Consider the following 72,089-nt stretch of genomic DNA (forward strand, 5'->3'; position numbering starts at 1 on the left):
AGCTGTTATTGTAGGAAAATTCTGCTAACGGAAGGTGTCGATCCCAACTGTTTTTGAAATCAATAACACAGGCTCGTAGCATGTCTTCAAGCATTTGTATCGTCCTTTCACTCTGCCCATCAGTTTGTGAATGATAGGCAGTACTCATGTCTAGACGAGTTCCTAATGCTTACTGTAATGTCTGCCAGAATCTTGAAATAAATCTGCCATCCCTATCAGAGATAATAGAGATTGGTATTCCATGTCTGGAGATGACTGTAGTGACCCGAACTTTTCCATGTTTATATATAATAATAGAGATTGATATTTACATGATTAAATGTTTCCAACATGTTAAGCAATCAAACTTGTTAAGACTTGATTAATTGAAATATGTTTCATATAGACAATTGACCACCCAAGTTGACCGGTGATTCACGAACGTTAAAACTTGTAAAAACTATATGATGACATATATATGGATATATATATAGTTAACATGATACTATGATAAGTAAACATATCATTAAGTATATTAACAATGAACTACATATGTAAAAACAAGACTACTAACTTAATGATTTTTAAACGAGACATATATGTAACGATTATCGTTGTAAAGACATTTAATGTATATATATCATATTAAGAGATATTCATACATGATAATATCATGATAATATAATAATTTAAAATCTCATTTGATATTATAAACATTGGGTTAACAACATTTAACAAGATCGTTAACCTAAAGGTTTCAAAACAACACTTACATGTAATGACTAACGATGACTTAACGACTCAGTTAAAATGTATATACATGTAGTGTTTTAATATTTATTTATACACTTTTGAAAGACTTCAATACACTTATCAAAATACTTCTACTTAACAAAAATGCTTACAATTACATCCTCGTTCAGTTTCATCAACAATTCTACTCGTATGCACCCGTATTCGTACTCGTACAATACACAGCTTTTAGATGTATGTACTATTGGTATATACACTCCAATGATCAGCTCTTAGCAGCCCATGTGAGTCACCTAACACATGTGGGAACCATCATTTGGCAACTAGCATGAAATATCTCATAAAATTACAAAAATATGAGTAATCATTCATGACTTATTTACATGAAAACAAAATTACATATCCTTTATATCTAATCCATACACCAACGACCAAAAACACCTACAAACACTTTCATTCTTCAATTTTCTTCATCTAATTGATCTCTCTCAAGTTCTATCTTCAAGTTCTAAGTGTTCTTCATAAATTCCAAAAGTTCTAGTTACATAAAATCAAGAATACTTTCAAGTTTGCTAGCTCACTTCCAATCTTGTAAGGTGATCATCCAACCTCAAGAAATCTTTGTTTCTTACAGTAGGTTATCATTCTAATACAAGGTAATAATCATATTAAAACTTTGGTTCAATTTCTATAACTATAACAATCTTATTTCAAGTGATGATCTTACTTGAACTTGTTTTCGTGTCATGATTCTGCTTCAAGAACTTCGAGCCATCCAAGGATCCGTTGAAGCTAGATCCATTTTTTCTCTTTTCCAGTAGGTTTATCCAAGGAACTTAAGGTAGTAATGATGTTCATAACATCATTCGATTCATACATATAAAGCTATCTTATTCGAAGGTTTAAACTTGTAATTACTAGAACATAGTTTAGTTAATTCTAAACTTGTTCGCAAACAAAAGTTAATCCTTCTAACTTGACTTTTAAAATCAACTAAACACATGTTCTATATCTATATGATATGCTAACTTAATGATTTAAAACCTGGAAACACGAAAAACACCGTAAAACCGGATTTACGCCGTCGTAGTAACACCGCGGGCTGTTTTGGGTTAGTTAATTAAAAACTATCATAAACTTTGATTTAAAAGTTGTTATTCTGAGAAAATGATTTTTATTATGAACATGAAACTATATCCAAAAATTATGGTTAAACTCAAAGTGGAAGTATGTTTTCTAAAAATGGTCATCTAGACGTCGTTCTTTCGACTGAAATGACTACCTTTACAAAAATGACTTGTAACTTATTTTTCCGACTATAAACCTATACTTTTTCTGTTTAGATTCATAAAATAGAGTTCAATATGAAACCATAGCAATTTGATTCACTCAAAACGGATTTAAAATGAAGAAGTTATGGGTAAAACAAGATTGGATAATTTTTCTCATTTTAGCTACGTGAAAATTGGTAACAAATCTATTCCAACCATAACTTAATCAACTTGTATTGTATATTATGTAATCTTGAGATACCATAGACACGTATACAATGTTTCGACTTATCATGTCGACACATCTATATATATTTCGGAACAACCATAGACACTCTATATGTGAATGTTGGAGTTAGCTATACAGGGTTGAGGTTGATTCCAAAATATATATAGTTTGAGTTGTGATCAATACTGAGATACGTATACACTGGGTCGTGGATTGATTCAAGATAATATTTATCGATTTATTTCTGTACATCTAAATGTGGACAACTAGTTGTAGGTTACTAACGAGGACATCTGACTTAATAAACTTAAAACATCAAAATATATTAAAAGTGTTGTAAATATATTTTGAACATACTTTGATATATATGTATATATTGTTATAGGTTCGTGAATCAACCAGTGGCCAAGTCTTACTTCCCGACGAAGTAAAATCTGTGAAAGTGAGTAATAGTCCCACTTTTAAAATCTAATATTTTTGGGATGAGAATACATGCAGGTTTTATAAATGAATTACAAAATAGACACAAGTACGTGAAACTACATTCTATGGTTGAATTATCGAAATCGAATATGCCCCTTTTTATTAAGTCTGGTAATCTAAGAATTAGGGAACAGACACCCTAATTGACGCGAATCCTAAAGATAGATCTATTGGGCCTAACAAACTCCATCCAAAGTACCGGATGCTTTAGTACTTCGAAATTTATATCATATCCGAAGGGTGTCCTGGAATGATGGGGATATTCTTATATATGCATCTTGTTAATGTCGGTTACCAGGTGTTCACAATATGAATGATTTTTATCTCTATGTATGGGATGTGTATTGAAATATGAAATCTTGTGGTCTATTATTATGATTTGATATATATAGGTTAAACCTATAACTCACCAACATTTTTGTTGACGTTTTAAGCATGTTTATTCTCAGGTGATTATTAAGAGCTTCCGCTGTCGCATACTTAAATAAGGACGAGATTTGGAGTCCATGCTTGTATGATATTGTGTAAAAACTGCATTCAAGAAACTTATTTTGTTGTAACATATTTGTATTGTAAACCATTATGTAATGGTCGTGTGTAAACAGGATATTTTAGATTATCATTATTTGATAATCTACGTAAAGCTTTTTAAACCTTTATTGATGAAATAAAGGTTATGGTTTATTTTAAAATGAATGCAGTCTTTGAAAAACGTCTCATATAGAGGTCAAAACCTCGCAACGAAATCAATTAATATGGAACGTTTTTAATCAATAAGAACGGGACATTTCAGTTGGTATCCGAGCGTTGGTCTTAGAGAACCAGAAAATTTGCATTAGTGTGTCTTATCGAGTTTGTTAGGATGCATTAGTGAGTCTGGACTTCGACCGTGTTTTCTTTAAAAATGATTGCTTAACATTTTTGTTGGAAACTATATATTTTTAACATATGAATATTATGTGATATATTAATCTCTTATCGTGTTTGATATTATGTGATAGATGTCTACCTCTAGAACAAGTCCCATTGACTCACCTAATAATAATGAAGAGTCAAATGTAAATTGGAATGATTCGTGGACTGATTCACAAGTTCCCGAAGAGGAACCGGAAGAAGAGTCGGAACCGGAAGAAGAATCGGAACCGAAAGAAGAATCGGAACCGGAAGAAGAAATAGAACCGGTGGGGGAAATAATAAAACGGTTAAGTAAAAGAGAATCCTCAACCAACCGACCAAGGTTAATTATGGTCAATGGTGTTTCCACCAAGGAAGCAAAATATTGGGAGGATTACCAATTCTCCGATGAATCGGATTCCGACGAGAATTCCGATGATGTTATAGAAATTACCCCAACTGAATTTAAAAAGGCAAAAGAAAATAATAAGGGAAAGGGCATAAAAATAGAGAAATCTAATTCCAACCCCGATGAACTTTATATGTATCGTCAACCCCCGAAGTCCTTAAGTTGTAACAATGACCCGGGAACCTCTAAACCACCAGGTTTTTCTAAACCAATGTGGATAACGACGGCTCGTATTAGGGGAACATCATATATCCCTAGAAACTTGGCAAAAAGAACCAAAACCGAACAAGAAGAAACGAGCGAGTCGGAATAAGATAGTTATATTCGTGTGGTGTAATATATGTAATATAGTGTGCTTATGCTTTATGATATATGTAAAAATTGCTTGTATTAATAAGTATTTTTTTTATGAATCTAACTCTTGTCTATTTTACAGTATAAAAACACAAAATGGATAGACAACCCAATATTTTAAGAGACCTACCCAGAGACATGATTGATGAAATCTTGTCTAGAGTCGGTCAGAATTCCTCGGCACAACTATTTAAGGCGAGATCAGTTTGTAAGACATTCGAAGAACGTTCCAAGAATGCCTTGGTTTATAAAAGGCTTTCGTTCGGAAGATGGGGAATATCACATTGGGAAATCCATAAGTTACGATGTGTTTACTTTGACGCATATATTGCGGGGAACCCAAATGCTATTTTACACAACGGGTTAAGAAATTATTTTGACTCAGTATATCCGAATATAGGACTTCGTGATTTAGAAAAAGCGGCTAACATGCAACATAAAGAAGCATGTTATGCTTACGGGTTAGTAATGTTTGCTTCTCACCAAAGTGAGAACAAGAACATCGGGCTACAACTATTAAACAAAACGTTCCCACAAGTGACGGAGTCGGTAATTGGGGTAAGAAATGAGGTTTTTAGGTTATTACGAGACTGTTGGTCATTACGTAACCCTCGTCCCTTTGATGACGTTACAACATGCTGTCTTATCAACGGACATAATGGTTATGTTCCACAAGACCAAGGATGGGAAGTAGTCCTAGTAAAACCAGAATGCATGACTTGTTTCTGGACGTATGAATTACGTGTCTTTATTGCCTTTGCTGAACGACTTGTGTACTAGCTAGAATTATCTTCACAACTATCTTGTATCAAAGTTATTATGTGCTATATTTCATGCTTTATGTAAAATAAGCGGTATTGTAAGTTTGTAAAATATTGTATAAAAGTTTGAACGCGAAATATTATTACAATCAGTTTTTCATATAGAATTGTAGTAGTTGAATTGTATATTAGCTACTAAGTATGAACTTAACGGGTAGGTACTACCCGAATTTAAACTTATAAAACGCTAATATGAAGAAAAAGCTTTTATAAATGAGTTCATATTATGCTACGAAATACTATTAACTACTCTTAATATTCTGTATGATTAACTTGTTCCATTTGACTATTTTGAAGGAAATGGCACCGACTACTCGACACACCGTGAATATGAATGAAGAGGAATTCCGTACTTTTCTAGCTTCAAACATAGCCGCAGTACAGGCTGCGCTACATACCAACAATAACCTTGGATCTGGCAGTACAGGAAATCGTGTAGGATGCACCTACAAAGAATTCACTGCCTGCAAACCTTTGGAATTTGATGGAACCGAAGGACCGATCGGATTGAAACGGTGGACCGAGAAGGTCGAATCGGTGTTTGCCATAAGTAAGTGTACTGAAGAGGACAAAGTGAAGTACGCTACGCATACCTTCACAGGTTCTGCGTTAACATGGTGGAATACCTATCTAGAGCAAGTGGGACAAGACGATGCGTACGCACTACCGTGGTCAGCATTCAAGCACTTGATGAACGAGAATTACCGTCCCAGAACCGAGGTCAATAAGCTCAAGACAGAACTTAGAGGGTTACGAACCCAAGGATTTGATATTACCACGTACGAAAGACGATTCACAGAATTGTGCCTATTGTGTCCGGGAGCATTCGAAGATGAGGAAGAGAAGATCGACGCGTTTGTGAAAGGATTACCGGAAAGAATCCAAGAAGATATAAGTTCACACGAGCCCGCCTCCATACAACAGGCATGTAGAATGGCTCACAAACTAGTGAACCAGATTGAAGAAAGAATTAAAGAACAGACTGCTAAAGAGGCCAATGTGAAGCAAGTCAAAAGAAAGTGGGAGGAAAACGGTGATAAGAATCACCAATACAACAACAACAGCAATTACAACAATAATCGCAACAATTATCCCAACAATCGCAACATCAATCGCAACTACAACAAACGGCCCAACAACAACAACAACAACAACAGCAACAGCAACTACAACAATCATCCCAACAACAATAATAACCGCAACAACAACAACAATCAGAAGCAGCTATGCCAAAGGTGTGAAAAGTATCACTCGGGGTTCTGCACCAAATTTTGCAACAAGTGTAAAAGAAATGGTCATAGCGCGGCGAAGTGTGAGGTCTACGGACCAGGGGTTAATAGAACGAAAGGAACAAATGGTGTCGGAACGAGTAATGGCGGAGCAAGTAGTGTCGGAGCAAGTTATGCCAATGTAGTTTGTTATAAATGTGGAAAACCGGGCCACATTATTAGAAATTGCCCGAACCAGGAGAACACGAATGGACAAGGCCGCGGAAGAGTTTTCAATATTAATGCGGCAGAGGCACAGGAAGACCCGGAGCTTGTTACGGGTACGTTTCTTATTGACAATAAATCTGCTTACGTTTTATTTGATTCGGGTGCGGATAGAAGCTATATGAGTAGAGATTTTTGTGCTAAATTAAGTTGTCCATTGACGCCTTTGGATAGTAAATTTTTACTCGAATTAGCAAATGGTAAATTAATTTCATCAGATAATATATGTCGGAATCGAAAAATTAAACTGGTTAGCGAAACATTTAAGATTGATTTGATACCAGTAGAGTTAGGGAGTTTTGATGTGATAATCGGTATGGACTGGTTGAAAGAAGTGAAAGCAGAGATCGTTTGTTACAAAAATGCAATTCGCATTATACGAGAAAAAGGAAAACCCTTAATGGTGTACGGAGAAAAGGGCAACACGAAGCTACATATTATTAGTAATTTGAAGGCACAAAAACTAATAAGAAAAGGTTGCTATGCTGTTCTAGCACACGTCGAGAAAGTACAAACTGAAGAAAAGAGCATCAATGATGTTCCCATTGCAAAAGAATTTCCCGATGTATTTCCAAAAGAATTACCGGGATTACCCCCACATCGATCCGTTGAATTTCAAATAGATCTTGTACCAGGAGCTGCACCAATAGCTCGTGCTCCTTACAGACTCGCACCCAGCGAGATGAAAGAACTGCAAAGCCAATTACAAGAACTTTTAGTGCGTGGTTTCATTCGTCCAAGCACATCACCGTGGGGAGCTCTTGTTTTGTTTGTCAAGAAGAAAGATGGTACATTCAGGTTGTGTATCGACTACCGAGAGTTGAACAAACTTACCATCAAGAACCGCTACCCACTACCGAGAATCGACGACTTATTTGATCAACTACAAGGCTCGTCTATTTATTCAAAGATTGACTTACGTTCCGGGTATCATCAAATGCGGGTGAAGGGGGATGATATTCCAAAGACTGCTTTTAGGACGCGTTACGGTCATTACGAGTTTATGGTCATGCCGTTTGGTTTAACTAATGCACCAGCTGTGTTCATGGATCTTATGAACCGAGTGTGTGGACCATACCTTGACAAGTTTGTCATTGTTTTCATTGATTACATACTTATTTACTCAAAGAATGACCAAGAACACGGTGAACATTTGAGAAAGGTGTTAGAAGTATTGAGGAAGGAAGAATTGTACGCTAAGTTTTCAAAGTGTGCATTTTGGTTGGAAGAAGTTCAATTCCTCGGTCACATAGTGAACAAAGAAGGTATTAAGGTGGATCCGGCAAAGATAGAAACTGTTGAAAAGTGGGAAACCCCAAAAACTTCGAAACACATACGCCAGTTTTTAGGACTAGCTGGTTACTACAGAAGGTTCATCCAAGACTTTTCCAGAATAGCAAAACCCTTGACTGCATTAACGCATAAAGGGAAGAAATTTGAATGGAATGATGAACAAGAGAAAGCATTTCAGTTATTGAAGAAAAAGCTAACTACGGCACCTATATTGTCATTGCCTGAAGGGAATGATGATTTTGTGATTTATTGTGACGCATCAAAGCAAGGTCTCGATTGTGTATTAATGCAACGAACGAAGGTGATTGCTTATGCGTCTAGACAATTGAAGATTCACGAACAAAATTATACGACGCATGATTTGGAATTAGGCGCGGTTGTTTTTGCATTAAAGACTTGGAGGCACTACTTATATGGGGTCAAAAGTATTATATATACCGACCACAAAAGTCTTCAACACATATTTAATCAGAAACAACTGAATATGAGGCAGCGTAGGTGGATTGAATTATTGAATGATTACGACTTTGAGATTCGTTACCACCCAGGGAAGGCAAATGTGGTAGCCGATGCCTTGAGCAGGAAGGACAGAGAACCCATTCGAGTAAAATCTATGAATATAATGATTCATAATAACCTTACTACTCAAATAAAGGAGGCGCAACAAGGAGTTTTAAAAGAGGGAAATTTAAAGGATGAAATACCCAAAGGATCGGAGAAGCATCTTAATATTCGGGAAGATGGAACCCGGTATAGGGCTGAAAGGATTTGGGTACCAAAATTTGGAGATATGAGAGAAATGGTACTTAGAGAAGCTCATAAAACCAGATACTCAATACATCCTGGAACGGGGAAGATGTACAAGGATCTCAAGAAACATTTTTGGTGGCCGGGTATGAAAGTCGATGTTGCTAAATACGTAGGAGAATGTTTGACGTGTTCTAAGGTCAAAGCTGAGCATCAGAAACCATCAGGTCTACTTCAACAACCCGAAATCCCGAAATGGAAATGGGAAAACATTACCATGGATTTCATCACTAAATTGCCAAGGACTGCAAGTGGTTTTGATACTATTTGGGTAATAGTTGATCGTCTCACCAAATCAGCACACTTCCTGCCAATAAGAGAAGATGGCAGATTTATTTAAAGAGTTCCTAATGCTTGCTGTAATGTCTGCCAGAATCTTGAAATAAATCTGCCATCCCTATCAGAGATAATAGAGATTGGTATTCCATGTCTGGAGACGACTTCCTTCAAATATAGTCGTGCTAACTTCTCCATCTTGTCATCTTCTCTTATTGGAAGGAAGTGTGCTGATTTGGTGAGATGATCAACTATTACCCAAATAGTATCAAAACCACTTGCGGTCCTTGGCAATTTAGTGATGAAATCCATGGTAATGTTTTTTCATTTCTATTCCGGGATTTCGGGTTGTTGAAGTAGACCTGATGGTTTCTGATGCTCCGCTTTGACCTTAGAACACGTCAAACATTCTCCTATGTATTTAGCAACATCGGCTTTCATACCCGGCCACCAAAAATATTTCTTGAGATCCTTGTACATCTTTCCCGTTCCAGGATGTATTGAGTATCTGGTTTTATGAGCTTCTCTAAGTACCATTTCTCTCATATCTCCAAATTTTGGTACCCGAATTCTTTCAGCCCTATACCGGGTTTCGTCTTCCCGAATATTAAGATGCTTCTCCGATCCTTTGGCTATCTCATCCCTTAAGTTTCCCTCTTTTAAAACTCCTTGTTGCGCCTCCTTTATTTAAGTAGTAAGGTTAGTGTGAATCATTATATTCATAGCTTTTACTCGAATAGGTTCTCTGTCCTTTCTGCTCAAGGCGTCGGCTACCACATTTTCCTTTCCCGGGTGGTAACGAATCTCAAAGTCATAATCATTCAATAATTCAATCCACCTACGCTGCCTCATATTCAGTTGTTTCTGATTAAATATGTGTTGAAGACTTTTGTGGTCGGTATATATAATACTTTTGACCCCATATAAGTAGTGCCTCTAAGTCTTTAATGCAAAAACAACCGCGCCTAATTCCAAATCATGCGTCGTATAATTCTGCTCATGAATCTTCAATTGTCTAGACGCATAAGCAATTACCTTCGTTCGTTACATTAATACACAACCGAGACCTTGCTTTGAGGTGTCACAATATATCACAAAATCATCATTTCCTTCATGTAATGACAATATAGGTGCCGTAGTTAACTTTTTCTTCAATAATTGAAACGCTTTCTCTTGTTCATCCTTCCATTCAAATTTCTTCCCTTTATGCGTTAATGCAGTCAAGGGTTTTGCTATTTTGGAAAAATCTTGGATGAATCTTCTGTAATAACCAGCTAGCCCTAAAAATTGGCGTATGTGTTTCGGAGTTCTCGAGGTTTCCCACTTTTCAACGGTTTCAATCTTTGCTGGATCCACCTGAATACCTTCTTTGTTCACTATGTGACCGAGGAATTGAACTTCTTCCAACCAAAATGCACACTTTGAAAACTTAGCGTACAGTTTTTCCTTTCATAACAACTCTAGCACTTTTCTCAAATATTCTTCATGCTCTTGGTCATTCTTTGAGTAAATAAGTATGTCATCGATGAAAACAATGACAAACTTATCAAGGTATGGTCCACACACTCAGTTCATGAGGTCCATGAACATAGCTGGTGTGTTAGTCAACCCAAATGGCATAACCATAAACTCGTAATGACCGTAACGCGTCCTAAAAGCAGTCTTTGGAATATCATCCCCCTTCACCCGCATTTGATGATACCCAGAACGTAAATCAATCTTCGAATAAACCGACAAGCCTTGTAGTTGATCAAATAAGTAGTCGATTCTCGGTAGTGGGTAGCGGTTCTTGATGGTAAGTTTGTTCAACTCTCGGTAGTCGATACATAACCTAAATGTACCATCCTTCTTCTTGACAAACAAAACAAGAGCTCCCCATGGTGATGTGCTTGGTCGAATAAAACCACGCTCTAAAAGTTCCTGTAACTGACTTTGTAATTCTTTCATTTCACTGGGTGCGAGTCTGTATGGAGCACGAGCTATTGGTGCAGCTCCTGGTACAAGGTCTATTTGAAATTTAACGGATCGATGTGGGGGTAATCCCGGTAATTCTTTCGGAAATACATCGCAAAATTCTTTTGCGATGGGAACATCACTGATGTTCTTTTCTTCAGGTTTAACTTCCTTGATGTGTGTTAGAATGACGTAACAACCTTTTTTTATTAGTTTTTGCGCCTTCAAACTACTAATAAGATTTAATTTCGCATTGTTCTTTTCTCCGTACACCATGAAAGGTTTTCCCTTTTCACGCATAATGCTTGTAACAAACGACCTCTGCTCTCACATTCTTCAACCAGTCCATGCCAATTATTACATCAAAACTCCCTAACTCGACTGGTATTAAATCAATCTTAAATGTTTCATCACCCAGTTTAATTTCTCTATCCCGACATATATTATCTACTGAAATTAATTTATCGTTTGCTAATTCGAGTAAAAATTTACTATCCAAAGGCGTCAATGGGCAACTTAACTTAGCACAAAAATCTCTACTCATATAGCTTCTATCCTCACCCTAATCAAATAAAACATAAGCAGATTTATTATCAATAAGAAACGTACCCGTAACAAGCTCCGGGTCTTCCTGCGCTTCTGCTGTATTAATATTGAAAACTCTTTCGCGGCCCTGCCCATTAGTACTCCCCTGATTCGGGAAATTACTTCTAATGTGGCCCAGTTTTCCACATCCATAACAAACAAAGGCGGCATTACTTGTTTCGCCACTATTTGTTCCTTTAGTTCTGTTAAACTTTGGTCCGTAGACCTCACACTTTTTCGCACCATGGCCAGTTCTTTTACACTTGGTGCAAAATGTCGTGCAGAACCCATTCTGGTGGTACTCTTCACACCTTTGGCATTTTTGGTTTTTGTTGCCGTTGTTGTTATTGAGGTTGTTGTTGGGATTGTTATTGTTGTTGGAACGGTTGTTGTAGTTGTTGTTGTTGTTGTTGGGACGTTTGTTGTAGTTATTGTTAAGATTGCGGTTATTGTTGCGATTGTTGTTGCGGTTGTGGTTGTAATTGTTGTTGTTGTTGTATTGGTGACCCTTATCACTGGTTTCTTCCCACTTTCTCTTGAGTTGTTTCGTGTTGGCTTCTTCGGCCGCCTGCTCTTTAATTCTTCCCTCAATTTGATTTATGAGTTTATGAGCCATTCTACTTGCCTTTTGTATGGAAGCGGGCTCGTATGAACTCACATCTTCTTGAATCCTTACTGGTAACCCTTTTACAAATGCGTCGATCTTCTCTTCTTCATCTTCGAATGCTCCCGGACACAATAGGCACAACTCTGTGAATCGTCATTCATACGTGGTAACGTCGAACCCTTGTGTTCGTAACTCTCTAAGTTCTGCCTTGAGCTTATTGACTTCGTTTCTAGGACGGTACTGCTCGTTCATCAATTGCTTGAATGCCGACAACGGTAGTGCGTAAGTAGCATTTTGTCCTACCTGTTCAAGATAGGTGTTCCACCACGTTAACGCAGTACCTGTGAAGGTATGCGTATCGTACTTAACTTTGTCCTCTTCAGTACACTTACTTATGGCAAACACCAATTCGACTTTCTCGGTCCACCGTTTCAATCCAATTGGTCCTTCGGTTCTATCAAATTCCAAAGGTTTGCAGGCAGTGAATTCTTTGTAGGTGCATCCTACACGATTTCTTGTAGAATTAGTTCCACTGCTAGATCCATAGTTATTGTTATTTTGCATCGCAGCCTGTACTGTGGCTATGTTTGCTGCAAGGAAAACACGGAAGTCTTCCTCGCTCATGTTCAAATTCTGACGAGTCGCCGGTGCCATTTCCTTCAAAAAATAGCTAAAAGAATTGAGTTAATCATATAGAATTTAAGAGTAGTCAATAGTATCTCGTAGCATTATATGAACTTATTTATAAAAGCTTTTTCTTCATATTAGTGTTTTATAAGTTTAAATTCGGGTACTACCTACCCGTTAAGTTCATACTTAGTAGCTAATATACAATTCAACTACTACAATTTCATATGAAAAACTGATTTTAATAATATATTACATACAAATATTCTTCAAACTTACAACTTCGATATATTACATATAACATGAAATATAGTACACTTTGATACAGAACAGTTTTGAAGATAAAACTAGTTAATACGCAGGTTGTTCAGCAAAGGAAATAAAGACACATAATTCATAAGTCCAGAAAAAAGTCATGCATTCAGGTTTTACTAAGACGACTTTTCATCCTTGGTCTTGTGGAAAGTAACCGTTATGACCACTGGCTAGGCAGCATGTTGTAATATCATCAAAAGGACGAGGGTTTCGTAATGTCCAACAGCCCCGTAATAATCTAAAAACCTTGTTTCTCACCCCAACTACTGAATCCGTCACTTGTGGGAAGGTTTTATTTAAAAGTTGTAACCCGATATTCTTTTTCTCACTTTGGTAAGAAGCGAACATCACTAACCCGTAAGTATAACATGCTTCTTTATGTTGCATGTTAGAAGCTCTTTCTAACTCACGAAATCCTATGTTGGGATATGTTGAGTCAAAATAGGTTCTTAACCTGTAGCGTAAAATAGCATTTGGGTTCCCCGCATTTAACGCTTTAAAGAAAACACGACGTAACTTACGGTCTCCCCAATGTGATATACCCCACCTATCAAAGGAAAGCCTTTTATAAACTAAGGCATTTCTGGAAAGTCTTTCAAATGTTTGACAAGTTAATTTCACTGTAACTAAATGTGCTGATGAATTCTGACCGACTCTAGACAAGATTTCCTCAATCATATCCTCTGGTAGGTCTTCTAAACTATTCGGTTGTCTACCCTTAACGTCCATTTTGTTTTTATACTGTAAAATAGACAAGGATTAGATTCGTAAAAGATAATTAACAAACAATACAAGCAATTTTTACATAGAACATAAAAGTACAAGCACACTACAATACATATAATACACAACATGATTACAACCCTCTAATCTGAATCACTGGTTTCTTCTTCTTCTGACTTGGTTCGTTTTCCTAATTTTCTAGGAATATATGGTGTTCCTCTAATACGAGCCGTCATTTTCCACAATGGTTTAAAAAAACCTGGTGGTTTAGAGGTTCCCGGGTCATTGTTACATTTTAGGAAATACGGATGTTGCCGATACATATAAAGTTCATCGGGGTTGGAAGGTTTCTCTATTTTTATACCTTTTCCCTTATTATTTTCTTTTGCTTTATTAAATTGGGTCAAGGTAATTTCTATAACATCATCGGAATCCTCATCGGGATCCGATTCATCGAAAAATTGGTAATCTTCCCAATATTTTGCTTCCTCGGCGGAAACACCATTGACCATTAATAACTTTGGTCCGTTGGTAGAGGATTTTCTTTTATTTAATCGAATTACTGTAGGTATCGATATTTCTTCCTCTGGAACCTCTTCTTCTTCCGGTTCCTCCTCTTCCGGTTCCTCCTCTTCCGGTTCCTCCTCTTCCGGTTCTTCTTCTTCCGGTTCCTCCTCTTCCGATTCCTCCTCTTCCGGTTCTTCTTCGGGAATTTGTGAATCTTCCCAAAATATATTTGACTCTTCATTATTATTAGGTGAATCGATGAGATTTGTACTAGTGGTAGACATCTATCACACAATATCAAACACATTAAGAGGTTAATATATCACATAATATTTACATGTTAATAATATATAGTTTTCAACAAAAGTGTTAAGCAATCGTTTTTAAGGAAAACACGGTCGAAGTCCAGACTCACTAATGTAACCTAACAAACTCGATAAGACACACTAATGCAAATTTCTGGTTCTCTAAGACCAACGCTCGGATACCAACTGAAATGTCCCGTTCATATTGATTATAAACGTTCCATATTAATTGATTTCGTTGCAAGGTTTTGACCTCTATATGAGACGTTTTTCAAAGACTGCATTCATTTTTAAAACAAGCATAACCTTTATTTTATCGATAAAAGTTTAAAAAGCATTACGTAGATTATCAAATAATGATAATCTAAAATATACTGTTTACACACGACCATTACATAATGGTTTACAATAAGAATATATTACATCAAAAATAAGTTTCTTGAATGCAGTTTTTACACAATATCATACAAGCATGGACTCCAAATCTTGTGCTTATTTTAGTATGCAACAACGGAAGCTCTTAATAATCATCTGAGAATAAACATGCTTAAAAAGTCAACAAAAATGTTGGTGAGTTATAGGTTTAACCTATATATTATCAAATCATAATAATAGACCACAAGATTTCATATTTCAATACATCTCATACATAGAGATAAAAATCATTCATATGGTGAACACCTGGTAACCGACATTAACAAGATGCATATAGAATATCCCCATCATTCCGGAACACCCATCGGACATGATAATTTCGAAGTACTAAAGCATTCCAAATTCCATAATGGGGCTTGTTGGGCCCGATAGATCTATCTTTAGGATTCGCGTCAATTAGGAGGTCTGTTCCCAAATTCTTAGGCTACCAAGCTAAAAAGGGGCATATTCAGCTTCGATCATTCACCCATATAATGTAGTTTTATTTACTTGTGTCTATTTCGTAAAACATTTATAAAGTTGCATGTATTCTCATCCCAAAATTTTAGATTATAAAAGTGGGACTATAACTCACTTTCACAGATTTTTACTTCGTCGAGAAGTAAGACTTGGCCACTGGTCGATTCACACACCTATAACAAATATGTACATATATATCAAAGTATGTTCAAAATATATTTACAACATTTTTTAATACGTTTTAATGTTTTAAGCTTATTAAGTCAGCTGTCCTCGTTAATTACCTACAACTAGTTGTCCATAGTTAGATGTACAGAAATAAATCGATATATATTATCTTGGATCAATCCACGACCCATTGTATACACGTCTCAGGCTAGATCACAACTCAAAGCAATATATTTTTGGAATCAACCTCAACCCTGTATAGCTAACTCCAACATTACTGCATATAGAGTGTCTATGGTTGTTCCAAATAATATATATACATGGGTCGATATGTTATGTCAAAACATTTGCATACGTGTCTATGGTATCCCAAGATTACATAATATATTAGAATATATGTATAATACAATATAAGTTAGCTAGGATATGATTTGTATAGAATTGTTACAATATTTCCCGTAGCTACAACAATCAAAAAATATCCAATCTCGTTTTACCCATAACTTCTTCGTTTTAAATCCGTTTTGAGTGAATCAAATTGCTATGGTTTCATATTGAAATCTATTTTATGAATCTAAATAGAAAAAGTATAGGTTTATAGTAAAAAATATAAGTTACAAGACATTTTTGTAAGAGGTAGTCATTTCAGTCGAAAGAACGACGTCTTGATGACCATTTTGAAAAAACATACTTCCACTTTGAGTTTAACCATGACTTTTGGATATAGTTTCATGTTTATAAGAAAAATCATTTTCGTAGAAGAACAACTTTTAAATCAAAGTTTATCATAGTTTTTAATTATCAAACCCAAAACAGCCCGCGGTGTTACTACGACGGCGTACGTCCGGTTTTACGGTGTTTTTCGTGTTTCCAGGTTTTAAATCATTAAGTTAGCATATCATATAGATATAGAAAATATGTTTAGTTGATTTTAAAAGTCAAGTTAGAAGGATTAACTTTATTTGTGAACAAGTTTAGTGAATTGAATGATTACAAGTTTAAATCTTCGAATAAGATACTTTTATATGTATGAATTGAATGATGTTATGAACATCATTACTACCATAATTTTGGTAGGTAAACCTACTGGAAATGAGAAAAATAGATCTAGCTTCAAAGGATCCTTGGATGGCTTGAAAGTTCTTGAAGCAGAATCATGACACGAAAACAAGTTCAAGTAAGATTTCCACTCGAAATAAGATTGTTATAGTTATAGAAATTGAATCAAAGTTTGAATATGAGTATCACCTTGTATTAGAAAGATATCTTACTGTAAATAAGAAAGATTTCTTGAGGTTGGATGATCACTTTACAAGATTGGAAGTAAGCTAGCAAACTTGGAAGTATTCTTGATTTTATGAAACTAGAACTTATAGAATTTATGAAGAACACTTAGAACTTGAAGATAGAACTTGAGAGAGATCAATTAGATGAATAAAATTGAAGAATGAAAGTGTTTGTAGGTGTTTTTGGTTGTTGGTATATGGATTAGATATAAAGGATGTGTAATTTTATTTACTTGTAAATAAGTCATGAATGATTACTAATATTTTTGTAATTTTATGAGATATTTCATGCTAGTTGCCAAATGATGGTTCCCACATGTGTTAGGTGACTCACATGGGCTGCTAATAGCTGATCATTGGAGTGTATATACCAATAGTACATACATCTAAAAGCTGTGTATTGTACGAGTACGAATACGGGTGCATACGAGTAGAATTGTTGATGAAACTGAACGAGGATGTAATTGTAAGTATTTTTGTTAAGTAGATGTATTTTGATAAGTGTCTTGAAGTCTTTCAAAAGTGTATGAATACATATTAAAACACTACATGTATATACATTTTAACTGAGTCGTTAAATCATCGTTAGTCGTTACATGTAAGTGTTGTTTTGAAACCTTTAAGTTAACGATCTTGTTAAATGTTGTTAACCTATTGTTTATTATATCAAATGAGATGTTAAATTATTATATTATCATGATATCATGATGTATTAATATATCTTAATATGATATATATACATTAAATGTCGTTACAACGATAATCGTTACATATATGTCTCGTTTCGAAATCATTAAATTAGTAGTCTTGTTTTTACATATGTAGTTCATTGTTAATATACTTAATGATATATTTACTTATCATAATACCATGTTAATTATATATATCCATATATATGACATCATATAGTTTTTACAAGTTTTAACGTTCGTGAATCACCGGTCAACTTGGGTGGTCAATTGTCTATATAAAATCCGTTTCAATTAATCAAGTCTTAACAAGTTTGATTGCTTAACATGTTGGAAACACTTAATCATGTAAATAACAATTTTATTTAATATATATAAACATGGAAAAGTTCGGGTCATTACATCTTAACCCACATAAAATCATGATCACAATACCGCCTATCATCATAAAATCATCACCACTTTCGTTACCGTTTATCATTCATCTTTAACTTTTATTATCATTATTTTCATTATCATCTAACATCATTCCCTTGATCCTTCTTCACCATCAAGCTTTCATTGTTATCTCCTTCTTCGTTCATCATCTCTGGGTCATCATAGTATTGCTAACCATCATCACCCTTCACGACTAAAAATAAAACAAAAAATAAAAGTGCTGCAGTAGCAGTCCATCTGAAAAAGGATTTCGGCCCAACTGCAGGAGTACAGCCCAAAACAACTTTGTGGTTTTAGTTTGGAATTTTTGACGGCAGTGAGTAAATAAAAAAAATATTCGCTAGTATTCCTTTCCTTATCACCATTACCTCATCATCCACTAATCAAGCCAATATTATAATTATCTCATCACGTTATTGTGTATCACTTTATAAGGACAAGTGGGTTTTACTTTTGGTGTCTTTCGGTCCTAAAGAAAGAGCAACAACAAATATAAATGATTATAGGTAGCAGTCTTGAGCAATAAAAGAATGAGGTCTTTCTAGTTTTCTGATTTTAATATAGTTTGTCGAGCAGAAACAGGCTAAGAAGGCTGCAGTTTTCGAATAAAATAGCAAGGGTTGTAATGGTTTCAATGGTGACTTGTGGTGTTGGAAGGTTTCTTTCAAAGGAAATCAACAAGAAGGAAGTGGTGATCGGGTTATCTCCTCTTTCTCTTCGTACAACAACAATCGAACACCAAAAAAGAGATGGGTTGTAGCAGATGGTTTAAGGTCGGTTGTAGTAGTAAGCATGGGTTTTGAATGGTACATGGTGGTTGTATTTAGTTTTGGTTTCGTTTGACAAGAATTATATTCAAAAGAAATATTATTTCGTCTAAGTTAACAGATGAGTTCATGGGTTATGGAAATAGCAGGCTGAAGGTGGTGATTAAATGCTATTTATTGTGGCAAAATGGTGTTGCACTGGTGATTGTCGTTTGATCGTAGGTTCAAGAGGGAGGAGGAGAAGAAAACCAAAGGTAATGTTGGAACGGTTTAGGGTTTCTATTTAATTTATGCTTTTTTTTTATTTCGAATTGCAGTAGGTATTATGGAAGTGATCGAAGGTGCTGTTAAGTTGAATTTCTATCGAGTAATTAATGGTGATGGTGATCGGTTTCAAGAGAAGAAAGGAGGATGGTGTCATGGTGGTGATTGGTTTCCTCTAACTCATGTAAACGTACATGTATACTTATATAATTAGATAAGGAGCAAGAGAATAAGAATCACACTAAGTGATTTGTGGTGTCGTCAGAGTTATTCAAGCCAGGAAGAAGAGAACAAAAGAAAATAAAAGAAGAAAGAGACTTGCAACTGAATTTGTTTGCATTTGTGAATTGAGATCGACATGTAACAAATTGGATTCGTAAATATCTGTTGATATGATTGTATGGATAACTCTGGGTAACTCATTTGTTTTATAGCAATTTAGATCAATACAGCTTATTCTCTCTGGTACGAAAAAAATAAAAACAAATGGAAAGTTGAATACGATCCTCAACAGAATTTGTTTGTAGTGTAAAGTTGAGATCGTGAATGGTAACAAATTAGACAGAAATAAAAGAATAGAATAGTTCGATCAAGAATTTAAACAGAAAGTAGATTCTATATGATTTTATTTATAATTAATGTTAATATTAAGAAGTTGTAAATATAATTAAATATATTAATAATATTAAAAAATACTGATAATAGAAAATAATAATAATAATAATATTAATAATAATATTAATCAAAATAATAATTATAATAATAATGAATATAATATCACTAATAATAATATTAATGATAATAAATAATAATAAATAAAAAAAATAATGATCATATTATTAATGATATTAAAAAATACTTATTTTTAATGATAGTACTTAGTAATAATATTAGTAATCACAAGTTACATGTTTCATTTTTCATATCTATCTAATATATACAATAATAATATTAATAATACAAATGATAATACTGATATTAATATTAATATTAATTCTAATAATGAAAGTAATACTAATAATGTTGATACAGCAATTATGCTTATCAAATCTCATATTTTTATTTTATGTAATAAATTAATAATATTAATAATACTGGTATCAGTATTAATAATGAAAGTAATATTCATTAATATAAGAACTATATTATCACTTGTAATTATATTTAATATATTAATAATATATCCTGCATATTTTATATTTGTACATTTTATATATATTATAGTTTACATACAATATTAGTTATGTATAGAAATTATATTTATATATAAATATTCATGTTAATAGTAATTTAGTTATTATGTTACATTTTAAATTCTAATGATTACATTTTATTATTTCCAATTATTTTCGGAAATTTTCGGGTCGTCACAGTACCTACCCGTTAAAGAAATTTCGTCCCGAAATTTGAGTGTGGTCATCATGGCTAACAATAAAAATATTTTCATGACGAATATGATTTTATAAATAGAGTTTTATAATTATTGATAAATATAGATAAAACAATTTGATTATGTGAAGCCTACGAGTGAAGCTGTCACAAAAGATTGAGATAGAGATTTAACTTTTGATGTAGTCACGGTGGATTTCTGGAATTCAGGGAATGAAAATCTTCGAAATCTATATAAAATTTGATTCTTCGGTAATTAAGGAAATTAGTATCCTATATAATTAAATGTGGTAATCCGTCTCGATTACTACGTCTGACATTTTGCTATAAATTAGCTTCTTCCGTTTCATTATTCTCACTAATCCTACACTTTCTTCCTCATTTCATACTTCCAAAAGATTTTGAAAATGTTATATCTAGTTCTGATTTTTGATATTTTTTTTCCTGACTATTTCATCTGTCATTCTTCTTTTCCATTTACCACCGAAGGAATCTATTTACTTCTACTATTACCTTGGGGTTATAGTATTTTTTCATTCTCCCGTGTCTTTATATTGCTATACGCATTGATATACGCGGTTTGTAATTTCCGTGTTGTTACTGGGCTTTATATTTTCCCTTATATTTAGAAGTTCCATGCTTTTGTTTTCTCTTCCCGACTTCAAATCAAGCGAATAACGGTCCAGAATTCATAGATATAGAGTTTCGAATGATTACGACGTTCTAAGCACGAAGGAACGTATTCTCACGATTTGATTTGTCAAATTACCAGATTTCCTGAGGATAGAACTATCAAGAATATATTTTCTTGATATGTTCGGAGGTTGAACAGATTGAACGAGTCGCGTAACCTGGCACATGATGACGTTAAGATATGTGATTCATCATGTTCCAATAGAATTTCAGCATGACTTACTGTAATATAATCACGTTGGCCAAGCGTCATTATATTATACTAACACATGCTTCAATTCCCAACACTTCTCTACAATTCATTCATAATTTATACTTACATTTTACAGAAGTTTCCAATATAATGGAATACAGAAAGCACGAAGAGGTAGATAATTTTGGACAAGAATATTTATGAAAATATCCTCAGAAATATCGAAGATACTTATGATGATATTTTGGAATTTCTAAGTTCGAAGGTTGATGAAGAAAAATTTTCCGCAAGATTTTAACATGACTTCGGAGCACGATATTCTCTAAAGATTTCATCGGATCCAGAATTAACTGGATTCTTTGTATATATGGTATGGTCCTTGTATTTTACCTTGGTCTCCTTCAAGGTTAGCTCAATCAGTTTTTCATTACCAAATTTTCTATCGAGCGTTCCTAACACTCCATTCTTTATCATCAAACTCTTGGCCATTTAGACCATCTACAATTTTGTTATTTCCTGTGCATTTAATGCTACCATATCTGAATCATCGGTTATCAATCCGAGGTGGTTTCAAGAGAATTGTGTTTTTAGATGATTAAACGCTGATGGTAATCGTCAAGATATGAATGATTGTTTAGGATGAAATCAAGTGGCAAACTTATATATTAAAGTTATAATAAGGCTAATCCGAATGAAAGTCGAAGTTGATTTGCTGGAGCTGTGACAAAATTGGCTAATTTTGGAAAGGTATTGTAAAGTTATTTTCGGTAATAACACGCCAATGGATCTGGCACAGTTTTGAATTCAAAGTATGGCTTTGAAAGATGTAGGAATCTAAAAGTGATGTCTTCTGTTAAATCTTGACTTGGATTTTGATCGGTCAAAATCCGAATATGAAATTAAATTTGAATGAAAATGGTTATTCTTTGGTGAACGGATACGTATATTTGTGCTTGTAAGTAGGATAGTAAATGATTGTTGAATCGGATTTGGAGAATGTATAGTGTAACTTATTAATGTGAAATCTAAATATTCCTTGGGTATTACCTACCCGTTAAAATATTTTCACCATTAACAGTTTGTACCAAAGAACTTTTAATTACAATCTTTATGAAAATATATATATACATATATATTTTCTTCAGATGTAATCATGGATTTAATGAGTTAATATGATATTAAACTCATATGATTTTCAGTTTGAGCTAGAATAAGTAATCTCTAAAACTATTAGGAACCACATATTCTTTTCAGAATATTTCTTCATTGAAGTTATAGATCAATACTTCATCGTTCATTGTTGTTGGTACTCCTTGGTATCTATGGTGCGTATGATGTTAATGTTCGAGGTATAGATTGTGATGTCGAGACGTGTGATGCGGATGTTGTTGTTGGTGGTAATGGTACTGTTGATGCTGGTGCGTTGCTGAACCTGGTACGTTTTGTACCATATTTTCCAAAGCTACAACTCGGGCGCGAAGCTTGTTGGCTTCTGCTATTACTCTGGGATGATTGTCGGTCGGAACGAGGTGATGAAATAGGTTCAAAATTTTAGATATTATATAATCGTTGCGAGCTATTCTGGAATGAGAGTGAAGATGGTGTTTCGGACAGGTTTGCCGGTAGGTGTTTCAGGTTCTTCGCCAAAAGTGCAGGTTGATGGGTGGGAAGGATCGCATTCTTCTTGTCTTCATTGGTTAAGTCGACTACGAACCTATCTCCAATTCATTCAGAACATAGGATGGCTGATTGGTTGATTCATTCCGGTTACACTGCTTTTGGAGTTCGAGTGGAAATTCATATCTGGGTAGCTGTCGAAATCCGAGGAATCCGAGGAATCCGAGGTACTTGAACTGGTTGCAGAATTTATCTTACATGGTTATATAAAGAATTTTCGATATGAAATGATTTTCGGATATCCGATGATATTCTATTTACATAGAATACTAATACTTATATACATAGTACAGAAGATCCCGTAGATTACGGTGAAAATTAAGGAAACGTGTCAGACATGGTCTAATGTGATGGAATATGAATTCGTCTGTACCGCATCTATATAATAATTGTAATAAGACGTGTCGAGACTGAAAATGATAAGTTGATATTTTTCGACAAAGAATGGTAAGCAAAACTTTTGACATGCAGACCAGGTTCAAGTTCAGACTCATTAATGTATCCTAACAACTACTAGGTCGAAGTCCAGACTCATTAATGCATCCTAACAACTATCAATTAGACACACTAATGCAAGACCTGGTTCGCTAAGACCACCGCGCTCTGATACCACATGTCATACCCCGTCCTAATCCATCTGGACGAAGTTACCAACATCTGGTCCCATTACGATGATCGACACCAAGTAATGTCTCTAAAATGAGCAAATGCACAGCTGAAGATTTCTTTCATACCTGAGAATAAACATGCTTTAAAGTGTCAACCAAAAGGTTGGTGAGTTCATAAGTTTATCGTAAACAATAAAATTCATCATTTTGATAGACCACAAGATTTAAATGTTGCATGGTACAAATGGGCCCGAATCCTACACCCACCTGTAATGTACCTGCGATATCTTTTAAATACAGTACATCTTTCTCGTGTACGCAATCCATTTTTCATAAATCTTAGTAACCGTACACATATCTCGTGCACAAAAACTAATACACATAACCTGTGTATAAAAATCATTCTCTCGATACATAACATTCACATCAATTGGTGGCAATTATCATATTCACATAATTCAATGGTGGCAATTATCATGTCCACATAATTCCTTATCATGTCCACATAATTCAATGGTGGCAATTATCATGTCCACATAATTCAACGGTGGCAATTATCATGTCCACATAATTCAATGGTGGCAATTATCATGTCCACATAATTCATTCGAGGAATATTTTGCTTATGTCTATCTCGTCAAACATTTATAAAAGCACTTCATGTATTCGCAGTGCAAAATATATTTCAAAAGCATTTAATAAAGCAGTTGTAAAAACAGCGCATTTATTCTCAGTCTCAAAAATGTAAAGAGTAAAAGGGAATCAAATGAACTCACTGTACGATATTTTGTAGTAAAAATATGCATACGACAGAACTGAACAATGCAGGGTTGACTTCGGATTCACGAACATATATCATTTATATATATATTAACACACATAATTGAAACCGAACAAATTTATATATATATAAATTTATTAGTTATATTATTTTTATATTAATAACCTGTATGTTGCATATATTCATTTTATATATTTAAAATAAATAAAAAATATAATTTTTGTTATGTTATATGTATTAAATATATTTTTGTATATATATATATATATATATATATATATATATATATATATATATATATTGTTTGTTTGTTTGTTAATATTATAATAATTCTAAAATAATATTAATAATGATAAAAAATAATGATAATAATAATAATAATAATAATAATAATAATAATAATAATAATAATAATAATAATAATAATAATAATAATAATAATAATAATAATAATAGGGTTAATAATGATACTTTTAATATAAATGATTAAAAGATAACTTTTAATAAAAATGATCCTTTTAATAAAAAATGTTAATTTTAATAATAATGAATACTAATAATAATAACTATAAAAATTATGATTTTACTAATAATAATAATGATACTAATATTTATATTAATAACTATAATGATAATAATACTACTAATACTAATACTAATACTTATGATAATAATAATAATAATAATAATAATAATAATAATAATAATAATAATAATAATAATAATAATAATAATAATAATAATAATAATAATAATAATAATGATGATGATGATGATGATAATGATGATGATGATGATAAAAATTAATAACAATAACGTTAATAAGAGTTTAACTAAAAATGACAATTTTAACAATCATAATAATGTTTATATTCCTAATAATGATAATATTGATAATAATAATACTAATACTTATTTTAATCATAATGAGAATGGTATTAATGTAATCTATATTAATGATAATAATAATAATGATCATGTTTTTAGTCTTAGTAATAATAATAAATAATTTAACCTAATAATGACAATACTAATAATAATAATAATAATAATAATAATAATAATAATAATAATAATAATAATAATAATAATAATAATAATAATAATATTAATATTAATATTAATAATAATAATAATAATAATAATAATAATAATAATAATAATAATAATAATAATAATAATAATAATAATAATAAAAATAATAATAATAATAATAATAATAATAATAATAATAATAATAATAATAATAATATTAATGAGTAATAAGTAAACTACCTCAAAGAAGTAGTCCTTAAAAAATGCCCAAGTCCGGGTTTGAACCCGCGACGTCCCGCTAACCCGAAAACTCCTTTAATCATCGCTCCATTTGTTTCGTTTATGTTTAAAACCCGTTCTAATAATATGTAACACTTCTGTTTCCTAATTCCTTCCTCTTATTTAAAAAAAATGACAAATGCCACGAGACGAGAATAGAACCTGCGACCTCTTGCTTGACCAACAATTCCCCTAACCATCATGCTGCCATATCCATTATGTTTTAATTCACGACTTAATATATATAACTTATGTATCTATCTATTTCTTCTTCTTCATTCTATCCTCACAATTAATCTTATTATCATCATCAATCATAATCATAATTTTTATGATTCATCATCATCATCATCTAATCTATTGTTATCATAATCACTAACATCTTAACCCACATAAAATCATGATCACAATACCACCTATCATCATAAAATCATCACCACTTTCGTTACCTTTTATCATTCATCTTTAACGTTTATTATCATTATTTTCGTTATCATCTAACATCATTCCCTTGATCCTTCTTCACCATCAAACTTTCATTGTTATCTCCTTCTTCATTCATCATCTCTGGGTCATCATAGTATTATTAACCATCATCACCCTTCACGACTAAAAATAAAACAAAAAATAAAAGTGCTGCAGTAGCAGTCCATCTGAAAAAGGATTTCGACAACTTTGTGGTTTTAGTTTAGAATTTTTGACGGCAGGGAGTAAATAAAAAAATATTCGCTGGTATTCCTTTCCTTATCACCATTACCTCATCATCCACTAATCAAGCCAATATTATAATTATCTCATCACGTTATTGTGTATCACTTTATAAGGACAAGTGGGTTTTGCTTTTGGTGTCTTTCGGTCCAAAAGAAAGAGCAACAACAAATATAAATGATTATAGGCAGCAGTCTTGAGCAATAAAAGAATGAGGTCTTTCTAGTTTTCTGATTTTAATATAGTTTGTCGAGCATAAACAGGCTAAGAAGGCTGCAGTTTTCGAATAAAATAGCAAGGGTTATTGAAGCGACCCGTCCTAATCCATCTGGACGAATACATTACATTTGGTTACATCGCGAGGTACTTGACCTCTATATGATACATTTTACAAACATTGCATTCGTTTTTAAAAGACAAACTTTCATTACATCGACAGTTGATGGCATGCATACCATTTCATAATATATCCAACTATAATTGACTTAGTAATAATCGTGATGAACTCGACGACTCGAATGCAACGTCTTTTGAAATATGTCATGAATGACTCCAAGTAATATCTCTAATATGAGCAAATGCATAGCGGAAGATTTCTTTCATACCTGAGAATAAACATGCTTTCAAGTGTCAACCAAAAGGTTGGTGAGTTCATTAGTTTAACATAAATAATCATTTCCATCATTTTAATAGACCACAAGAATTTCATTTCCAGTTTTCATAAATATACGTCCCATGCATAGAGACAAAAATCATTCATATGGATTGAACACCTGGTAACCGACATTAACAAGATGCATATAAGAATATCCCCTATCATTCCGGGAAATCCTTCGGACATGATAAAAACGAATTTGAAGTACTAAAGCATCCGGTACTTTGGATGGGGTTCGTTAGGCCCAATAGATCTATCTTTAGGATTCGCGTCAATTAGGCGTGCACTAATTCTCAAAATTAGTGATGTTCCCTAATTCTTAGGCTACCAAGCAAAAAGAGGCATATTCGGCTTCGATCATTCAACCATATAATGTAGTTTCGATTACTTGTGTCTATTTCGTAAAACATTTATAAAAATTTCGCATGTATTCTCAGCCCAAAAATATAAAGGGTAAAAAGGCAAATGAAACTCACCTAATGTATTTTGTAGTAAAAATACATATGACTATATTGAACAATGCAGGGTTGGCCTCAGATTCACGAACCTATATCATTAATGTATATATTAACACATATATTCATAATCGAACAAGTTTATGTATTATTAGTGTATTAATTGTTACTTTAATTACGTTTTTCATTAATAACTAATTAATTGTATTTATTAATATTTATTGTAAAAATAGTTATATTATATGTAGTAAATATGGTTTTATATAACTAATAGTTATTCGATTAAATAATAATGGTAATACTAATAATAATAATAATAATGATACTAAAGATGTTACTTTTAATAATAATACTAGTTTTAACAAAAAACGACAGATTTAAGAAGAATGTTACTTTTAGTAATAATGATAATAATAATAATACTAATACTTTTAATAATAATAATGATAATAACGATAATAATGATTTTTAAACATGATGATAATAATAATATTAATGACAATCATAATATTAGTAATGTTAATATTAATAATTTTTATACTAACAATATTAACTATGATAAAAATCTTGATAAATATGTTATTAATGCTTATGGTGATAATAATTAGTAATAATACAATACTACTAATAATAATACTAAAAATGATAATACTAAAAGTTTTATATGATAATTTTAGTAATAATAATGTTATAAGTTATATTAATGATAACAATAATCATATAACTAATAATGATAACTACATAATAAAAATAAATAATAATAATAATAATAATAATGATAATAATAATAATAATAATAATAATAATAATAATAATAATAATAATAATAATAATAATAATAATAATAATAATAATAATAATAATAATAATAATAATAATAATAATAATAATAATAATAATAATAATAATAATAATAATAAAGATAATAATAATAAATTAAAACTACCTTCAAAAGATTTAAGGCTTTCCCATAAAAAAAAATGACACGGCCCAACCTGGAATCTAACCTTAGACCACTCGTTAACCCGACATACCCATAACCGTTGAGTTGCTGCCCCATTTTCTGATTAATCTCCTGTTCTAAAATATATAACCCATACTTCTATATCCTTTTCTTCAAAAAAACGTTAATCGAACCAGAATCAGCATACTCTTGTTAATAATTACCCAAATGGTTTTTAGGACTTAATATCCTAAAAAGAAAAACATCCTTTTTGTGATTAATTGCATTTTAAAAAAATATATATAAAAGAATTATATGTTGCTGCTGCTCGTCGATGTTCTTAAAAAAATTTTTAATGATTTTGATTTGTAGGCCGTTATAGGTTATGATCATAACATGAAATAATTTTATAAACATCTGTAGAAACTAAAGAAATCGTCAATTGGACTTGAATCATCAAAACGAGTTCGAATTTCCTCAAGAATGATTCTGTTGACTTTTATTTCAAAAACCTTTGACTCCGAAATTCTAACTCGATATAAAAATTTCGAATTTGAGATTTTGAAGAAAGCTTCAAGTAATGAATTAGAAGGTTTCTGCATTTCCACTTTCCTTCAATTTGTTTGGAATCGATATTATGATCAAATGGTTTTCGGAACATATGACAGGATGAAGAAAGAAAATAAAAAAAAATATAAAGAATCCGAAAAAAAAATTAGCTGAGGAGGATTGTATGGTATGGTTTGTATGTTAAATTCCCAAATTTATTGATCAAAGTCTTCATGTAGGGTTGATGTTAGTTGTCTGCAATATAACGAGTGGAACAAAAAAAGCAGAAAAGAGGAAACTGATAAATTATATCGCATAATATGTCCTTTTATTTTATTTAATTTATTTTTAATTAATATTACTAATTAATAATTATATTAATAATAATAATAAATAATATTACTGATTTCTTAATAAATAAAACTGTATATAACAGCATATACATATATCTCTATATATTTATCACAATATATGTACATCTCTTTATATATTTATTTTTATAGATTATATCTAATATTATTAATAAATATAACTATAGTACTAGTGATCTTAATATTATACATAATAATAATACAATTTATAATAACATGATTGGAATAATAATATTTCTAATAATAATGATAGTAATTACCGTAATTGTATATCAGTAATATTGTTAGTGACAATAATACTAATTAGATTAATAATGATAATATTAATAATAATAATATATCAATATATATCTATATTAACTTATTCATACCAAATTTCATTTATATATCTTATATTGAAAATAATAATTTTATCAATACTGATATTAATATTAATATTAGTAATAATAATAAAGTGTATAATAATAATATTTGTAAAACATTTATTTTAACTTGTAATTAATTTTAATATCTTAATATTACATATTATTAAGTGTGTAATACTTAATACTTGTATAATAATATATATTGAATATTGAATATTAATTGTATTACAATATACATACAATGATATTTATGTATAGGAATCATATATTTATATTTATAGATTTATTCTAATAACAACATAATTATTTTGTATATTATTTTACATATTTAATTCTAATAATCAAATTGTATCTTATTATTTCAAATTATTATGTATACTTATATTTATATGTAAATATATATCTAGTTCGTGAATCGTCGGGAATAGCCAAGGGTCAATTGAATATATGAACACGGGTCAAAGGTTTTGAAACATCACCAATACAGACTTTTCTTATCGTGTTGAAATCATATAGAGATTAATTTTAAATTTGGTCAGAAATTTCCGGGTCGTCACAGTTGTAATGGTTTCAATGGTGACTTGTGGTGTTGGAAGGCTTCTTTCAAAGGAAATCAACAAGAAGGAAGTGGTGAGCGGGTTATCTCCTCTTTCTCTTCGTACAACAACAGAAAAAAATAATTGAACACCAAAAAGAGATGGGTTGTAGCAGATGGTTTAAGGCCGGTTGTAGTAGTAAGCATGGGTTTTGAATGGTACAAGGTGGTTGTATTTAGTTTTGGTTTCGCTTGACAAGAATTATATTCAAAAGAAATATTATTTCGTCTAAGTTATCAGATGAGTTCATGGGTTGTGGAAACAGTAGGCTGAAGGAGGTGATTAAATGCTATTTATTGTGGCGAAGTGGTGTTGCACTAGTGATTGTTGTTTGATCGTAGGTTCAAGAGGAAGGAGGAGAAGAAAACTAAAGGTAATGTTGGAATGGTTTAGGGTTTCTATTTGATTTATGCTTTTTCTTTATTTCGAATTGCAGTAGGTATTATGGAGGTGATCGAAGGTGCTGTTAAGTTGAATTTCTATCGAGTAATTAATGGTGATGGTAATCGGTTTCAAGAGAAGAAAGGAGGATGGTGTCATGGTGGTGATTGGTTTCCTCTAACTCATGTAAGTGTATATGTATACTTATATAATTAGATAAGGAGCAAGAGAATAAGAATCACACTAAGTGATTTGTGGTGTCATCAGAGTTATTCGAGCTAGGAAGAAGAGAACAAAAGAAAATAAAAGAAGAAAGAGACTTGCAACTGAATTTGTTTGCATTTGTGAATTGAGATCGACATGTAACAAATTGGATTCGTAAATATCTTTTGATATGATTGTATGGATAACTCTGAGTAACTCATTTGTTTTATAGCAATTTAGATCAATACAGCTTATTCTCTCTGGTACGAAAAAAAATAAAAACAAATGGAAAGTTGAATACGATCCTCAATAGAATTTGTTTGTAGTGTAAAGTTGAGATCGTGATTGGTAACAAATTAGACAGAAACAAAAGAATAGAATAGTTCGATCAAGACTTTAAACAGAAAGTTGATTCTATATGATTTTATTTATAATTAATGTTAATATTAAGAAGTTGTAAATATAATTAAATATATTAATAATATTAAAAAATACTGATAATAAAAAATAATAATAATAATAATAATAATAATATTAATCAAAATAATAATTATAATAATAATGAATATAATATCACTAATAATAATATTAATGATAATAAATAATAATAAATAAAAAAATAATGATCATATTATTAATGATATTAAAAAAAATACTGATTTTTAATGATAGTACTTAGTAATAATATTAGTAATCACAAGTTACATGTTTCATTTTTCATATCTATCTAATATATACAATAATAATATTAATAATACAAATGATAATACTGATTTTAATATTAATATTAATTCTAATAATGAGAGTAATACTAATAATGTTGATACAGCAATTATGCTTATCAAATCTCATATTTTTATTTTATGTAATAAATTAATAATATTAATAATACTGGTATCAGCATTAATAATGAAAGTAATATTCATTAATATAAGAACTATATTATCACTTATAATTATATTTAATATATTAATAATATATCCTGCATATTTTATATTTATACATCATATATATATTATAATTTACATACAATATTAGTTATGTATAGAAATTATATTTATATATAAATATTCATTTTAATAGTAATTTAGTTATTATGTTACATTTTAAATTCTAATGATTACGTTTTATTATTTCCAATTATTATATATACTTATATATGTAACGACCCAACCCGTTAACCAACCAAAACTGCGAAATAAAAAAAATTTCGAAGCAGGCCTGCCCAGGCTGGGTGCGCGGCGCGCACAAGGCCTGGCAGCCCGCTGTCCAAATTGTTCCATTTTCGTAAAAAGATCTAACACTTCCCATCATATTTAGACGATACGCTTTTCACATCATATTAGTATAAGTAAAACAAGCACGAATCAATGATAAAACGAGCTTTACATTGCGGGGCCCACATACGCCCAAAATACCATTAAGTACGAAATACGAGTTTCGACCACAAAATGTTTAATTGCCAAACGTCACTAGAGCATGGTGTTTGGGGTTAAACTACTCAAATCTTGGTCGAACTTCCAAAAAGCTAACACCCCCGAGAACCACTAATCCAAGCGAATACCTTTGCCCTTATCCAAGCCGGATCCTAAAAAGGTAAACAACGAGAGGGTAAGCTAACGCTTAGTGAATGCAATAATTATACACATACATATATAACCTACTTACTTGCAATCACGTACACAATTACCTCATACACACTAGCAATTTAAATGACATACCAACGCAAGGTATAACGCTAAATCACCAAGATCACAAGCTAGCACAAACAAATAGCATATATAACTCGAATAATATAAAGTGCCACGCTACAAACACATAACCATGGTTAACCAATAGTACAATTGTTAACCAATAGTACAAAGGAATGGTACTTCAAATTTCCCATCGGTGTTCCCAACAACCGTTAGCGTACAACGAATCATAACACTAACCCCGGAGTGGTATCGATCGCCCGAACTTTAAACCCACCCGTTACGCAAGATGTGGTATCGATCGCCCGAACTTAAAATCCACACTTTACGCCCACACATAATGATATGGTATCGATCGCCCGAACTTAAAGCCCATATCATATATTAACCCGATGTGGTATCGATCGCCCGAACTTAAAACCCACATCGAATCTCGTACAAGTAAATACATTATATACACACATGTATAATCATTCCACTCACCTTGTCGACTTGGCGAGATTTCCAACAATAACTTGTAACCTTCAAAGCGAGTCACCTAACATAATTAATTCTCAATTAATTCTCATAATAAGTTGGACTACCTACCAACTAACCTCACTAGTGCATTTATGACCCATTTGCACTAGATTCACACATTAAAGGTCAAGTCTCCCAACTAATCACTAAAAGCTAGTGATTAAGGTTCTAAGACTTCCATCAACACATAACTAGGGTGTTTTCATACTCAATTTAACCCGCTAGGTCAAACCCACCCATTTGACCCATTTCAAGTCAACCATAAACCCTAGAACCTGTTTTTACTAACAACACAAGTGAGCTAGTGAATAACTAACCATTTTAGACTCAATAACACCAATTATTACTTTGAAACCCTAGGTTAGTCATTCTTGAGTTCTCTTGACTCAATCTTACCCAAAACCCCCAAAATCACTAACAATAGGTTTTATGTTCAACACTAACCCAAGTTCTAACCCTTAAACAAATTAAATTAGGGAAATCAAAATTAGAACTTACCACCACAACCAAAACGTAGCTAGAGAGGAGATGAACAACTTTATAACTCGAGCTAAGACCCGACACTAGCTCCTTCTTCCTTTACTTGAGCTTTCCCTCACTCAAATTTGGGTTTCTCTCACTAGAATTAAAGTAGAAAGAAAATGGTGGTTGAAAGTGGAGTTATGACTCCCAACCCACTGATCTGTGATCTTAACTCGTCCCCAAGTAAAATTACCACAATGCCCTTCCAAAATATCTAATTTAAAAGGCAGCACCCGGCTACAGTAGGAGTGCGCCGCGCGCACCCCTAAGTGTGCGCTGAGCGCACTTAGGCCTGATCAGAAATCAGACTTCTGTTTAAAACCAGAATTTATTCCCACGCTTTATGTACTATATTTACACTTATGTACAATAGATATTAGGGTGTTACAATATATATATATATATATATATATATATATATATATATATATATATATATATATATATATATATATATATATATATATATATAAATACACACATATATTTACAACAATTGTTCGTGAATCGTCGAAAATAGTCAAAGGTAAATTGTATACATGAATGCAGTTCAAAATTTTTGAGACTCAACCTAACAGACTTTGCTTATTGTGCCAAACCATATAAAGTTTAAGTTTAAATTTGGTCGGAAATTTTCGGGTCGTCACAGTACCTACCCGTTAAAGAAATTTCGTCCCGAAATTTGAGTGTGGTCGTCATGGCTAACAATAAAAATGTTTTCATGACGAATATGAGTTGATAAATATAGTTTTATCATTATTGATAAATATAGATAAAACGATTCGATTATGTAAAGCGTACGAGTGAAGCTGTCACAAAAGATTGAGATAGAGATTTAACTTTTGATGTAGTCACGGTGGATTTCCGGAATTCAAGGAATGAAAATCTTCGAAATCTATATAAGATTTGATTCTTCGGTAATTAAGGAAATTAGTATCCTATATAATTAAATGTAGTAATCCGTCTCGATTACTACGTCTGACATTTTGCTATAAATTAGCTTCTTCCGTTTCATTATTCTCACCAATCCTACACTTTCTTCCTCATTTCATACTTCCAAAAGATTTTGAAAATGTTATATCTTGTTCTGATTTTTGATATTTTTTTTCCTGACTATTTCATCTGTCATTCTTCTTTTCCATTTACCACCGAAGGAATCTATTCACTTCTACTATTACCTTGGGGTTATAGTATTTTTTCATTCTCCCGTGTCTTTATATTGCTATACGCATTGATATACGCGGTTTGTAATTTCCGTGTTGTTACTGGGCTTTATATTTTCCCTTATATTTAGAAGTTCCATGCTTTTATTTTCTCTTTTCGACTTCAAATCAAGCGAATAACGGTCCAGAATTCGTAGATATAGAGTTTCGAATGATTATAACGTTCTAAGCACGAAGGAACGTATTCTCACGATTTGATTTGTCAAATTACCAGATTTGCTGAGGATAGAACTATCAAGAATATATTTTCTTGATATGTTCGGAGGTTGAACAGATTGAACGAGTCGTGTAACCTGGCACATGATGACGTTAAGATCTGTGATTCATCATGTTCCAATAGAATTTCAGCATGACTTACTGTAATATAATCACGTTGGCCAAGCGTCATTATATTATACTAACACATGCTTCAATTTCCAACACTTCTCTACAATTCATTCATAATTTATACTTAGATTTTACAGAAGTTTCCAATATAATGGAATAGAGAAAGCACGAAGAGGTAGATAATTTCGGACAAGAATATTTATGAAAATATCCTCAGAAATATCGAAGATATTTATGATGATATTTTGAAATTTCTAAGTTCGAAGGTTGATGAAGAAAAATTTTCCGCAAGATTTTAACATGACTTCGGAGCACGATATTCTCTAAAGATTTCATCGGATCCAGAATTACCTGGATTCTTTGTATATATGGTATGGTCCTTGTATTTTACCTTGGTCTCCTTCAAGGTTAGCTCAATCAGTTTTTCAGTACCAAATTTTCTATCGAGCGTTCCTAACACTCCATTCTTTATCATCAAACTCTTGGCCATTTAGACCATCTACAATTTTGTTATTTCCTCTACATTTAATGCTACCATATCTGAATCATCGGTTATCAATCCGAGGTGGTTTCAAGAGAATTGTGTTTTTAGATGATTAAACGCTGATGGTAATCGTCAAGATATGAATGATTGTTTAGGATGAAATCAAGTGGCAAACTTATATATTAAAGTTATAATAAGGCTAATCCGAATGAAAGTCGAAGTTGATTTGCTAGAGCTGTGACAAAATTGGCTAATTTTGGAAAGGTATTGTAAAGTTATTTTCGGTAATAACACGCCAATGGATCTGGCACAGTTTTGAATTCAAAGTATGGCTTTGAAAGATGTAGGAATCTAAAAGTGATGTCTTCTATTAAATCTTGACTTGGATTTTGATCGGTCAAAATCCGAATATGAAATTAAATTTGAATGAAAATGGTTTTTCTTTGGCGAACAGATACGTATATCTGTGCTTGTAAGTAGGATAGTAAATGATTGTTGAATCGGATTTGGAGAATGTACAGTGTAACTTATTAATGTGAAATCTAAATATTCCTCGGGTATTACCTACCCGTTAAAATATTTTCACCATTAACAGTTTGTACCAAAGAACTTTTAATTACAATCTTTATGAAAAAATATATATATACATATATATTGTCTTCAGATGTAATCATGGATTTAATGAGTTAATATGATATTAAACTCATATGATTTTCGGTTTGAGCTAGAATAAGTAATCTCTAAAACTATTAGGAACCACATATTCTTCGCAGAATATTTCTTCATTGAAGTTATGGATCAATACTTCATCGTTCATTGTTGTTGGTACTCCTTGGTATCTATGGTGCGTATGATGTTGATGTTTGAGGTATAGATTGTGATGTCGAGACGTGTGATGCGGATGTTGTTGTTGGTGGTAATGGTACTGTTGATGCTGGTGCGTTGCTGAAGCTGGTACGTTTTTCACCATATTTTCCAAAGCTACAACTCGGGCGCGAAGCTCGTTGGCTTCTGCTATTACTCCGGGATGATTGTCGGTCAGAACGAGGTGATGAAATAGGTTCAAAATTTTAGATATTATATAATCGTTGCGAGCTATTCTGGAATGAGAGTGAAGATGGGTACTAGGAAACTAGTATACGTACTCAATTTCTCCCCAACAAAAGCAATATCCGGCCTTGTACAAGTCATGACATACATCAAAAAACCAATTACCTGAGAATACTCAAATCACGATACACGTTGGTTAGGCATAAGCTTCTCACTTGGATCAACAGGTGTACTCACAGGAGTACAATCAAAGCAATTGAACTTTATCAACACCTTCTCAATATAATGAGATTGTGAAATCAAAGTTCCTTTGCTTTCACGCTTTATCCCATTACCAAGGATAACGTCACCCTCCCCATATCTTTCATGGAGAAATTTGATGGAAAAAATTCTTTTGTTAAATCAACCTGACTTTGGTCACTCCCAAAGATTAACATGTTATCAACATATAGACAAATTGTAACTCCTTTATTACATTCATCAAATTTGCGTAATTCATCTGGCGGTATGGACGGTAACGACTCACCAATCGACACGTGTATTTCTATACCGTTTGTCCCACCAATCGATGAATGTATATACTCGCTAATCATTCCGGCGGTACCGCTTAGCATTCTGGCAGTAGAGAAATACATGTGTCAATTGGTGAGTGGTTACCACCAATACCCCGGTCTGTATGTCTATTTCCGATATTAGCTTCTGACATTGTCTTATAGAGAAAATCTCATAAATATATGATTCTTTAATTGAAAAACGAATAAAGGATTAAGAAAGAAAAATAAATAAATTAAAAATTACTAATACAATTATAAAATCGCGGACGGGGAACGCGTAGAAAAAGAGGGTAAGAAAAGCGGCGGCAAACCATTACACGGTGATGGTGGTACCAGTTTTGGTGGCGGTGGCAGACCGATTTTCAAAAGAAAGAAGAAACCTAGGCATCTGATACCATGTAGAAAGATATAGAGATTTGGCAGGACGGTATAAAGACGACGACTCAAGGCGGCCGACTAGGTCTCGGGATCAGACCTAAACTCCGATTACCATGTAAGAGAGTAAAACCCGTAATCTATATTGCATTATTGGTTCGGTATTTATAAAGATACATAATGAAACCCTAACACTTAACCAAACCCTAATCTCTAAATCTACAATTGGGCTTGATCCAACTAACATAAACATATGGTCTAATACTTCCCCGCAGTCTGAACAGCGTCGCGAAAGTTCGGACGGGAAACAAAACGCTAAATACTAAAAGAAATAATTGTTTTTTTTTCTTATTTGTTGCATCGAAATTCGCTGATTTTGTTGCGTCGTGCTTGACTGCGTATCCTTTTCGTAACGTTTTTTTACGTCATGGCTTGCTTTGTTGTAGGATTGAGCAGAACTTTGGCAGATATCTCTGTCGACGATACAAACGTTCTTCAGAATATTTTTCTGACTACTCACTTGATTCATCTTGAAGAAAATAAGGAAAACTTAGAAATTTACCTAATACTCTAATAGAAAATGATAGTAACAAGTCATCATTTTGAACGCTGACTTTTCACTATACAAAGAAAGAAGCTAAATTTGTTCTATGATTGATAATTTACTCATAACACTATTCAAAGAAAACCACGAGTTCAAATTCTATTGTATGACAGAGTTATATACGAAGTATGAAGAAAGTAAAACAAAATTAGCTTAACTAGTAGGAAAAAAAACATAAGCAATGCAATTTCATCTCTTTTTCTTCCTTTGAACATATGAAAGTCTTATAAACCATCTAGAATCCCTCTTTTAGTGCGAAAACACGACCTGCCAAAGGTGGAGGCAATGCCGAAATAGCTTCTTCAATTACCTGATTCACACCAAACAAATATCACACGTCAGCTAAAACAAAACTGCTAGTAAATATATAACTGCTAGTAATAAATAAATAACTGCTTCAATTACATACGTCCAACTGATACCGAGCTGAAAAGTGTATCAACAGAATTGCTTTATTCTCAAATCTGTTTGCATAACTGATTATCTGTACATTATCAAAACAAGATACCACATATATGTTATGAACACTACAATGATGATGAGTGTTTATCATGTGCATATACAAGATAATATTTTACCTCAGACAAATGTGTGTGTCCATACTCTCTTGCATGCTCCACTGTCATCATATTCTCCACGTACGTGCTCTACACGAACCAAAGAATCATGCACTTTAAAGATTAAAATAAATGTGTACACGAAGGAGTTTGTAAAAAAACATGTTCTTGTTATCTAAAAATATTGAAGGCAATAATGAATAAGAGATGTTAGTTACCTCCATAATAAGAATCTTTGCTTTTAATACATCACCGTTATCATTGTCAATAATGAATTCGGATGTTGTATCTCCAGTAAAAGCTACTTCAGGTGATGTTGCCATACTTGTTATCTGCCAATTTACAAACACAAATATCTGAGTTTCTTCTTTTTCATTTTTTTTTTTATAATATATATATATTCAAATACAAACTGTATATAAAATACATATAAGAGCTTAAATTAGGAAGACAAACCTCAACACCTGAGAATTTCAACTTCTTAATTTCATCCCCTGGAAGACCAATATACTCGGGCTTAAGCTTTTGTTTCACAGAATAGACTACATAGCCCTGGAACACCAAAAAAAAAAAAAAAAAAAAAAAAAAAAAAAAAAAACTGGTATCACTGCAGTTTTTAAAATATTAATTCATATTTAGTTTTTTTTTTTAATATGTTGAGTGACGAATAAAGTCTACTAGCCTGACTTGGTATGCAGTGGTACGTCTTAAATGCTTTTACTTTTAGATCTTTTCTCAAGTAGAATTCTTCACCTGCAGATGTATTGATGTATCAACTTAATATTGAGTAGTTCATCAGCTTCTAAACTGAAAAAAAGAAAAAAAATACAAGAAAGTATTACCAATATCCAACCCGATCAATGTATGATTGAGCTCTGATTCGTCCATCGCCCTATGTGCTTCGAAAAGCTTTTCAACACTTTCTTTGATGATGGCTGGTACAATAATTGTTGGAGGAGACATTCTGTATAGACCACGAGTTGCAACATACATAGGCAATCCTCCCTAGAAAAAGGTTGCATCATGAGCATCTGGGGCCTTAAAACAAAACACTTCGGGCGTACATGTATCCTAAAAGGTCAACAAAAATCCTAAGTTTAAGAAAGCATTAGACTTTTTATATGTCCAATCTAGTGTCTAATATGCCAGCAATATAACTCAGTCTCCTAAACTTTTATATTCAAAGTGGTTCATATTATCGTTCTTCATACGATAAATTATTAATAAAGCTAATAACACCTCAAACACTAAATTGGTGATATGAAAAGACCTTAAATCTTGTCCCACGATTTGAAAAAATTCCCAAAATTCACAAATACAAATGCTATGTTTTGTTATGAGTCAAATGTAAGGTCACTGTAATATCGACAAACAATCGGTTTATGAAACAAACCATCACAAATTAGCCCAGTGGTTGGCCCTGAGTTCCTTGCAAGAGATCTCAGGTTCGATCCTGCCTAGGACGAATATTTTATGGTGGCCAGGGATGGGTTGGAAACATCCAGGGAGTAATTCTGTTGGGCTGCATACATCAGAGTATGGGGTCGGATTACTCGCCCTCGCGAGAAGCCCAAACAGGGAAAACCTTCTATCTTTAAAAATAGTAGCAATTCAGAAGATTATACCAAAAATCAACAATAGATATGAGGGAGGCAGAAAGGTTTACAATGTGATCCATGTGGCCATGAGAGATAAAAACGAATTGTTGAGAGATAGCTCGTTGTGGGCATTTTCCGATGTCGAAAGCCAAGTTGAGTGTCGGAAGAATTACACAAGTCTCGTGCCCTGCTATCGACAACCCTTCAATCGGGTACCCTTCGATAACCAAACCATGTTTCTTCTTTGTCTCCATTCCTACACAGATGCGGATTCTGAACACCAAATGGAGCAATGTGAACCTTTTGACACTTGATATATATTCCTGGTTCTAACAACAATCTCACCTGTATATATGCCAAACAAGGCGTAAGATTTAATTAATAATGTTCTTTCAAATCTTGTTATAGTTATCTAATGTGAAGTTTGGAATCAATATACGCAAGAAAGTAATTCTGAAGTTCGTTAATTGTTCGTTCCATACTGAGCTTCGTGTGAGGAAAAGTGTATATACTCCACAATAGAATATCCAGAATTTGTAAATACACCTAGACAACAAAATGCAATCCAATAAATCTTTGGAACCCACATAAAAAATGACCACCTTTTACATTGGCATTACATCGAACACCTGGTGTGCGATCACTGGATCGAGTGAACACTTGGCCAAATACTAGAACTAGGGAACAGTGCCTATGATATTGATGTTACAAATGAAGAAACTAAGTACTCCATCAATTAAATACATGTGTATTATTCAAATAACCAAAAGTGTTATCTTATACGGAGTATTGATTAACTGTAGCTAATAAAAGAGAAAGGTTTGGGGGGATAAAGATAGATATAGTTACCAGATTGCCGGAAGATGAAATAGGATACGGATTACAGCAACCTTTAGAGTAAGGCCGTCTACTGTATTCTACTCCCTCCGTATCAATTAAATACATAAGTTTCAAATTAGTTCTCTTCAATACATAAGAATATATACATACTCAGATTCAAAACATTTTTGTAATTGTTGATATTCTGAAGGTGAATGAGTGTATAACTTCAACTTTTTTTTTTTTTTTTTTTTTTTTTTTTTTGAAAAATGGAAATGGGAATGAACAGCACAAGTTTATCAAGTATAGGTAGAGAGGAAGAAATGAAGGAAAAAGACCAAAATACTCTCACATGACTTGGCTGGCACGTAACTGACACTTAACAGACTAAATTAACAAAATTCATAGTGACTAAAGTTGCAAAATTTGACAAATTACAGTGACTATTTGTGTATTAAGAATAATGCCTTAAAATTTTTTTTTTACCCATATAAAACTAACTTTATACATATACATGTAAGAGAAAAAAGATAGATAAAAAGTATGAGATAATTAGTCATTTTTTCTTAAACCGTGTTTTGTTGTCAGGGGACAATAGATTTGGAACGCATTGAGTAGTAAATTACCAATAAACATTCACATGGAAGAGTTTGATGTTTTTTGTCATTTCTTAATAATAGTGTCAAACAATCGCTAATTAGAGGGTGAATAAACGACATCTTTTCTATTTTAGGTTAAAGGAATGACTATCTACATCTCATCTCTTTCATACTTCGTAAGCACTGGATAGCCTATTGTTGTTGTATCTAGACTTGAAGACTTTGTAGGTTTTGTCATATTTCCTTTAATTGCATTTTTTATCTTGTTTTTGTAAGTTTTATTTGAGGTCTTTTTAGCCTTATTTGTATTAGTTAAAAATTCATGGATTTCTTTGCAATTTCAGTAACATTGAAGTGTTAGTACTATTTTTTTTTTTTTTTTTTTTTTTGAACGTAAAGCTTTGTATTAATAACGAAGCCTCCCTAGCAAGACGTTAGAAAATGAATTACAAAAGTTTTAGAAGCCACGAGTTCTAATTAAAAACTAAAGTACTTATATGAGAAAGCCACGTAAAAGAAAACAATTAATATTATTAAAAAATAAGACTTTGTTGAGCCAAGCTATTGTTGAAAATAACTTGGTTTCGGAATCGCCAAAACACCCACGTAATCACTGAGACAATCACCAATTTCTTCTTTTTGAGATCCTTGGAAGTGTTCTACGCCTGTTTCCAATCAAGCAATTGTGACCAAGCATCGAAATCAGGAAGATCTACATTGGTCCATCTTTTGATCATTGACCACACTTCTTAAACGTCTTGGCAACCAAAAAAAGATGTGAAGCAGTTTCAATTCCCACTCTACACACAGGACATATAATAGAATCTAAAACCACTCCTTCGGCCAAAAGATTCCACCTCGTAGGTAAGCAATTCAACACAAATCTCCATATAAACACATTGACTTTTCGAGGAATAAAAGTCAACCAGTTAATAGTCTTAGGAACCAAATGAATGCGAAACCGATCAATGATATTACGAGCTGAACGAACTCTATAAATCCCACCCGAAGTATGTTCCCAGTACCATGTATCTTGACGATCAATCAGTACAGTATTTTTGACAACCGAAACAAGTTGTTGCAATGCACACTCATTTCGACTACCCAAGATTCTGGTCCAATCCCAATGCCAAACTCCATTCTCCATATGTCAGAAATCATAACTTCTTTAAATGTACGCGGGACAACTAAGCGAAGACTGCCTCAGATTTTGCTTACTGTGATCCAGAAACTGATAAGTTCGAGTTTATCACAACTGAAAAAGAATGGTATGAAATTGTCGGGAGAGCCAAACTCAAATGCCAACGAATCGAGTTGTATTGTATTGGTATTTGGACCCGACAATTCTGCGTTCAACACAATAGTAGCGATTCGGGACACGCGAGTGACGACACGATCGGGTCGTATTGAACTTTTTTCTTGGTTATTTTTAGGAATTTGTAATGTTTTTGTTTTTATTTTTATTTTTAGGAATTGGGAATGTTTTTATTTTTGTTTTTAGGAATCGGTAATGTTTTTTTTTAGGAATTTGTAATGTTTTTTTTTTTTTTTTTTTTTTTTTGTATTATTAGGAATTTGTAATGTTTTTTTATTTAATAAAATGTTTATTTTAGGATTTTAAATGTTATATATAAGTAATAATAATATATAAGTTTAATATAAAAAAAATAGAAGTGAAACCAAGTAATAGGTACGTCATGGTTATTAGCAGTTTAGTGGTTGATTAGTGATGAGAAATAAGTTTCGACAAGCAATCAGTGGAAACAAAATACGTCACTTTATACACGACCACGGCACTTTAATAAATACGCCAATTCTAATATTCTTTATTTATTTTTATTTTTATTTTTCTAAAAAAAAGGATTACTATAAACAAGTTAGTTTCCGCTGTGTTCCCTTTTTTTTATTTGGGATCAAGGGATTCTGTTGCAGGCCGTCGATTCTTCAGAGGTAATATAAACTTTCATTTTTAAAATCTTCAGTTAAGTTAATGTCGATTTTTTTTGCATCTCGATTAATTTCACCTTCAATTCGAACCAAGAACCATACTTTTTCATTCACCACGATTGCAATTACAAACCCAGTAGAAAGATATTTGATGCATATACAAAATAACGAGCCAAACTTCGAAAAAACCCTAACAAGAATTGGGGCTAAATTAGATATATTAATTGTAAAGGAGGTAATCAAAAGATGCAGTTGTAGTTCTAATTCAAATTCTATCAATCAACGGTCTATATTAGGTCTTAGATTCTTCATATGGGCTGGGATTCAACGTGAGTATAGACATAGCTCATATATGTATAACATTGCTTGTAAGCTCTTTAGATTTGATCAAAACCCTAATGTGATTAAGGAAGTTATTGAGGCGTATAAGGATGATAATTGTGTTGTAGATGTTAAAAGTTTCAAAATTGTTTTGAATTTATGTAAGTTAGCTAGGTTAGAAAATGAGGGGTTATGGGTGTTGAAGAAAATGAATGAATTTGGTTGTAGACCCGATACAACTGCGTATAACTTTGTGATTCGGTTGTTTTGCGAAAAGGGTCGTGTGGATGAGGCTTTGGAGTTAATGAAGGAGATGGGTTCGGTTGATGTTTATCCTGATATGGTGACGGTTGTTTCAATGGTTAAAGGTTTTTGTGATTTGGGTAGGATTGAAGATGCTACTAGGTTATTTAAGGTTGAAAATAGACAAGGATGTTTAGTAAACGTAGTTGCGTATTCGGCTCTTCTTGACGGGGTTTGTCGGGTCGGGAATTTAGAAAAAGGGTTGGAGTTATTGAAAGAGATGGAAAACGAAGGCGGTGTTTGTGCACCGACAGTTGTTACATATACAACTATGATTCGTAACTTTTGTGAAAAGGGTAGGTCAATAAAGGCGTTGACTATTTTGGATCGAATGGAAGCGTGTGGATGTGCACCGAATAGGGTTACAATTAGTACTTTAATTAACGGTCTTTGTAAGGAGGATAAAGTGGACGAAGCTTATAAGTTGATTGATCGATTATTTACCAAAACGAGTGTTTCTCAAAGCGAGTGTTATAGCTCTCTTGTAGCGAGTTTATTGCGGGTTGATAAGTTTGAAGAAGCCGAAAAAGTGTTTAGGAAGATGTTGGTTAGTGGTTTGAAACCGGATGGAGTGGCTTGTAGCGAGTTTTTGAAGATGTTATGTTTGAAAGAACAACGTGTAGTTGATGCTTTTGTGTTATTTAATGAAATTAAGAATTTACGATTTGCGACTTCTATTGATTCGGAGATTTGTTCTATTATGATGGACGGGCTTTGTGCTAAACGCCATTTGTTGGAAGCTTCAATGCTTGCTAAGTTGATGGTTGAGAATGGTATCTTACTTAAAGCGCCTTATGTAAAGAATGTAGTTGAGTATTTAACGAACGCTGGAGAAACGGAACTTGTGTATCATATATATAAAGTGAATGGTGGTTAACCATGATGATACTTGTCCTACATTTTTGAGAACTCGAGGTGATTACTAGTAAGATGGGAAAATGGGCGGGTCATGGATCGATATGGGTACGGATAATATGGATAATTTTGTAAAGGTCAAATACGACTGTTGAAGTATACTCTTTTGCCAGGAAGATTTTAATGATATATTTGGGATGATGATTACATTGGCAAGCTTTTCGCATCATTTCGGGGTCAGGGACATAACTATAAGCAATTTTGCTATCCTTTTGAGTATTCTTGTATTGTTCTTAGGATTTTACTAATTGGTATGCAGAACTGGTTGTAGTTCAAATTTTTATATCTAGTTCAACATTTGGTATTATGATTCTAGGAATATGAGCATGATTTACATGTGATCCTTGTCCACCCCTAGTATCTTTGTATTTGATACTAAAATGCTCTTGATAATTGGTTCAATGATCACATATGTTGATATCCTTATCTTTCACTCTAGAGAGCTGCAAAACATATGAAGACTGAACTGCAAAACATATGTTTTTTTTTTTTAACAACAGTACGGGATCACCCAGGGGACTTAACCACCCACGTATTCATCTCTCACAGTTGCATATTCCGCCCCCAACTGCTGCCCAGGAGGAAACTCGGCCCAGTCCAAGGGCATGGGCGGTAAAACCTCCTCCCCACTACCCCCGCAACGCGATGTGCGAAAGGCACCTTTGGGTGGAATTCAAGGGTAAAGGGGCAACCTTGTGTGCAATGTTGCACCACAGGAGTCAAACTCTCGACCTCTCGCTAAGAGAAGCAGACCACTACCACATAAGCTACAACACAAGTGAAAGGAATAAACAAGTTTACAAATAACAAACCTGGCAAAAAATATAATATGAACTATAAAAATTCAAGAAAACTATACCAACAATCCTATTAGGAAAACTAGTAAGGGTAAATGGCGACAAAGGTACTTAAGCCTTGCCAAAAATTTCATTTAGAGCAACTCAGCATCAGCTTTAAGGTGCCCAAATATTTTCCATCAAGTGTGTGTTTGGTAAAAGTAGCTAAAGCTTATGGCTAGAGCCGTTAATTTAAGCTTACTTTTTGAAGTTGAAGCTTATTATCTTTGTATAAGTATTTGACAAAGTAGTTAGAACTTACAGATATAAAATGATTTCAAAGGACACTAAAATATGATAAACAAATATATGAAGGGTAATTATGTAAATTCTATTTCATAAGTTGTGAGTTTATTTTATAAGCTAGTCGAACTAGCTCTTGTTAAGCTCCCATAAACTCTAGCTTGTATGCCAAATACACCCCGAAGGGAACTTTTTAAACTTTTTTTTTTCGGAAAAACAAAAACTTTATAGCAAAATCTTTTTCTCGAAAAGAGAACAAAACCCGAACTAAAACTAATTAAACCCGAGTTTCACCATCAAACGACATACAAACTAAAGACATGGAAATAAACTAAAATAAACAAACAAATAACGATGAAGACATCTTCTAACTAACAACACCAAACCCCACTAACCGACAACGTCATCCTCAACTCTAATTTTGGGAAACGGTAAAGGAACCACATCACCGACGTTGTTGGTGTCGATTTCATTGCCCGCAATAGTCTTGAACGAAAAATTCTAATCGTTTCCGGTCCCATCCCCGGTGATAGTTGCCCGCACTAGCCTTTAACCTTCTGAAATATCGTGACACTAAAAAATTACTCTCTCCGTCCTAATTTAATAGGTTTGTTTCCTTTGAAATGTCTTAATTTAATAATCCATTCCCAAAAATAAATAAAAATTATAAGTTAAAGTGCTTTTATACCCTTGCTTTATAAATTTAAGACCAAAATATAGATAATAAGTAAAACAGGAAAGTGAACAAAAAATTCAGTGTAGCATGATAATGACATTTCTTGTATTTTGTCCGGAAACTATTAAATTTTAATTGCTAACGAGGGAGTAACTATTAAACCAATGCGAGACTGTAGATGTCTATTCTTTAAATTTGGAAAAAGAGGTTTTACCATCTGAAGCATTACGTAATTATAATTATAATTATAATTATAATTATAATTATAATTATAGATTGGCACAATTGAATACACAACCCGCAAATATTCATTGTCTAATCTAATTGTATTGTGTAGTAGTGACTAGTGAGTATAAATAGCCATTGTGAGTTTTCTTTCTACTTACTGATTAAATTTATATCATGGGTATATACTACCCTTGTAAATCTCGAGCACCACACTGTCGTGAACATGAGTTGTAACTTTGTTCATAAGTAATAATATATCGCATTTCCAAAAAAAAAAAAAATTATATTTACAATTATAATTCTAAATTCTAACTTTATAGACGCAGTCAACATCAGTCAAAGGTGTGCAGAAGTCAATGTCATTAGCAAAATGTCAAGATAAATAATGTTTGGGTCCAAAAATGTAAATATGTTATCTATAAGGGTCCAGGCAGTAAATATCTAATCTTTTCTGTTATATCACTATGATTAGGTCGTTAGACAGTTACACACAAGAAATTAGGGTTTTGTTCACAATAGAGAGTCAATTACATTTTTCACTGTAATCACAAAATTGTTAATGAAATGGTGATCACAGTTGTTCGAATTGCAAAGTTCTCATGGTATCAGAGCATGAACTGTGCAATTTCTAGTTTCTAATTGATTTTTTTCCTAATTTTTGTTCAAATTGCTTCCGCGTATTGAATAATCATGGATAATACTCAATTGTTTCGCAATCCGTTGTTCTTGCATCCATCGGATGGTCCTGGTTCATTGTCAATCAAGGAGAAGTTGATCGGAGCTCAAAATTACCGGTCATGGAGGAGGTCCATTGAAATTGCTTTGTCAACAAAGAGAAAGTTTGGATTTGTTACAGGCACTATTACTCGATCTGCTGTTGATGTTAATGAAGCAGAACAATGGGACACCTGCAACAATATGGTAATAAGCTGGATTGAGAGCTCAGTTTCTGATTCAATTGTTAAGTCTATAATGTTTGTAGGAACAGCTAGTGAAATTTGGAAACAACTTGAGAAAAGGTTTGTTCTAAGTAATGGTTCTAGAAAGTATAAGTTGTACAAAGAAATGTATGCTAGTGAACAACTAGGTTCAACAGTAAGTGAGTATTTTACTAAGATGAAATGTTTTTGGGAAGAAATTGATTCAATGAATGAATTGCCAAGACTAGCTAATGTTACTCCCGAAATTGTTGCTTTCTTGAATGCACTCAATCTGCAAAAAGAATAGCAACGATTGTTTCAGTTCTTGAATGGCTTAGATGAGCACTTCAGTGCATTGAGAAGTCAATTGCTTCTTATGAGCCCTCTTCCTAGTGTTGAGATGGCATGCTCTATGCTACAACAGGAAGAATCACAGAGAGAAATGTTTACTAATTCAAGTTCTCATGTTGTTGAAACAACTGCTTTGTATAGTAAGGCTGGCTTTGGTGGCAAACTAGTTTTGGTGGTGCTAGTGATAAGTTTGGTGGTACTAGTGACAAGCTGAGTGATAAATGTGCTACTTGTGGTAATAAAGGGCATTCACCAGACAAGTGTTGGGAAAGGATAGGTTATCCTCCATGGCACTACAAAAGCAGGTTCAATGGTAAACAGTCTTCAAACAACAAAGTCAAACCTGCAGGTATTTTCAATGCAACAAAGAAGACTGCTGCTAATGTTCAAGGGAGTAGTGTTGTATTTACTTCTGAACAGTTTGAACAGCTTCTAAAGTGTTTGCCTCAGTTGTCTCAATCTGGTACACAAGCAGATGATTTTAGTGATGAGATTGATCATCATTTTGCAGGTATTACTACTAAAACATCATTATGTGGTAATCAATGCACTCAATGGATACTAGATACAGGAGCCACTGATCATATGACACCTGTTACTAACAAGTTAAAAGATTTGAAAATTCTTATGTTTAAAACACAAATAAGATTGCCTAATGGCAATACATCTGTTATATCACACATTGGGTAAGCAAAATTAGATAATCAACTGGAACTTAATGATGTTCATGTTGTACCTTCTTTCAAGTTCAGCTTGTTGTCTGTACCAAAATTGACTAAGGATAAACCCTATGTGGTAATATTCTTTTCTCAATTTTGTGTAATTTAGGACCTGACAACCAAGAAAGTGATAGGACTAGGTGAAAGGAAAGAAGATCTGTACTGAAGCGACCCGTCCTAATCCATAAGGACGAATACATTATATTTGGTAACATTGCGAGGTGTTTGACCTCTATATGATAAATTTTACAAACATTGCATTCATTTTTAAAAGACAAACTTTCATTACAACGAAAGTTGATAGGCATGCATGCTATCTCCTAATATATCCAAACTATGAATGACATATTATCAATCTTGATGAACTCAACGACTCGAATGCAACGTATTTTGAAATATGTCATGAATGACTCCAAGTAATATCTCTAGAATGAGCTAATGCACAGCGGAAGATTTCTTTCATACCTGAGAAAAAACATGCTTTAAAGTGTCAACCAAAAGGTTGGTGAGTTCATTAGTTTATCATAATCAATCATTTCCATAATTTTAATAGACCACAAGATTTTCATTACCATTTCTCATAAATAAACGTCCCATGCATAGAGACAAAAATAATCATTCATATGGATTGAACACCTGGTAACCGACATTAACAAGATGCATATAGAATATCCTCATCATTCCGGGATACCCATCGGACATGATAATTTCGAAGTACTAAAGCATTTCAAATTCTAGAATGGGGCTTGTTGGGCCCGATAGATCTATCTTTAGGATTCGCATCAATTAGGGGGTCTGTTCCCTAATTCTTAGGCTACCAAGCTAAAAGGGGCATATTCGGCTTCGATCCATTCAACCATATAATGTAGTTTTAATTACTTGTGTCTATTTCGTAAAACAGTTATAAAAATAGCTCATGTATTCTCAGTCCCAAAAATATATATTGCAAAAGCATTTAAAAAGGGAGCAAATAAAACTCACCATACTGTATTTCGTAGTAAAAATACATATAACGTCATTGAACAAGTATAGGGTTGGCCTCGGATTCACGAACCTATATCATTTGTATATTTATTAATACACATAATCGTAATCGAACAAATTTAGTTATTATATCTTAATTTATATATTATATATTTAATTTGTGTATATATTCAAAATGATTTAATATCTATATAGTTATATTAATATATCCATATTTATTTATATACATTATTGTTTAGTGTTATATTTAAAATCAATAGTCTGTTATATGTACGTATTTAAATAAATAATCTTAGTAAGTTTGATTTATATAGTTATATGAAATATTAATATAATTATAGTATATGTAATAAGTATCTTTTATGTACAAAATATGTATGTGTTTAAAAAGGTAGTTTTTGATAATAATAATAATAATAATGATGTACTAATAATAATATCAATAATAATAATAATATTAATAAAAGTAATAATAATTAATAGGAATTCTACCTCAAAAAGGATATGGCTTAAAATAATGCCCTAGTCCGGGCTCGAACCCGCAACCTCCCGCTAACCCGTTAAACTCCAAGACCACTTCTCCATTTCCGATTTTCTATTATTATTAGGATTTTAATTCCTTTAATCTTAATTTTATGTTTTCATTATATCATCCTAGTCACCATTAACATTATCATTTACTGTAATCATCCATTATCATCATCTAAATCGTGTTCACCATGTGATTATCATCATTCACGATCTTACATCCTCATCATTCATAGTACGTAATCTAACCATAAATCATCATCGTCTTCTCTAAAAATCATAATCATACGATCATCTTTATCTTATATCATCATCACTATCATAATATTCATCATTAACTTTTCTATTATTATGATCATATTTATCATCTAACTTAAATGACCCGACCTTCATAATCGTAATCATAAGCAAAATTATAATTTTTCATTGTTTCTAAGTTGATTCAAAACGAAACCCGTTATCTATCCTCATAACCATTATCAGATTATCTCGATTCCTATTTGTGTCGATCACTTCATCATCACCTAAACCTCATCATCATACGGATCATCATGTCGGTTTCATCATCTAAACTTCAAGAACTTAACATCATCATCATACACTAAGAAACGTGTTTGGTTCATGCTTGAGGATCGAAGGGAAAAGTGGAACCAGACATCTCGAGCAGTAACCCAGTCCAGCAGAAAAGAACATTTGGGTCACAGCCCAATTTGAAAATGGAATATATGGCAGTCCAACAAGAAGTCCAAATATAAAGATGGGTTTTGTGAATTCGGTTTGGTAGCCCGATTGCATCCATCGGCCCAACATTAGAACTAGGATTAGAAACAGGAAAAAAAAATATAACTGTGGCAGTAGTCGACTAACATACCGTAGGGTTTAATTTAATATGTAAAAGTAAGATCGTAGTGGCAGACACAAAAGAGCAGGAAATTTCGTTTCATCTTCATTATCATGTGTTTCTAATTATTTAATCGCCCTCATCATTATTTAACATTACTCATCCTATCATCATCATCATCATCTATGTCGACATCACTATCATCTTCACTTGCCATCGATCATAAACACCATTAATACTATTCGTTGTCTTCTTCACAATCACCATCTCTTCATCACCTTTCATCATAATCATCATCTTTCTTAAAACAGAATAGCAGTAATAAAAGTCGATGGTGGTTGCTATGGTATCCGGAGGTGGTGGTTTATGTTAGTTTATGTGGCGTAGCCAGTTGGATGATGACCCGGTGAAAGTGATAGTGGTTTCATGATGGTAATGGCGTATATGGTGATGGATTAGTGGGTATTGAATGAAGAGGGTGGTGGTATGTAGTTGTAGGTACGGTGGTGGTGTTTTAGTGAACGAATGATGGTGTTGAATATTGGGATGGCAATGGTGTTCGGTTTCATCATAAACTAAAAGAACCCGAGCAGTAGAAGGTTGGATCAAGAAGGTGAGAGTAGCGGTTTGAGGTGGTTATCGATGGACAAAGAAACAATAATATAAATAATAATAATAATAATAATAATAATAATAATAATAATAATAATAATAATAATAATAATAATAATAATAATAATAATAATAATAATAATAATAATAATAATAATTAACATCCTCAATCAATTGAAACAATAATTCAGCCTTATCTCTTGTTTCATCTGTCGACATATTCAATAGGATATTAACTCGTGTTCATTGCCAAACAGTTAACATATAAAAGTGTCCCTAAAAGTCCCCAATTTTTAGCTTAGATATATTTGATTATTTCGATCATTAACTGTTTGAAACCTGATCAAAAAGGTTCGTTAATTATTTATTTTCTGTTCTAATTAATATATACGTAGTACTAATATTTAAACTAATAAGGTAAAAATATTTTTGTCAAATCTATAATCTTCTTAATCGATTTACATTCCAACTTTTATTTTAAACCTTTATGAACTCGTTTTAGATCTATATGAATACTAACGAAATGTCAACCGAGTATTACAATTGATTAATAAATGTATTCAATAAACTTTTATATCTATTTATAGATTCAATTTAATAATAAATTTTATTATATCTTATTTTATTTTATTTTACAAAAGTAATTTTAATAACTAAATAATATAATATTTCAAATTATATTTCGTATTAATATATGTATTTATATTTTTTTTTAAATATATATGTATCTACTTACAATTAGTTGTTCGTGAATCGTCGGGAATGGTCGAAGGTCAATTGAATATATGAATCAGTTCAAAATTTCTGAGACTCAACCTAACAGACTTTGCTTATCGTGTTGAAATCATAGAAAGATAAAGTTTAAATTTGGTCGTAAATTCCCGGGTCGTCACAGTACCTACCCGTTAAAGAAATTTCGTCCCGAAAATTGAGTGTGGTCGTCATGACTAACAATAAAAAATGTTTTCATGACGAATATGAGTTGATAAATAAATATTTATCATTATTGATTAATATAGATAAAATGATTCGATTATGAAAAGCGTACCAGTGAAGCTATCACAACATAGTGAAATGAAAGGATAAAGATTTGTCTTAGCTTTTGACAGAGTCGGGGTCGAATTCTGAAATTCAAGGAATTTAAAGAAAATCTTCGAAATCTAAAAGATTTGATTCTTCGGTGAGTAAGGAAATTAAGATCTCCATAATTAAATACTGTGATCTGCCTCGATTACTCTGTCTGATATTTCCATTATAATTTAAGCTCTTCCATTCCATTATTCTCACTATTCCTATACTTTCTTTCTTAGTTCATACATCCACCCGTTCTAATCCTGATATTTTCCTAATTATCATTTCTGTCATTCTTCTTTTCAATCTTCTACCAGAAAATCTGTTTACTTCTACTATTATCTTGGGGTGATACTATTCTTAATTATACCGTGTCTTTATATTGCTATTCGTATTAATATCCACGGTTTGTAACCTCCGTATTGTTATTGGGCATTATATTTTCTCTTATATTTTGGAGCTCTCTGCCTTTTTATTTTCTTCTTGACTCTAATTACAACAAGTAATGGTCCAGAATTCGTAGGTATGGTATTTCGAATGAACATGGCTAATGTTGTAAGAAAGAAATTGTATTAGCATGATCTGATTTGTTAAATTACCAGACATCACGGAAAAGATAGAACTATCAAGAAAATATGTTCTTGATATGGTTATAGATTAGATAGAATGTAAGAGTCGTGTAACATGGCACATGATGATGTTATAATCTGTGAATCATCACGTTCCATTTAGAAACTCAACATGACTTACTGTAATATAATCACGTTGATCAAGTGTCATTATATTATACTAACTCATGCATCAATTTCCGACACTTCTTCAAAAACATTCATATTTCAAACTCTAAGTTTTCAGAGATTTAGGAACTAAAACAGTTTTCTTTTATGATGTAAAATAGATAGCACGAAGAGATGAATAATTTCGGACAAGAATATTTATGAAAATATCCTCAGAAATATCGAAGATATTTATGATGATATTTTGGAATTTCTAAGTTCGAAAGTTGATGAAGAAAATTTTTTCGCAAGATTTTAACATGACTTCGGAGCAGGATATTCTCTAAAGATTTCATCGGATCCAGAATTACCTGGATTCTTTGAATATAGGGTTTGATCCTTGTATTAGTCCTTGGTCTCCTTCGTGGTTAGCTCAATCCGTTTTCCAGTTCCAACTTTTCTGAGCTTTTCCAACATACTATTCTTTATCATCAAACTTACAATGATTAATGTCGTTTACGGTTGTCTACAGTTTCTGTTGCTTCATTCAGCTTTTTCAAAGTTCAATGTATTGATTCTTAGGCTGGGTGCTTTTCAGAATTTCAGAATTGAAGATCGTAATTCTAGGAGATAACTGTTATATGTATACATATAACTATTGATGTAAAAAGGCTACGAGATTCGAAATACTGATTGCTGATTCTCGGTAATTGGTATGTCAATTATTGTTACAGGGTATAGTTGAATACACGATGGGGTTGCAATGAATATATTGATTTTTCAAAAAGTCCAAATTCATTGAAGTTGCTGGTAAGTTTACTGCTAATGTGGTGGAATATAAACGGTTCCCCGGTAAAAAATGACGACAGGCAATCTTATATATCGAGGTTATAATAAGGCTAATTTGAATGGAAGTCGAAGTTGATTTGCTGAAGCTGTGACAAAATTGGCTAATTTGAAAAAGAGTTGAAATGTTATTTTCGGTAATAACAATGCTAAAGGAGCTAGTACAGACACGTGTTAAACGTTTACTCAGGTTTTGAGTGTTTTCAGGTGCATAGTTATATGCATCAATCTTTTCTCCCGTAGATGAAGTGTGATTGGTTCATCCTCTCGATTGAGGTGTTTTCAAGAATCATGAAATGTTTGAACGTAGATTGTAATCGTCTAGATACAAATGAGGTTTAAGATGAAGTCAAGTGGCAAACTTGAAGAAATGTTTAGTTTCATAGGTTATAATCAATATTTTAATTCATTTTAATTGTCCAATGTTATTAGTCCACGGTCGATAGTTCAAAGTTAACAGTCCATTAATTCATATATAGTTTAATATATAATATTCGAATTAATTAATACGTATCGTGACCCGTGTATATGTCTCAGACTCGATCACAACTCAAAGTATATATATTATTTAGAATCAACCTCAACCCTGTATAGCTAACTCAATCATTACTGCATATAGAGTGTCTATGGTTATTCTAAATAATATATATAGATGCGTCGATATGATATGTCAAAACATTGTATACATGTCCCGATATTTAAAATGCGTAAATAACAGTATTTAAATGACGATAAATAAAGTGCGTAAAATAAATGACAGAAATTAAATGACAATAAATAAAATTGCGAGAATTTAAATTGCGATAAATAAATTGCGATAATTAAATTGCGATAAATAAAATGTAATACGGAATTAACAGTTAGCTAGGAACAGTTAGCTAGGATTTTGTTAGCGTGGATTCTTAACAAAATTTCTCATAGTTAATTTGTCTGTTTCTAATAAATTTTATTTTGTCAAATGTTTTCTTCATTATGCCACTTGTTGAGTTCTGATAGGTCAAAATCCAAATTTGAAAATGAAAATGGTTATTCTGCGGTGAACGGATTCGTATATCTTTAGATGTAAGTAGGATAGTAAATGACTGTTGAATCAAGTTCGAAGAATGTACAGTGTAACTTATTAATGTGAAATCTAAATATTCCTCGTGTATTACCTACCCGTTAAAATATTTTCATCATTAACAGTTTGTACAAAAGAATTTTTAATTACAATCTTTATGAAAATATACTTATATATATATTTTCTTATGATGTAATCATGGATTTAATGAGTCAATATGATATTAACTCATTTGATTTACCGTTAGAACAAGAATATATAATATCTAAAACATTAAAGATTACATAATCATCATGTCGAACGAAGATAAATGTTGTAGAACGTCATGTAGAACAATGATTATGCTCGAGGTACAGATTGAGATGTTGAGGCATGTGATGTTGAAACTTGGGTTGTTGGTGGTACTGGTGTTGCCGGTGCTGTTGTTGAAGCTGGTAAGTTTTGCACCATATTCTCCAAATTGATTACTCGAGCGCGAAATTCGTTGACTTCTTCTATTATTCCGGGATGATTGTCGGTTGGAACGAGCAGATGAATAAGGTTTAGAATTTTAGATAGAATATAATCGTGGCAAGATATTCGGGAAATGAGAGTAAAAATGGTGTTTCGGATTGGTTCGCCGGTGAATGCTTCAGGTCTTCGCCCAGAGGACAATATGGAGGCTGAAAGGGGTCGCTTCTACTTGTCTCCAATGATTAAGTAGACTACGAACTCATCCCCAATTCATCCAGAATTGAAGATGACTAGTTGGTTGATCCATTTCGTTTACACTGCTTTCGGTGCTTAGGTGAATATCCATGTCGGAATAGCTGTCGGAATAACTATCGGAATAGCTATCTGTCATAACCCGACCTTAACCATAAGGACAAATACAATAACATATGATTTCATCGCGAGGTATTGACCTCTATATGCGACGTTTTTCAAAAACTGCATTCGTTTTTACAATACAAACCATAACTTTTATTACAAATACAAGGTTTAAACAAGATAATAATGATTATCGTTTAGCGATAATCTTAGACTTACAAACTTTACATATGATAATAACAATACGACTTCCAACATATTTTACATTACAAATCCTCCGATATGCAGTTTTATTTTTGACACAAATATGCATACTCAAGATCTTGCTTAAATTCAACATGTTGCAGCGGAAGCTTTTAGTTATCACCTGCGAATAAACATGCTTAAAACGTCAACATAAAGTTGGTGAGATATAGGTTTAATGCCGGCAGCGTTAAAAATATAGACCACAAGATTTCATATATAAACGTTTTAATAAAGATATTCTAAGTTGTTGAGCACTTGATAACCATACTTAACATTTAATCAACGTCGCATATTCCCTTTATTATGAAATCTTACTACACCGTACCAAGTGTAGTCACCGAAACGAAGTACTGTGCAACCGTTGAATACTGGTCGTCCAGTCCGGTTGGGGTTGTCAGGCCCGATAGATCTATCAACAGGATTCGCGTTTACAATACCTCATGTAAATAGTAGTTACCAAGTTACAGGGAAGTATGCCAGTGGTACAACTCAACGTAGAATATATATTTTTTATCACTTGTGTCCATAACGTAAATCATAAAATGCATGTATTCTCATCCCGAAATATTTAGAGTTTAAAAGTGGGACTATATACTCACCTTTTCCTTGAAGGTATTTAACTCGACTTGGTCTCCGATAGATATCACGAACCTAACCATATATATAATATATCAACATATTTTCTTTTCAAGTAATCGTTACATATATATATATATATATATATATATATATATATATATATATATATATACTTATAATACTTTTAATATTTTCTTAGTCCGTAGTTAGCAGTCTGTTGTTAATGGTCCACAATTAGTTGCTCAATAAAATAAATAAAGACCCCATCGTATTCGTATTGATTAGAATTAATCTCGACCCATGGTACCATGTTGTCAAATGACGTGTTGCGTACATAAAGTACCGTGTTGTCAGATGACGTGTTGCGTACAATCATGAGGTCTTATGATTAATCTTCTCGTGTTGTTTACGGGTGGTCCTGAAATATATAAAATCAAATCATAAGTAAATATATATTAAATATTATGTTAATTAGCCAAGATATGATTAATCCGATTTTTCCATAATATGATATATTACAGGTTTTGAAGTGTTTTAAAAATCAAATTAGAAGGATCTATTTAGTTTGCGAACAGGTTTGAAATCATTCAAACTATGTTCTTGTTGTTAAAAATTTTATAACACAAAATAAGATAGCTATATAAATATGAATCGAATAAGATTATGAATAAGGTTACTACCTCAAGTTACTTGGATAAAGCTACTGGAAAAGATAGAAAATAATCTTGATCAAACTTTCTTATGATGATTATAGGTTGTTCATGAAGCTAGTTCTTCATGAGTATTTGCTGAGATTGTGAAGAACACTTAGAATTCCTAAGAGTGTGTTTTTGGTTAGAGAAAGATGGTTGTAAGAATGAAATGAAAAACCAAGGTGATGGTGATACTTATAGGACAGTCTGGTTGTTGAGGGAACAAGGACAAATTATTGTGTTGAATTTTTGAGTAATAATGTATGCTAGCTTACAAATAAGATTCCCTCTTATCCAGGGCAGATCTAAGGCTGATAAGGATATTGATTTGATGTGCATTTACCAATAGTAAATACGTATAGATGATGGGTATGATACGATAAAAGAAGCTCAAAATCGGGCTTTTATTTTGGGTCCAACCGGGCCAAAAATAAAATTTTAAGACATTTTTAATAAAGCAATGTTAGCCCAAAAAAAAAAATTCCAAGCTGACCTGGCAGCTCGACCCCAGCCAGGGGCTCTGCCCCTTGGACCCCGCCAGGGGTTGCCACCCCTTGGACCCCGCTTATCGGGGGCGCTGCCCCCGAACCCCCGTCATAATCAAGATAAGTTCAAACAAGTTTGCACTCCACACTTCCCCAAACTTGTTCGATATTTATCAAGATTATTTTGGTTACAAATTAATCCCATTACACTTAAATTATATTAGTGACATAAATCACAACACATTATAGATTGTAAGTATATATGTCAAAGAACGTTACATATAGTTATCGTTTTGAAAACTTAAGTTAGTGGTCTCAAAGTATACTTATAACTCATTGTTGTTAGTTCACAATGAAATGTTAAACCATCCTTAAATCATGTTAAATATGTATAGATATGTACATATACATAATCGTATAATTATCGTGTGTTATATAGTTCGTGATATCATCGGTCAAATTGGACGGTCAAACGTTGTGTAAAACTCTTTTCAAAAATATAAGTCTCAACAGTTTGGATTGCTTATCATGTTGGTAAGGTTTAATTTATGTAAATATTAATCTCATAAGTATAGAACGATCGGAAAATTCCGGGTCGTTACACTATCGGAATCCGAGGAATTCGAACTGGTTGAGGGATTCATCTCATACGATCAGATGAAGGATTTTTGATAAGAAATAGATTATAGGATGTAGATTAGTACCCTGCAATACATAATTTACCTATGCATATATAATACTAAAATCCCATAAGTTACGGATGAATCTACGGAAGCTGTTAGGTAAAGTCTATAGTAACAGATACGCTAAGATATGAATTTTGTCTATACACTATCGATGCACTAACAGCAGTAAGACGTGTCTAGACTAAAAATGATAAGTAGGTAATTTTATAAGGATGATAAGCAGATGATTTTCGACAAGAAATGATAAGCAAAACTTTTGACATTCAGACACGGTCAAAGTCCAGACTCACTAATGCATCTAAACAACTATCAGTTGGACACACTAATGCGAGACCTGGTTCGCTAAGACCACCGCTCTGATAACATTACATTTGGTAACATTGCGAGGTGTTTGACCTCTATATGATACATTTTACAAACATTGCATTCATTTTTAAAAGACAAACTTTCATTACAATGAAAGTTGACAGGCATGCATGCTATCTCCTAATATATCCAAACTATGAATGACATATTATCAATTTTGATGAACTCAACGACTCGAATGCAACGTCTTTTGAAATATATCATGAATGACTCCAAGTAATATCTCTAGAATGAGCTAATGAACAGCGAAAGATTTCTTTCGTACCTGTGAATAAACATGCTTTAAAGTGTCAACCGAAAGGTTGGTGAGTTCATTAGTTTATCGTAATCAATCATTTCCATAATTTTAATAGACCACAATATTTTCATTTCCATTTCTCATAAATAAACGTCCCATGCATAGAGACAAAAATAATCATTCATATGGATTGAACACCTGGTAACCGACATTAACAAGATGCATATAGAATATCCCCGTCATTCCGGGACACCCATCGGACATGATAATTTCGAAGTACTAAAGCATCCCAAATTCCAGAATGGGGCTTGTTGGGACCGATAGATCTATCTTTAGGATTCGCGTCAATTAGGGGGTCTGTTCCCTAATTCTTAGGCTACCAAGCTAAAAGGGGCATATTCGGCTTCGATCCATTCAACCATATAATTTAGTTTCAATTACTTGTGTCTATTTCATAAAACAGTTATAAAAATAGCGCATGTATTCTCAATCCCAAAAATATATATTGCAAAAGCATTTAAAAAGGGAGCAAATGAAACTCACCATACTGTATTTCGTAGTAAAAATACATATAACGTCATTGAACAAGTATAGGGTTGGCCTCGGATTCACGAACCTATATCATTTGTATATTTATTAATACACATAATCGTAATCGAACAAATTTAGTTATTATATCTTAATTTATATATTATATATTTAATTTGTGTATATATTCAAAATAATTTAATATCTATATAGTTATATTAATATATCCATATTTATTTATATACATTATTGTTTAGTGTTATATTTAAAATCAATAGTATGTTATATGTACGTATTTAAATAAATAATCTTAGTAAGTTTGATTTATATAGTTATATGAAATATTAATATAATTATAGTATATGTAATAAGTATCTTTTATGTACAAAATATGTATGTGTTTAAAAAGGTAGTTTTTGATAATAATAATAATAATAATAATGATGTACTAATAATAATATCAATAATAATAATAATATTAATAAAAGTAATAATAATTAATAGGAATTCTACCTCAAAAAGGATATGGCTTAAAATAATGCCCTAGTCCGGGCTCGAACCCACGACCTCCCGCTAACCCGTTAAACTCCAAGACCACTTCTCCATTTTCGATTTTCTATTATTATTAGGATTTTAATTCCTTTAATCTTAATTTTATGTTTTCATTATATCATCTCAGTCACCATTAACATTATCATTTACTGCAATCATCCAATATCATCATCTAATTCGTGTTCACCATGTGATTATCATTATTCACGATCTTACATCCTCATCATTCATAGTACGTAATCTAACCATAAATCGTCATCGTCTTCTCTAAAAATCATAATCATACGATCATCTTTTTCATATATCATCATCACTATCATAATATTCATCATTAACTTTTCTATTATTATGATCATATTTATCATCTAACTTAAATGACCCGACCTTCATAATCGTAATCATAAGCAAAATTATAATTTTTCATTGTTTCTAAGTTGATTCAAAACGAAACCCGTTATCTATCCTCATAACCATTATCAGATTATCTCGATTCCTATTTTTGTCGATCACTTCATCATCACCTAAACCTCATCATCACCTAAACCTCATCATCATACGGATCATCATGTCGGTTTCATCATCTAAACTTCAAGAACTTAACATCATCATCATACATTAAGAAACGTGTTTGGTTTATGCTTGAGGATCGAAGGGAAAAGTGGAACCAGACATCTTGAGCAGTAACCCAGTCCAGCAGAAAAGAACATTTGGGTCATAGCCCAATTTGAAAATGGAATATATGGCAGTCCAACAAGAAGTCCAAATATAAAGATGGGTTTTGTGAATTCGGTTTGGTGGCCAGATTGCATCCATTGGCCCAACATTAGAACTAGGATTAGAAACAGGAAAAAAAATAACTGTGGCAGTAGTCGACTAACATACCGTAGGGTTTAATTTAATATGTAAAAGTAAGATCGTAGTGGTAGACACAAAAGAGCAGGAAATTTCGTTTCATCTTCATTATCATGTGTTTCTAATTATTTAATCGCCCTCATCATTATTTAACATTACTCATCCTATCATCATCATCATCATTTATGTCGACATCACTATCATCTTCACTTGCCATCGATCATAAACACCATTAATACTATTCATTGTCTTCTTCACAATCAGCATCTCTTCATCACCTTTCATCATAATCATCATCTTTCTTAAAACAGAATAGCAGTAATAAAAGTCGATGGTGGTTGCTATGGTAACCGAAGGTGGTGGTTTATGTTAGTTTATGTGGTATAGCCAGTTGGATGATGACCCGGTGAAAGTGACAGTGATTTCATGATGGTAATGACGTATATGGTGATGGATTAATGGGTATTGAATGAAGAGGGTGGTGGTATGTAGTTGTAGGTACGATGGTGGTGTTTTAGCGAATGAATGATGGTGATGAATATTGGGATGGCAATGGTGTTCGGTTTCATCATAAACTAAAAGAACCCGAGCAGTAGAAGGTTGGATCAAGAAGGTGAGAGTAGCGGTTTGAGGTGGTTATTGATGGTGCCGTGGGATGGCCGTGGTAAGGTGATTAAAGGTGAAACTAGGATGGTGAAGGATGGTTGCTCGTGGTGTGTACATCCGTACCTCATCCTGTTTCGATTGATAAACAAAAAGGAAGAAAGAAGAAACATATGTGAGATGGAAGTGGGTTTAAAGGTGTTATTCTCAGCTCGTAATCGAATTAAAAGTGCAGCAGCAGTTGTGAACTAATGTGATTGTTGTGGCTTGCTTGCGTTGTTGGACTGAAACATAAAACGATCCATATATATATGGATGATGATGGTGGTTTCGAATGGTGGCTCGTGATTCAAGTGGTGGTGGTTATAAGGTGAAGGTTGGGCAATTGTTCATGGTGGAGGTGTTCGGTGGTTATGGTGGTTTGTGGTTTTGATCAACCGAAGCAAAGAAGAAGAAGAGTGCTTGTGTATGTGAAGTGTGTGTTTGTTCTCGGATGCTAATAGAAAAGGGAGAAATTGAGAGATGGTTGTTATTATCTCTGTGTAATATGATATATGTATATGTTATACATATATAGAGATATTTGATAGTTGATAATGAAAAAGTAAAACAGTAGTTCACTCTTTTAATTCACGGGATATTTAAACTCTTGTCTTTGCCTATATTCATATGTATATACATGAGAGATTCGGTGGACAAAGAAACAATAATATAAATAATATAATAATAATAATAATAATAATAATAATAATAATAATAATAATAATAATAATAATAATAATAATAATAATAAAAATAATAATAATAATAATAATAATAATAATAATAATAATAATAATAATAATAATTAACATCCTCAATCAATTGAAACAATAATTCAGCCTTATCTCTGGTTTCATCTGTCGACATATTCAATAGGATATTAACTCGTGTTCATTGCCAAACAGTTAAAATATAAAAGTGTTCCTAAAAGTCCCCAATTTTTAGCTTAGATATATTTGATTATTTCGATCATTAACTGTTTGAAACCTGATCAAAAAGGTTCGTTAATTATTTATTTTCTGTTCTAATTAATATATACGGAGTACTAATATTTAAACTAATAAGGTAAAAATATTTTTGTCAAATCTATAATCTTCGTAATCGATTTACATTCCAACTTTTATTTTAAACCTTTATGAACTCGTTTTAGATCTATATGAATACTAATGAAATGTCAACCGAGTATTACAATTGATTAATAAATGTATTCAATAAAATTTTATATCTATTTATAGATTCAGTTTAATAATAAATTTTATTATATCTTATTTTATTTTACAAAAGTAATTTTAATAACTAAATAATATAATATTTCAAATTATATTTCGTATTAATATATGTATTTATATATTTTTTTAAATATATATGTATCTACTTACAATTAGTTTTTCGTGAATCGTCGGGAATGGTCGAAGGTCAATTGAATATATGAATCAGCTCAAAATTTCTGAGACTCAACCTAACAGACTTTTCTTATCGTGTCGAAATCATATAAAGATAAAGTTTAAATTTGGTCGGAAATTCCCGGGTCGTCACAGTACCTACCCGTTAAAGAAATTTCGTCCCGAAAATTGAGTGTGGTTGTAATGACTAACAATAAAAAATGTTTTCATGACGAATATGAGTTGATAAATAAATTTTTATCATTATTGATTAATATAGATAAAATGATTCGATTATGCGAAGCGTACCAGTGAAGCTATCAAAACATAGTGAAATGAAAGGATAAAGATTTGTCTTAGCTTTTGACAGAGTCGGTGTTGAATTCCGGAATTCAAGGAATTTAAAGAAAATCTTCGAAATCTAAAAGATTTGATTCTTCGGTGAGTAAGGAAATTAAGATCTCCATAATTAAATACTGTGATCTGCCTCGATTACTCTGTCTGATATTTCCATTATAATTTAAGCTCTTCCATTCCATTATTCTCACCATTCCTATACTTTCTTTCTTAGTTCATACATCCAAAACATTGTGAAAATGCCTAATCCCGTTCTAATCCTGATATTTTCCTAATTATCATTTCTGTCATTCTTCTTTTCAATCTTCCACCAGAAAATCTGTTTACTTCTACTATTATCTTGGGGTGATACTATTCTTAATTATACCGTGTTTTTATATCGCTATTCATATTAATATCCACGGTTTGTAACCTCCGTGTTGTTATTGGGCTTTATATTTTCTCTTATATTTTGGAGCTCTTTGCCTTTTTATTCTCTTCTTGACTCTAATTACAACAAGTAATGGTCCAGAATTCGTAGGTATGGTATTTCGAATGAACATGGCTAATGTTGTAAGAAAGAAATTGTATTAGCACGATCTGATTTGTTAAATTACCAGACATCACGAAAAAGATAGAACTATCAAGAAAATATGTTCTTGATATGGTTATAGATTAGATAGAATATAAGAGTCGTGAAACATGGCACATGATGACGTTATAATCTGTGAATCATCACGTTCCATTTAGAAACTCAGCATGACTTACTGTAATATAATCACGTTGATCAAGTGTCATTATATTATACTAACTCATGCATCAATTTCCAACACTATTTCAAAAACATTCATATTTCAAACTCTAAGTTTTCAGAGATTTAGGAACTAAAACAGTTTTCTTTTATGATGTAAAATAGATAGCACGAAGAGATGAATAATTTCGGACAAGAATATTTATGAAAATATCCACAGAAATATCGAAGATATTTATGATGATATTTTGGAATTTCTAAGTTCGAAAGTTGATGAAGAAAAATTTTCTGCAAGATTTTAACATGACTTCGGAGCGGGATGTTCTCTAAAGATTTCATCGGATCCAGAATTACCTGGATTCTTTGAATATAGGGTTTGGTCCTTGTATTTGTCCTTGGTCTCCTTCGTGGTTAGCTCAATCCATTTTCCAGTTCCAACTATTCTGAGCTTTTCCAACATACTATTCTTTATCATCAAACTTCCGACGATTAATGTCGTTTACGGTTGTCTACAGTTTCTGCTGCTTCATTCAGCTTTTTCAAAGTTCAATGTATTGATTCTTAGGCTGGGTGCTTTTCAGAATTTCAGAATTGAAGATCGTAATTCTAGGAGATACCTGTTATATGTATACATATAACTATTGATGTAAAAAGGCTACGAGATTTGAAATACTGATTGCTGATTCTCAGTAATTGGTATGTCAATTATTGTTACAGGGTATAGTTGAATACACGATGGGGTTGCAATGAATATAATGTTTTTTCAAAAAGTCCAAATTCATTGAAGTTGCTGGTAAGTTTACTGCTAATGTGGTGGAATATAAACGGTTCCCCGGTAACGATGACGACATGCAATCTTATATATCGAGGTTATAATAAGGCTAATTCGAATGGATGTCGAAGTTGATTTACTGAAGCTGTGACAAAATTGGCTAATTTGAAAAGGAGTTGAAATGTTATTTTCGATAATAACAATGCCAAAGGAGCTAATACATACACGTGTTAAACGTTTACTCAGGTTCCGAGTGTTTTCAGGTGCATAGTTATATGCATCAATCTTTTCTCCCATAGATGAAGTGTGATTGGTTAATCCTCTCGATTGAGGTATTTTCAAGAATCATGATATGTCTGAACGCATATTGTAATCGTCTAGATATAAATGAGCTTTAAGATGAAGTCAAGTGGCAAACTTGAAGAAATGTTTAGTTTCATAGGTTATAATTAATATTTTAATTCATTTTAATTGTCCAATGTTATTAGTCCACAGTCGATAGTTCAAAGTTAACAGTCCATTAATTCATATATAGTTTAATATATAATATTCGAATTAATTAATACGTATCGTGACCCGTGTACATGTCTCAGACTCGATCACAACTCAAAGTATATATATTATTTAGAATTAACCTCAACCATGTATAGCTAACTCAATCATTACTGCACATAGAGTGTCTATGATTATTCTAAATAATATATATAGATGCGTCGATATGATATGTCAAAACATTGTATACATGTTCCGATATTTAGAATGCGTAAATAACAGTATTTAAATGACGATAAATAAAGTGCGTAAAATAAATGACAGAAATTAAATGACAATAAATAAAATTGCTAGAATTTAAATTACGATAAATAAATTGCGATAATTAAATTGCAATAAATAAAATGTAATACGGAATTAACAGTTAGCTAGGATTTTGTTAGCGTGGATTCTTAACAAAATTTCTCATAGTTAATTTGTCTGTTTCTAACAAATTTTATTTTGTCATATGTTTTCTTCATTATGCCACTTGCTGAGTTATGATAGGTCAAAATCCAAATTTGAAAATGAAAATGGTTATTCTGCGGTGAACAGATTCGTATATCTTTAGATGTAAGTAGGATAGTAAATGACTGTTGAATCAAGTTCGAAGAATGTACAATGTAACTTATTAATGTGAAATCTAAATATTCCTCGGGTATTACCTATCCGTTAAAACATTTTCATCATTAACAGTTTGTACAAAAGAATTTTTAATTACAATCTTTATGAAAATATACTTACATATATATTTTCTTCAGATGTAATCATGGATTTAATGAGTCAATATGATATTAAACTCATTTGATTTACCGTTGGAACAAGAATATATAATCTCTAAAACATTAAAGATTACATAATCGTCATGTCGAACGAAGATAAATGCTGTAGAACGTCATGTAGAACGATGATTATGCTCGAGGTATAGATTGAGATGTTGAGGCATGTGATGTTTAAACTTGGGTTGTTGGTGGTACTGGTGTTGCCGGTGCTGTTGTTGAAGCTGGTAAGTTTTGCACCATATTCTCCAAATTGATTACTCGAGTGCGAAATTCGTTGACTTCTTCTATTATTCCGGGATGATTGTCAGTTGGAATGAGCAGATGAATAAGGTTTAGAAATTAGATAGAATATAATCGTGGCGAGATATTCGAGAAATGAGAGTGAAAATGGTGTTTCGGATTGGTTCGCCGGTGAATGCTTCAGGTTCTTCGCCCAGAGGACAATATGGCGGCTGAAAGGAATCGCTTCTACTTGTCTCCAATGATTAAGTAGACTACGAACTCATCCCCAATTCATACAGAATTGAAGATGACTAGTTGGTTGATCCATTTCGTTTACACTACTTTCGGAGCTTAGGTGAATATCCATGTCAGAATAGCTGTCGGAATAACTATCGGAATAGCTATCGGAATCCGAGGAATTCGAACTGGTTGAGGGATTCATCTCGTACGATCAGATGAAGGATTTTTGATAAGAAATAGATTATAGGATGTAGATTAGTACCCTGCAATACATAATTTACCTATGCATATATAATACTAAAATCTCATAAGTTACGGATGAATCTACGGAAGCTGTTAGGTAAAGTCTATAGTAACAGATACACTAAGATATGAATTTTGTCTATACACTATCGATGCACTAACTGCAGTAAGACATGTCTAGACTAAAAATGATAAGTAGATAATTTTCTAAGGATGATAAGCAGATGATTTCCGACTAGAAATGATAAGCAAAACTTTTGACATGCAGACACGGTCAAAGTCCAGACTCACTAATGCATCTAAACAACTATCAGTTAGACACACTAATGCGAGACCTGGTTCGCTAAGACCACCGCTCTGATACCACATGAAGCGACCCGTCCTAATCCATAAGGACAAATACATTACATTTGGTAACATTGCGAGGTGTTTGACCTCTATATGATACATTTTACAAACATTACATTCATTTTTAAAAGACAAACTTTCATTACAACGAAAGTTGACAGGCATGCATGCTATCTCCTAATATATCCAAACTATGAATGACATATTATCAATCTTGATGAACTCAACGACTCGAATGCAACGTATTTTTAAATATGTCATGAATGACTCCAAGTAATATCTCTAGAATGAGCTAATGCACAGCGGAAGATTTCTTTCGTACCTGAGAAAAAACATGCTTTAAAGTGTCAACCAAAAGGTTGGTGATTTCATTAGTTTATCATAATCAATCATTTCCATAATTTTAATAGACCACAAGATTTTCATTTCCATTTCTCATAAATAAACGTCCCATGCATAGAGACAAAAATAATCATTCATATGGATTGAACACCTGGTAACTGACATTAACAAGATGCATATAGAATATCCCCATCATTTCAGGACACCCATCGGACATGATAATTTTGAAGTACTAAAGCATTCCAAATTCCAGAATGGGGCTTGTTGGGCCTGATAGATCTATCTTTAGGATTCTCGTCAATTAGGGGGTATGTTCCCTAATTCTTAGGCTACCAAGCTAAAAGAGGCATATTCGTCTTCGTTCCATTCAACCATATAATGTAGTTTCAATTACTTGTGTCTATTTCATAAAACAGTTATAAAAATAGCGCATGTATTCTCAGTCCCAAAAATATATATTGCAAAAGCATTTAAAAAGGGAGCAAATGAAACTCACCATACTGTATTTCGTAGTAAAAATACATATAATGTCATTGAACAAGTATAGGGTTGGCCTCGGATTCACGAACCTATATCATTTGTATATTTATTAATACACATAATCGTAATCAAACAAATTTAGTTATTATATCTTAATTTATATATTATATATTTAATTTGTGTATATATTCAAAATGATTTAATATCTATATAGTTATATTAATATATCCATATTTATTTATATACATTATTGTTTAGTGTTATATTTAAAATCAATAGTCTGTTATATGTACGTATTTAAATAAATAATCTTAGTAAGTTTGATTTATATAGTTATATGAAATATTAATATAATTATAGTATATGTAATAAGTATCTTTTATGTACAAAATATGTATGTGTTTAAAAAGGTAGTTTTTGATAATAATAATAATGATGTACTAATAATAATATCAATAATAATAATAATAATATTAATAAAAGTAATAATAATTAATATGAATTGTACCTCAAAAAGGATATGGCTTAAAATAATACCCTAGTCTGGGCTCGAACCCACGACCTCCCGCTAACCCGTTAAACTCCAAGACCACTTCTCCATTTCTGATTTTCTATTATTACTAGGATTTTAATTCCTTTAATCTTAATTTTATGTTTTCATTATATCATCCTAGTCACCATTAACATTATCATTTATTGTAATCATCCAGTATCATCATCAAATTCGTGTTCACCATGTGATTATCATCATTCACGATCTTACATCCTCATCATTCATAGTACGTAATCTAACCATAAATCATCATCGTCTTCTCTAAAAATCATAATCATACGATCATCTTTATCTTATATCATCATCACTATCATAATATTCATCATTAACTTTTCTATTATTATGATCATATTTATCATCTGACTTAAATGACCCGACCTTCATAATCGTAATCATAAGCAAAATTATAATTTTTCATTGTTTCTAAGTTGATTCAAAACGAAACCCGTTATCTATCCTCATAACCATTATCAGATTATCTCGATTCCTATTTGTGTCGATCACTTCATCATCACCTAAACCTCATCATCATACAGATCATCATGTCGGTTTCATCATCTAAACTTCAAGAACTTAACATCATCATCATTCATTAAGAAACGTGTTTGGTTCATGCTTGAGGATCGAAGGGAAAAGTGGAACCAGACATCTCGAGCAGTAACCCAGTCCAGCAGAAAAGAACATTTGGGTCACAGCCCAATTTGAAAATGGAATATATGGCAGTCCAACAAGAAGTCCAAATATAAAGATGGGTTTTGTGAATTCGGTTTGGTGGCCCGATTGCATCCATCGGCCCAACATTAGAACTAGGATTAGAAACCGGAAAAAAAAACTGTGGCAGTAGTCGACTAACATACCGTAGGGTTTAATTTAATATGTAAAAGTAAGATCGTAGTGGCAGACACAAAAGAGCAGGAAATTTCGTTTCATCTTCATTATCATGTGTTTCTAATTATTTAATCGCCCTCATCATTGTTTAACATTACTCATCCTATCATCATCATCATCTATGTCGACATCACTATCATCTTCACTTGCCATCGATCATAAACACCATTAATACTATTTGTTGACTTCTTCACAATCACCATCTCTTCATCACCTTTCATCATAATCATCATCTTTCTTAAAATAGAATAGCAGTAATAAAAGTCGATGGTGGTTTCTATGGTATCCGGAGGTGGTGGTTTATGTTAGTTTATGTGGCGTAGCCAGTTGGATGATGACCCGGTGAAAGTGATAGTGGTTTCATGATGGTAATGGCGTATATGGTGATGGATTAGTGGGTATTGAATGAAGAGGGTGGTGGTATGTAGTTGTAGGTACGGTGGTGGTGTTTTAGTGAACGAATGATGGTGTTGAATATTGGGATGGCAATGGTGTTCGGTTTCATCATAAACTAAAAGAACCCGAGCAGTAGAAGGTTGGATCAAGAAGGTGAGAGTAGCGGTTTGAGGTGGTTATCGATGGTGTCGTGGGATGGCCGTGGTAAGGTGATTAAAGGTGAAACTAGGATGGTGAAGGATGGTTGCTCGTGGTGTGTACATCCGTGCCTCATCCTGTTTCGATTGATAAACAGAAAGGAAGAAAGAAGAAACATATGTGAGATGGAAGTAGGTTTAAAGGTGTTGTTCTCAGCTCATAATCGAATTAAAAGTGCAGCAGCAGTTGTGAACTAATGTGATTGTTGTGGCTTGCTTGCGTTGTTGGACTGAAACATAAAACGATCCATATATATATGGATGATGATGGTGGTTTCGAATGGTGGCTCGTGATTAAAGTGGTGGTGGTTATAAGGTGAAGGTTGGGCGATTGTTCATGGTGGAGGTGTTCGGTGGTTATGGTGGTTTGTGGTTTTGATCAACCGAAGCAAAGAAGAAGAAGAGTGCTTGTGTATGTGAAGTGTGTGTTTGTTCTCGGATGCTAATAGAAAAGGGAGAGATTGAGAGATGGTTGTTATTATCTCTGTGTAATATGATATATGTATATGTTATACATATATAGAGATATTTGATAGTTGATAATGAAAAAGTAAAACAGTAGTTCACTCTTTTAATTCACGGGATATTTAAACTCTTGTCTTTGCCTATATTCATATGTATATACATGAGAGATTCGGTGGACAAAGAAACAATAATATAAATAATATAATAATAATAATAATAATAATAATAATTAACATCCTCAATCAATTGAAACAATAATTCAGCCTTATCTCTTGTTTCATCTATCGACATATTCAATAGGATATTAACTCGTGTTCATTGCCAAACAGTTAACATATAAAAGTATTCCTAAAAGTCCCTAATTTTTA

The 72,089-nt window shown here is 32.5% G+C and overlaps 4 protein-coding genes across 5 annotated transcripts; 2 read left to right on the forward strand and 2 right to left on the reverse strand.

The window, feature by feature from the left end:
- Positions 1-38,491: 38,491 nt before the first annotated feature.
- Positions 38,492-41,479, reverse strand: LOC139866959 (tRNase Z TRZ1-like). 2 transcript variants are annotated; one of them, XM_071855262.1, is made up of 10 exons: positions 41,429-41,479; positions 41,019-41,125; positions 40,648-40,924; positions 39,824-39,986; positions 39,664-39,734; positions 39,438-39,533; positions 39,200-39,313; positions 39,003-39,071; positions 38,834-38,908; positions 38,492-38,734 (listed from the first exon to the last, which is right to left on the reverse strand). In XM_071855262.1, exons 3-10 carry the CDS (start codon positions 40,831-40,833, stop codon positions 38,660-38,662), a joined length of 849 nt encoding a protein of 282 aa, XP_071711363.1. In that variant the 5' UTR covers positions 40,834-40,924; positions 41,019-41,125; positions 41,429-41,479; the 3' UTR covers positions 38,492-38,659. The 2 variants fall into 2 exon arrangements, with proteins under 2 accessions (XP_071711363.1, XP_071711364.1); XM_071855263.1 differs by lacking the exon at positions 41,019-41,125.
- Positions 41,480-42,730: 1,251 nt separating this feature from the next.
- Positions 42,731-43,144, reverse strand: LOC139868104 (uncharacterized). The gene has a single exon (XM_071856441.1). The coding sequence runs from the start codon at positions 43,142-43,144 to the stop codon at positions 42,731-42,733; it is 414 nt and encodes a 137-aa protein (XP_071712542.1).
- Positions 43,145-44,296: 1,152 nt separating this feature from the next.
- LOC139868106 (pentatricopeptide repeat-containing protein At5g47360-like) lies at positions 44,297-45,739 on the forward strand. The gene has a single exon (XM_071856442.1). It carries the CDS (start codon positions 44,297-44,299, stop codon positions 45,443-45,445), a length of 1,149 nt encoding a protein of 382 aa, XP_071712543.1. The 3' UTR covers positions 45,446-45,739.
- A 2,417-nt stretch (positions 45,740-48,156) lies between these two features.
- LOC139868107 (uncharacterized) lies at positions 48,157-49,427 on the forward strand. The gene is made up of 3 exons (XM_071856443.1): positions 48,157-48,561; positions 48,709-48,830; positions 48,905-49,427. The coding sequence occupies exons 1-3, from the start codon at positions 48,157-48,159 to the stop codon at positions 49,425-49,427; spliced, it is 1,050 nt and encodes a 349-aa protein (XP_071712544.1).
- The last annotated feature ends 22,662 nt before the right edge of the window (positions 49,428-72,089 follow it).

The sequence above is a fragment of the Rutidosis leptorrhynchoides genome, chromosome 9 (genome assembly GCF_046630445.1).
Source record: "Rutidosis leptorrhynchoides isolate AG116_Rl617_1_P2 chromosome 9, CSIRO_AGI_Rlap_v1, whole genome shotgun sequence".
Lineage (NCBI taxonomy): Eukaryota > Viridiplantae > Streptophyta > Magnoliopsida > Asterales > Asteraceae > Rutidosis > Rutidosis leptorrhynchoides.

Excerpts from the sequence above, each read along its gene's own strand:
- LOC139866959 (XM_071855263.1), bottom strand. The coding sequence starts at position 40,833 with ATGGAGACAAAGAAGAAACATGGTTTGGTTATCGAAGGGTACCCGATT. Across the intron at positions 39,987-40,647 it reads ATGGCCACATGGATCACATT|GGAGGATTGCCTATGTATGT; the intron begins GTAAACCTTTCT and ends ACCTTTTTCTAG. Across the intron at positions 39,072-39,199 it reads CAAAGATTCTTATTATGGAG|AGCACGTACGTGGAGAATAT; the intron begins GTAACTAACATC and ends TGGTTCGTGTAG.
- LOC139868104 (XM_071856441.1), bottom strand. The coding sequence starts at position 43,144 with ATGGAGAATGGAGTTTGGCATTGGGATTGGACCAGAATCTTGGGTAGT.
- LOC139868106 (XM_071856442.1), top strand. The coding sequence starts at position 44,297 with ATGTATAACATTGCTTGTAAGCTCTTTAGATTTGATCAAAACCCTAAT.
- LOC139868107 (XM_071856443.1), top strand. The coding sequence starts at position 48,157 with ATGGATAATACTCAATTGTTTCGCAATCCGTTGTTCTTGCATCCATCG. Across the intron at positions 48,562-48,708 it reads GTGAACAACTAGGTTCAACA|TTCTTGAATGGCTTAGATGA; the intron begins GTAAGTGAGTAT and ends CGATTGTTTCAG. Across the intron at positions 48,831-48,904 it reads GAAGAATCACAGAGAGAAAT|TTTTGGTGGTGCTAGTGATA; the intron begins GTTTACTAATTC and ends GTGGCAAACTAG.